Source organism: Arvicola amphibius, chromosome 1, assembly GCF_903992535.2.
Source record: "Arvicola amphibius chromosome 1, mArvAmp1.2, whole genome shotgun sequence".
NCBI classification, from domain to species: domain Eukaryota; kingdom Metazoa; phylum Chordata; class Mammalia; order Rodentia; family Cricetidae; genus Arvicola; species Arvicola amphibius.
In genome coordinates, this window is record NC_052047.1 from 98,925,202 (window position 1) to 98,984,872 (window position 59,671).

A 59,671-nucleotide genomic window follows, 5' to 3' on the forward strand; every position below is an offset into this window, starting at 1 on the left:
ACAGATGACAGACATATGGTACCATGCTGCGTTACTTCTTTTTTCTTTTGAGGCAGGGTTTCCTCTGTGTAGCCCTGGCTATCCTGGAACTCGCTCTGTGGACCAGGCTGGACTTAAACTCAGAGATCCGCCTGCCTCTGCCTCCCAAGTGCTGAGATTAAAGGCGTGCGCCACCACCACTGCCCAGCTCTGCAGTTATCTTGATTTATTTCCATGTGTGCACAGAAGCCAGCGGTGTAGGGAGGGTATCTCATGTGAAGCCCATGGATTCCTCAAAGCTGCCTGGCTGGTGAGCAGCGGGGTCCTCCTGCCTCAGGCTCCATGGTGCTGGGTTTCAGGAAAGCACTGCCATGCCTGGTTTTCTGAAGGCTTGGGAGCACACAAGCACTTCACAGACTGAGTCAACTCACCAATCCGTTTTATTTTCTGAAACGGACTCTCTCTATAGCACAGCCTGGCCTAGAATTCAGGGCAACTGTGCATGGTCTACCAAGTCCTGATTTATAGGCCAGCATCAATGGCCATCTAGCAGGCTTCCTCTTGGTACTGAAGAGCACCGCCCACCTCAGAGGTAGCACCAGCACCATAGCCAACTTTTTGGTTTTTTGGATAGGGTTTCTCTGTGTAGCTCTGGCTGTCCTGGAACTTATTCTTAGACCAGGCTGGCCTTGAACTCACAGAGATCTACCTGTCTCTACCTCCTAAGTGCTGGGATTAATGCTACACACCAAACACCTACCCCTCCCCTCCCAGACCCAGGTAAGGTGCCATGCAGCCAAGGTTAGCTTCCAGGTCAGTATGTAGTTGACAACGGATGTGAACTCTTGCCTCCACCTTCCACGTTTTGGGATGACAGGTGTGTGCCACCAACGCCAGGTTCCAGCTGGCTTTATGGGGGAATCCTACCAGGCTGAGCCAGCATTCACCTGAGGAGTCTTTGGTTCTCAGGGAAGTTTATCTGTGGCTCGGTGTGGGCTCCCAGAAGAGAGTGCTTCTGATTTTCAGGGTCCCCTGAAGAGCCCCATTTATTTATGCTGCATAAAATGAGGCTAGCTGGGCTGTGGGAGATGGCTCCCCTGAAGGGACATGACATCAGTGGGGGCAGGCCCTACAGCTCCGCTGCAGGAGAGTCCAAGGGAGAACCTGTCTACCTACTTCTTCAGGTACAAAGGCAACTTGGGGCTGGGCATTCAGGAGGAAGAGACAGGCGGGTCTCAGTGAGCCTGAGGCCAGCCTGGGTTACACTGTCTCAAAATCAGCAATGAAATAGGATTTGCAGGGCTGTTGATCAATGGCTAGTGGTCATCTAGCGGAGGAAGTGGCCCTGGGCTCCATTCCCGGCACCCAGCATGGTTTTGGAAATCCACCCTTATTGACACAGTGAGCTGGAGGCCAGCTTGAGCTACATGCACGGGACCTTGGCTGAAGCAAGTATTGGGCCAAGACTCTGTTCTGAGAAGCTGCTCTGCTCTTTAAGGACAAGGAAACTGAGGCAGGCAAGGTACCAGGTTTTCCTCACTTCCTCAGGTTCCTGAACTGTGAGGCCTCAGCTTGCTATTTAAACCCCCCCCCCCCACACACACAGCTCCACCTGCACAGTGAGCCAGAGCCACTGTGTCGGCACAGCCAGGTTGCAGGTGACAGCACCGGGAATCGCCCAGTGAGCCAGGCTCCTCCCTCACCTGCCCATTGTCCCGAGACCCTACAGACCCCTCCTTTCCCCGGAAGCCAGTAGAAACCAGAGCCCCGCTGTCACCCCTCTGGAGTCATGGTAACCCAAGAATGGCTTGCACCTGTGCCCAAAGCCACTTGGCCTGTGGATGCAGGTGCCTAAGAGGTGACTAGCCTTCTCTGGGAAGACAGGGAGGAGGTAGACAGCAGCAGCCTGTCTTCTGGAAAGCTGCTGATGCCCACAACTGGGTTCTGGGATGGGGTGGGGTGAAGCAGCTGCTGTCCACCTTCCGAGATGCTTCTCCTTGTGTACTCACACCACAGTGGGTATCAGAGTCCAGACACAGAGACTTGAGAGCACTGGCCAAGAAACACCACTGCTTTGAGATGCTGAGAAACATCCCTGGTACTCCCAGGCAAGAATTGTTCTGCATATGTCCTATGTCCCTAGCTGTGGTGGAGGGCCCCAGGAATGTCAGCTGTCACACTGAACTACCTGGTGATCACTTACAGCCTGGGGGTGGCGGAATGACAAATTACACGACCCCTTCTTGACTTCCTGTCACGTAGTTGAGGCTAACCTCTGAGCTCACCAGATATGTAAACCAGGGCATAGGACCCAATCCCTCAGCCTCTGCATCACAACGGCTGGGAGGTCAGGCAAACGCGGCCACTGCAGCTGTTTCCTAGTCTTGTTATTGCCCGAGACTGTCTCACTCTGTAGGCTAGTCTCAACCTTCTAAAATCCTCCTGCCTCAGCTTTCCTAGTGAAAGCCACCCCATCCAGCAGACCCCAGATGTATTTCCTGGGCACCACACCTGGCTGTATAGCCCTGGGTGACCACCTGCCTCTGCATCCAAACATGGGATGGCTGGCTGCTGAGCTCCCAGGACCCTCCAAACATCGAGTGTTCAGGTCCACAAGGCCATGCCTGACTTAGCTGTGCACTTGGGATCCGAACTCAGGCCCCTAGGCCTGCCTGCACAATTATGGATCCCAAGTCCAGTCAAGGCTAAGGCAGTGGATGGGGGCAGTGTAGTAAGACGTGGGGACAAGCAGCCAGCGGTGTCCTGAGGCAGCAGGCCAGGTGTCGGCCAAGACATGTGGATGTGCTGAGTGGCTTGTGTCACTGCTCTTGGTGGAGGGAGGGGCGCAGGACAGAAGAGGATAGGCTGGACCGTACAGTACATTCCAGGTTAAGAGACATTTTAAATAAAACAGGGTCCAGCAGCAGTCACACAGACTATTGGTGGTCCAGATGCTCTTGACCCAATGCTGCTAGGGACCCGGGGTCTATCCCCAGCACTGAGGAGGTGGGGGCAGCATGAGTCACAAGTTAGTCTAGGCTACCCCTGTCTCAAAAAAGATTAATTGCCAGGGTGTAGTGCACACCTTTAATCTTGGCACCAAGGAAGGTGGGCAGATCTCTGTGAGTTCAAGGTCAGCCTGGTCTACAAAATGACTTTCAAGACAGCCGGGCTATGTGGAGACCCTGCATCAAAAGCAAAACAAAAAATTAAAAATTGTGTACAGGAGAAACACATGGAGAAGAAAGGCTGCTAGCTATGGCTCATGTCTACCCCTGCAATATTCAGGAGGCTGAGGCAGGACAAACTCCATCTCTAGGCTACCCTGGGCTGTAGAGACCTTGTGTCTCCAACACAAAGGCAGGCTTGGGAGGCAGATCTCTCTGGGCTCAAGGCCAGTACAGTCTCAGAGCAAGTTCCAAGAGAACCAGGGCCACACAGAGAAATCCTGTCTGGAAAAACAAACAAGAAAACACAAACCAATACAAGAGCCAGATTCCTGGCGTGTATGGAACCCAGGCTAGCCTAGAACGTGCCGTCCTCCTGCCTTAGTCTTCCCAGTGTTTGGGTACCACAGGCTTCCCCCAAGATTCATGGCAGTGGAGTGGAGGGATGTCCCATCCCCCTTTGTACTGTATACTCCGTTTCTTGGCCCCTCTCGGGGTCTCCCATTCCTAGCAATTGGGGCTCTGCAGCTGAGCTGTGCAGGACCACAGCAGTGTTGGTGGAAGACAGACCCTGCTTCAGGACTTTTGTGGACCCCAAGTTCCAGCACTTATACAGTGCTGGCTCTGGGTCCAAGTCCACGTCAGCACGTGTGACCTCTGCACGTGGAAGGCGTGCTCAGCCGCAGCTATGGGAACTGGAAGAGGCCTCTCCACTTTTCTCACAGCCCACTAGGGGCTGAGTTTGACTCTGCTTGGTGGGTAGGCAGAGGTGACAGGGCCACAAGCTATCTTATCGGCCAGACTGGTTAGGGTCTCTGCCCCAGAGCGCAGCGGGACACTTCCTGTGAACAGTGCTCCTTGGGGCCCCTGGGGCACAGAAGGTACCCCTGCTCCCATACCCTTTCTGGGAAGGAGGCTCTGCCTTCTTCCACCCCGTGAGCGAGCGAGCGAGCGAGAGCCGAGAGCGAGCAATGGGCCAGGAGCACAGGGGCAGCTTTCTCTCTCCATTTGTTTGGTTTTCAGACGCAGGAAGCAGGTCCCCTGCACAACACAGCTTCACTGTCCCCAGAGGCGGCCCCCGTGCTGACAGGAACAAGGGCAGAGGCTGCTGGGCGATGGCGGTCACACCGCGGTGCGCGTGGGTGTGCTAGGCTGCTTCAGCCGCAGGGTTCGGCACAGCCAGCCTGCGAAGTCCACCTCCTCCCCCTCCGAGCGCTTGATGAAGGCGTGGTTCTGAAAGAGGCGAGGTGCCAGTCAGGGCCCGGACCCCAGCCCCGCTCAGGTGGGTGTCCCTGGCCTTTACAGTGGCTCCTCCAAGCCTGGCTGAGGGTGTGCTGGGGCAGGATGGCCACGCCCTTCATGGGGTAGTTTGGCCGAGATAGGACACAGAAGCCCACAGCCTAGTCACAGGGGGTAAAGCCACCCTACTTGGAAAGCCATCTTCTTTCTTTTTCTTTCTTTCTTTCTTTCTTTCTTTCTTTCTTTCTTTCTTTCTTTCTTTCTTTCTTTCTTTCTTTCTTTTTGGTTTTTTGAGACAGGGTTTCTCTGCAGCTTAAGAGCCTGTCCTGGAGCTAGCTCTTGTAGACCAGGCTGGTCTCGAACTCACAGAGATCCGCCTGCCTCTGCCTCCCGAGTGCTGGGATTAAAGGCGTGTGCAACCACCGCCCGGCTTTCTTTCTTTTTTTTGAGACAGTATCAAACATAGTCCACGTTAACCTTACACGTCTATGTAGTCAAAGATGACCTTCAAATTTTGATCCTCGAGCCTAAACTCCGAGTGCCAGAAAGGTGTGTACACAAGCTGGTTTCCCTAGGCTGGCATGGAGGCATGTGCCACCACACCCAGCTATGAGGCCTGTGCCCATGAAGTGGACAGAAGTGCACACACCCATAACCAGCACGGCCTTCTTTCTCAGGAGCCTAAGAAATAGACAGATGGAGCTTAACTCAGATTAGGCCTGTCCGGTGGGGGTGCTGAGGTCTCCCCTGTGGGAGGGGGCCTTCCAGGGTGTAGGCCTAGAGAGCATTTCATGTCCCAGACAATGCCAGCCTCAGGTGCCCAGGCCTTGGTGGCTGGGGTGAAGGTGGCCATCAGGCAGCCCCTAGACCCTAGGCTTTGGGCACGTCCACTCACCATCAGCATCTTCAGATCGGCCCGCTCCGCTGGGTTCTTAATGAGGCTAGCACGGGGGATAAGATATGAAAGTCACTCAGCAGCTACGCTCAGGGGTTCTAAGGGGTGAGTGTGGGTGGGTGGGGGTCTGCCCACCAGTAGCCCTTAATTTTCAATTTTTCTTTTTCAGGACAGTTCTCTGTGTAACAACCTAGCTATCCTGAAACCAGCTCTTATAGACCAGGCTGGTCATAAACTCCCAGAGATCCGCCTGCCTCTGCCTCCCAAGTGCTGGGATTAAAGGCGTGCACCACCCCCGCCCGCTATAGCTAAATTTCTCATTAGAAAAGTGAAGGCCAAAGACTGGCAATTCTACTACCCAGCACACAAGCAGCTGGCCACTGTGCTTGGGAAATACCTCCCCACAACTGACCATACTTCAACAGTTGACCCCCCAGATGTCCACTGGGTGGGAGCTCTGGGAAGAACCAGGTGCTGCGTATATGCCCCTGGGTGTGGGGACACGTGCCCCTGACAGCACAGCGGACTGCGGCTGCCTCACCACCCCTGGGCCCACCTCACCATTTGTTCACAAACTCCTGGAAGTCCGAGCTGAACACCCCGCTGGGCAGTTTGGGAGGCGGCTGTGGAGGAATGGAAGGGTCACTGGGGTCTGCAGGGATGCTGGCCACTCCCTCACTCAGCTGGGTTCCTGCAGTTCAGCTTCTCAACACTATCAAGTAGGTGGGCAGGGACACCCTGTGCAACGGCTGAGTCCTTCCTGTGAAGGGTGGCTCTGGTACTTCCTGGGAGAAGTGCTGGCTGGAAGAGTGACCATCCTCTCACAAGCCACATCCCCACCCAGCTCAGCCACAGCAGGCAAGCAGGGTCCAAAGCTCATGTCTGCCAGTCTGCCTAGACCTTGTCCTTTCTGGAGACCTGCTTGGAGTTTTTGTTCCATTATCCACTGTTTATGCTTTTGAGTCAGGGTCTTGCACTGTAGCCAAGATTGATATGGAAGTCACTATATGACTAAACTCAATGTCCCTGCCTCAGTCTGGTTAGAAGCCAGCCTGCCTTAGGAGCTCTCTAAGCCCAAATACGAGGGCAGCAACAACCCACAGGAGGAGGCGGGAACACGGAAGAGCTAACCCAGCCCCTCACCCTCACTGGGGAATTCTAGGCAGGAGCTCTTCCATGGCCTCAACCCTCTTTCTATGGAGATGGCCACAGCACTAGCCCAGGCTGGCCCACACTGACCTCCAAACTCAGGAATTTTCTGCCTGAGCTTTTGAGGAGCTGGGGTCACAGGCCTGCTGGGGACACCTGACTGGGCCTCCAGGCGCCCTAGCCACAGCAGTGGCAGCAACAGGGCTACAGTTCCCTCCTACAGGAAACATCCAAAGCAGACCAGCTAACTCCCTGAGCAAAGTGCCCGAAGGCCAGGGGCACACACCTCATTCACGATGTAGTCCAGCAGTTCAAAGATGGCCATGGCAGGTCGGCTGTCCATCCCATGACCTACTTGGCAGGACAAAGAACAGATAACTGGGGGTGGGGAGACAAAACTTAAGGGGTGGCCCTGTCTGGCCTCACCCCTGCACTTGTACAGGCTGGGGAGGCTTCCAGTCTGTCAGTTGCAGCCCCGGCTTCTGCAGGCCTGGCAGGTGGGGGAGGGTCTGGTGACCAAGCAAGGACACTGATGTGACCTTGCAGAGCAGCTGCTGAGGACCTGGAACAGGAGGCTGGCGGGTGGTGACCCTTGCCCAAGGCCCTGGTGGCCAGCAGCTGAACTGGGTTGTTTGCCCATCCTGCCATAGGGTGCTGCTTTGGGACTTAGGCAGGGAAGGTGCTGGCCAGGGAGCTGGCCTGTTGTTATCACCACAGCTCACCAGGGGATTGGGACCCCTGGTACCATCAAGAAGGGGTTAGCTGAGGAGCATGCCCTGCAATCCAGGGTCAGGGTAAGCAGCCAGCCTGAGCACAGGGTGGGGAGGGGCTCATTAAGGGCATGAGAATCACACACTGCCCACCAAGCAAGTCCAGCCACATGCGAGGACCTCCCAGACACTGTGCTTAGTAAGACCAAGGTACAAAACAGGTCCAGAGGTGACTGGGGCCAGGTGACAGCACACATGTGAATATGACTTCTTTTAGGAGCGGTTGCATGTTCTAAAACCAGCTAGAGGGAGAGGCCGTTCTCATCTCTGGATGTGCTAATCACGGGGCAGCAGGGCCTTCACGAGGACAGGCTCAGTGCCTGTCCTGTTTCAGCAGTACAAAGACATGCACACCCCTGACAAATTGCTTATCCCAGCACCCAGTGCTCTGCAGAGGCCCTGTCCCCACACCAGGACTCTGCCCCTGACCCACAGTGGCTAAGGTGGCCACTCGAAGGGCTGGACTGAATCCCCAGGACTTCTGGCAACTGGTCTGCCCTTCCTGTGCCAGCGGAGGCCCCAGCACCGGGACGTCCCCGGGTTGAGGGGCAGGCTGCAGGCAATGTCTGGCTCCCTTTGCACCCCAGCCACCATTTACACATTTTCATGAGGAAATGCTGGGAAACGTAGCAGCTGGCCAAGGCCTGACCTAGAGTGGAGTTTCCAGGCCTTTCAGCTGGCAACAACAGGTGTGGCTGCCCTGGGCAGCTGGTGAGGCGTCGCTGCCTGCAGCTCTGTCCCCAGAAGCCCAGGAGTCTGAGGACTGCGACCACAGCCTGCCCTGGCCAAGGGACAGAAGAGCAGCAGCTGGTCCCCTACCCGCCCCGCCCCAGCTAGCTGCCCTGTCCCATACCGCTGATGGGGCGTCCGGGCGGCCTGGGCCGCGGTGAGACACTATGGGGCTCTCCATCTGCGCCATCGACCACAGGCCGGCCAAAGCTGGCCTCTAATTCCTTGGCATCAGGTGGGGGAATGGGGTACCTTCCGATGGCCAGCTCCACCAGTGACAGTCCCATGCTCCAGATGTCTGACTGCACAGAGTAATGCGTGCCCTGCAGCCGCTCTGGCTGTCGGAGGAGACAGGGACAGAGCTGGGGTTGGCATCACCAGACAGGGGCCATGCACACGACCACATGTGGACCCCGCTGAGGACACTCACAGACATGTAGGAGCGCGTCCCCACAAATGAGTTGGCCATGGAGTCAATCAGCTGGCCGCTCACCCCGAAGTCGCACAGCTTGATCTCGCCTCGAGAGTTCACCAGGATGTTGGAGGGCTTCACGTCTAGAGAGAGTGCCGGGATGAGGCTGTGCCCGGGCCCTGCCCACACAAGCCTGGGCCCACTCACCTCTGTGCATGATCTGGTGCTTCTCACGCAGGTATGCCAGGCCCCGGAGCACCTGCAGGGAAGACAGCATGGTGACCCACCAGTTGGGTCATACCTGGGTAGCTTCTGTGCCAACAGCACCAGCTCTGGGCTATGATGAACCTCCCCAGCCATGGCAGGTGGGTGACACATTAAGGCCCCAAGCCCCTCATAGCCATCCGTGGCAAGCACATGGTCACTGTCTGTATTTGAAAGTCCAGGGTGGAGGGTAGCCTCAAACTCACTGCAATCCTCCTGCCTTGGCCCCTTCAACTGTTGAGATGACAGGTGAGTGGTACCAGGCCTGGAATTTTTTCTGTAACCCTAGCTGACCTGGAACTCGCTACATAGATCAGGCTGCCCCAGGCTAGGTGGGTGCACGCCACCACCCTCAGCTCGGTGTAGTCATGGAGGGCAGAGGACCCCAAGTGGATTAGGACATGACCTGCTTAGTCTCCTAGGGAGAGGCTGCTGTCGGAGCAACAGCAGCTGGAGAACTCACCGCAATGCTGACCTTCCCCAAGATGTCCTCAGGGATCCGCTTGGCCTCCTTCAGAACCTGATCCAGTGAGCCACCATCCTGCATGCAGAAACAGCAGCTGAGGACCAGCAGCAGCCTGCACTCTCCGCAGGCGCTCAAGCAGGCATATGATATGGGAGGCTGCAGAACCCTGAACCTGACTGATGGTTCTGTCAAGAGCCAGCTGCTCACACCGGGACAGTGAGGGACAGTGGTGGCACACTGGAGCTCCTTGGGCAGGGTGGGACAGGCCTGGCCCACAGTCATTTGCCCGGGCTGGTTCTCAGACCCAGGACATGGCCCTGGTTCTACTCAACAGATGAGGAAATCCTGCCCTGACTCTCGCTGGGCCAGGACACTGGGCAGTCACTGCCAGGTTGTCACACCTGCGTGCATTTCCAAACTGACACAGGAAAACAGAACGTCAGAAAATGAGGTTAAAACGGGACCCCTTCCTGTGTTCCCGAGCCCCGTGTGTATTCCCTGCCCCCTGCCTCCCCAGTGCTCAGAGGAACACACAGGGCAGGTGCAGACCTGGCCGTCTCTGAAGCTGCTGAACGACAGGTAGACTATCACCTGGTGGACCCGTGCACTTGGGTATTGGGTCACTGGAGCCCTACGCTCTGTCCCTATGAACTGGGAGATTGAAGGTGCCGCTGGCTGGACACTGGAAAGAACAGGCTGCTGCCTACTGAGGGCAGCAAGGGCCAAGGCTTCTGTTAGCCCACCCTGGGCCCTGCAGGGTGTTGTTGAGGCCTGACTGACCTGTCCCTGACTTGACACCTGAGCTCCCCTAGCGTGACAGTTACACACATCCCCAGGCATGGCTCAAAGTCCCTGGGAGTGAGTTCAGACGATCATAGCCTGGTCATAGTGTCCCAGATGCTGCCTGCTGGTCCCCGCATGTGCCCAGTGCTCTAGAGACTGCCACCATCAGTGTTGCAGAATATCTGCTGACGAAGCCAGCACGTGTTCCATGTGTTTAATTATGTAAAGATTGCTGCTGTTTTATCCTGCCTGCCTAAGGCACCTGACTGGTCTAATAAAAAGCTGAATGGCCAGTAGCGAGGGAGAAGGTATAGGAGGAACTTCCAGGCAAAGAGAGTGAATAGGAGGAGGAATTTAGGTTTGGGGGAGGGGGGGGATCGCCAGGGGCCACTCAACCAGCCACAGAGTAGTACATACAGAAAGGAAGAAAGGTAAAAAGCCCCACTGCAAATCGTAGATGAAACAGGTTAAATTGGTTAAAAGAATTAGTGGGAGCTGGGCGGTGGTGGTGCACGCCTTTAATCCCAGCACTTGGGAGGCAGAGGCAGGCGGATCTCTACGAGTTCGAGGCCAGCCTGGTCTACAAGAGCTAGTTCCAGGACAGGCTCTAAAACTACAGTGAAACCCTGTCTCGAAAAACCAAAAAAAAAAAAAGAATTAGTGGAAGAAGCCTAAGCTAAGGCTGAGCAGTCATAACTAGTAAGTCTCTGTGTCTTTATTTAGGAGCTGACCAACTGCCCAAGGAAAATGCCAACTACATCACAGAGCATCACATTTTCCTATGAGGGACTCAAACACAGATAAGCCAGGCTGAGGGCCGAGTCCTGGAACCTTAGCTTTCCCTGACATGGGTTCCTTCAGTCCCTCCGTCCCTCTGCAGCTGCCATGCACACCGCAGGACAGTTTCAGCTCTCCAGCGGGCTTCGAGCAGGTGTGCTGCACTAACGACAGGCACAGCTTCTAATCTACAGTAACAGCTGTCTGCAGTGTTTGGGGGGGGGGGCAGGGCGTCTGAGAGGTGGCCCTCGTAGGAAGTGGTCTTGGATGGGCACAGCAGGACCCAGCTTCTCCCTTCCCTTCTCCTTGGTGTCTAGGTGTGGGGTGAGCAGCTCTGCCCCACAGGAGCCTTCTCTCAAGCTGGGACTGGACAAGCTCTTTGTGTACACAAGCTGTCAGGCCAGGGCCAGGGGTCGTGCCCTTCCCAAGGTCTTGCGAATATGAGCCACCATAACATGGAAGCTACAGAGCTGCATCAGAGGCCACAGCTGCATACTCCTGTGAGTGACAGGTTCTCCGGGTACATGCGTGCGCACCCCTAATACCAAGTGAGGACAGCCTACTGCTACCTGACCCCAGGGAACACAGCAGGGACTGGGCAGGATTCTCACTGGCCCCAACCCTCCTTCCTGCCCAAGCCTGAAGACCCAGACTATAACAGTCTAGAGAGTGAGGTGCGTAGCTCCCATCTGAAGCTGAGGGCCCACGCACCTAGGTGTGTTCTCACCAGCCCAGAGAGTACACACCTACTGGAGCAGGAACCCACTTCCCAAAGGCTTCGTGTGGGGACCACACCCTACAGACTGCCCGGGATCCCAGCACACACACTGCCTGGCAGGCAGGGACAGAGCCTCACCATGTGCTCCATGCAGATGCTGATCTCGCCGTCGCTGTAGAAGGCCCCGTAGAAGCCCACTATGTAGGGCGAGTTGCACTCGTGCAGCACCTGCAGCTCCCGGATGATCTGGTTGCGAACGGCCGGCTTGATCTCCAGGTGGATCAGCTGCAGGGAGGAAGGGCGGCTGCTCAGAGGAGGGAGGGGTGCTCTGGCCACCAAGCCCCCACAGACCCAATCCCGGGCATGTGCCTGAGAGGGAGGACATCACCTACATGGCCTCTCAGTGAGTGGGTAAGACTAGGTCCCCAGATGGAGGACGGGCACACAGCATGCTTGTCCACACACTGGGACATTATTCACCAGGAGTAGGGGGCAGCTGACACTCAATGTGGAGAGTCCTCCACGACATGGCCTCCACATGAAATGTCTAAAATAGGTGTCTTTCAGTAATTGGCTTAGAATGAAGATTTTAAAAAGGGAAAGTAGGGCTAGAGAGATGGCTCAGTGGTTAAGAGCACTGGCTGCTCTTCCAGAGGACCTGAGTTCAATTCCCAGCAACCACATGGTGGCTCACAACCATCCGTAATGAGACCTGGTGCCCTCTTCTGACCTGCAGGCCTATAAATAAATAATCTTTAAAAAAAAAGGGGGGAGGGTAGAGTTAGGTGGTGATGACGCACGCCTTTAATCCCAGCACTTGGGAGGCAGAGGCAGGAGGATCATTATGAGTTTGAGGCCAGCCTAGGCTACAGCGAGAGTTCCAGGACAGACAGGATTGTTACACAGAGAAACCCGGTCTCAGGAAAACCAAAAACCAACAAATCAAGTAAACAAACAACCCCCCCTCAAGAAAAAACAAACAAAAGGGGTAAAGTCATTATTGTATTCTTGTGGGGGAAATGCACTATGCTCATGTGAATCACATGTCAACCAAGCTACCCCATGCACCGTGCTCATGTGGCAATAGCAGCACCCTATCTTCCTACAGGCCCGCCCATTTCCAGAGCAAAGCAAGCTCTGCTCAGAGGCCAGGTCCACCGCACCCTCCCGCCTTCCCAGGAGTCCAGAGCGCTGTGAGAGAGCAGCCAGAGTGCACAGGCCTGGACCCTGGCGCCCAGGGCGAGCAGACACGGCCAGGCACATCAGCCACACAGGAGATAACCAAGTCTCTAAATCTGCCAGGGGAGGCCAGGTGTCACCACCAGAAGCTGGTGTGGCTAATCAGGAAGCACACATGGAGCCTGTAAGGTCTACAGGGCACCCCAGGGAAAACGAGGCACTCCCCTGCTCCACAGAAGGCCATGGGCACATGGGTGGCCCAGATACAAAGGAAGTCTCTGTATGGGCAAGGCAGGGGTCAGAGGTTGGGGAGAGATGAGCTGAGGGGGAAATGCCTGCTGTGGACCAGCACAGAAACTGCAATCAGGTGTCACTAGCATGGCTAGTGAGCAGAAAGCGTGGTGGGGCAAACTGAGGAGGTCTTTTCACAGAGGACAAAGAGACACCTAGGGGAGGGCACTGGAGCACGAGGGAGCCCGCTGAGCTTAGGACAGGAGGGTGACTCTGGCCATGGCCATAGCAGAGATGCCTAGGAAGTACCCCTGTGGCCTTGTGGTCCCTGTAGGTCCTGCAAAGATCTGTACTAAGGCTGACCCCAACAAGGGTGCCCAGTACCACCCCGCCATCCATCCCAGCAGGCCAAAGGAATGCTTCGTGATGCTCCCCTCCTCCCCAGGGTCACACAGTGAGAGCACCCCAGCACACACTTGGGCACCTGCATCTGGGGACTTGTCCAAATGGCCACGTGGGCAGAGCCTGCTGCCCCACAGCCCCATTTCACCAGAAGCCAACAAGACAGTCACTCTGGGGTTCAGAACACAAACCGGGCTGCAGAGGGCTCAGTGGTTAAGAGTACTTCCTGCTCTTACATGGGTCCTGTGCTGCTTCTGGCTCCCATGCAGCCACTCACAACCACATGGAACTCTACCTGCAGAGGCCCGCAGAGGAGCCGGTGCCCTCTTCTCGCCTCTGGGCACCCACAGACACACTTTTCTATGTTTATTATCTTTTGAAAAGTTAAAACCATGCTGGGCATGGTGGTGCATCTCTTCAATTCCAGCACTCGGGAGGCAGAGGCAGGTGGATCTCTGAGTTTGAGGCCAGCCTGGTCTACAGAGCAAGTTTTAAAATAACCAACCACAGCTACATAGCAAGATCCTGTCTCAAAAGGACTAAACAAAAGATCTTTCCTCAAAGCCACACTAAGCCACAGCACTACAGAAAGTGTTCTGTTTTCCACTGCGTGGAGAGTGTTCCACACACAAAGGATGAGCACCCCTCATATGAGAACCCGCAACATTCCAGAACCCCAAATGCTCAAGCAGGCCTAGAAGAGTAGCCCAGGCTGGCTCTGCCTCCCATAATTCACCGACTTGGCTCACCCCACAACCATGGTAAGCCCAAGCTGTCTGCCTCAGCCCCAGAAACTCCCAGTGTTTGGGCATGGGCTTGTGTGGTGGGCCTGCATCTCCCGGTGCTCACATGACCAGGACCTGTGGGGGTCCAGCTCCGCTCTGAGAACCTCGGGAGAGCTAGAAGTGAATGCAGAGCAGAGACCTGGAGTGCAGCAGACCTTCAGATGAGGGAAGCTCTCAGTTGTCAGAGCGTCTTGGACATGATTAATCTGATGCCTGTGTGACATCAGAGGTACACTGACAGGAGCAAGGGCGGTACAGTGAGTTCCCACAGGAACACCAGCCCTGAGGAGAAGCAGGTGCAGGTGTTATCACCATCTCCTCCACTGATGTCCAGGTCCCAATGGAGCTGCTGCCAAGTAGGTGAGCTAGGACTGGGGCTGCTTCCTGGCACTGAGGGGTTGCTCAGCAATGGCAGTGATGACTAGGAGGTAAGGATGCCATCTTGTTGTGCAGCTTTAACACAGCCCTGGGCACTCAGATCACTGCTGCCCCAGCTTCCCAGGGCACCTGGATCTGTGTGGAAACACCTGAACTGCCTCTGGTACAAACCTGAGCCAGTCTCTGTGTGTCCCCTGCTGGCAGTGGGGCCAGCTCTTAAGTAGGGCCCTCCTCCTCCACTAGGGAGATAAAAGGGTTGGGCATCACTTCCTGTGACTAGAAGCAGAGTCTGCAAGATGGACAGAGCCTACAGTGCAATAGATTCAGGAGGCCCCGCCTTTGACAAATGTTTTGACAGCCAGTGCAGAGCCTGGACCACGGAATATGGATGTTTCCAAGAGCATGGAATCCTAATGCAGTCCCAGGCCACTGTGCCATTGGCCTGACATCAGCTTCCAGTAATCACACACCAGCTCTGCACATCTGTCCTTGTCAGGGAGCAGCTGGCATTGAGATGTGGCCTCTGTGTTACACAAGCTTTGGGCAGAAAAAGTCACTTGTCATGAAGAAGCCGCTTCCAACCCAGGAGTGTTACAGCACCACTTGAGTTCCGCTGACCCAAGTCACAAGGAGACTGGGACTGTAGGTCAAGGATGTCACTGGAGGTGGGATGAGTCACAGAAAGCCAAAGTGGAGAGTGCAGACATGTTGGGTCTTCTGTTGGTCCATCATGGCAGATAATCATACGTGGCAGAGAAGGGTATGTTGGCCAAGGGGCAGTGTGGACAACTCTCAAAGTGGCTCCAGACAGAGGTGACCTGCATCCAGATGTCAGGGAGTTCCTGGGTCCCCACAAGGACTTGGGCCACCACTTCAGGGTCCCCTGCTGCCTTTTGAGTGCCACAGCAGTTCTCTGTGTGAAGCAGGAGGAGATTCCAGGGTGCAGCAGTGCATACTGGTCAAGAGACCCTGGGCAGGGAAGATGTGATGTCCTTGGCTCAACAGCCTGCTCAAGGCCTCAGAAACACCAGGAATGTCATTTCCCCAGCAACTCACCACTGGCTGTATCCTTATCTCACCTTTCCACACCTCACCGGACTCCTAGCACTAAGGGCGAGGACCCAGCAGGCAGGCTGGTTCCTCTTCAGCTGGCTGGAATCCTGCAGCCGAAGCCCTGGGGCCCAGCATGCTCCTGAACCAGCCTCCTTGTGGCTGAAAGGCGCTCTGTGAGGCAGAGGCTGTGTGCTTTCAAAACAAAGAAAAGCAGGCGACCAAAAGGTGACAGGGTGGGCCTCATCCAATCAATAGGAGGTGGGAAGCAGGGACACCAATCCAAAGTGGCCTTCAGGGTTCCTCTGAGGCTCCAACATGGAGGCAAACCCTGTATCACAGGCACTTGCTCATTCTCCGCAGTCAGAGTCTGTCTGGTATATGGAGGCCTGGGTTAACCCCCAGCACTGCTCCCGAAGCACCAGCGTTTCTGCTGTGCGCATGTGCAGGCCCCAGCACTGCTCCTCTACAGACCAGAGTGCTGGACTGGCTTGGTTTCATGCAGGATCTTATGCAGCTGGGTTGGTCCGGCAGGCTACACGCAGCTGAGGAAGATACTGTACTCTTGCTTGTTATTGTTTCATGTGCACTGGCGCTTGACTGCATGTGTGGCACCATGCGGTGTCAGATCCCTGCAACCACGGCCATGAGCCACCTTATGGATGCTGGGAGCTGCACCCAGGTCCTTAACCACTGATCCGTCTCTCCAGTTATCCCACTGGGCAAGGCTACCACACAGACACGCGAACTCCACGAGGCCGTTTTCTAGCCAGCGGTCAGTAGTTCACAGTCCAGTCCTGGCGATGGTTTGTCTTGGGTGAGGAAGAGCCTGGGTGGCATGGGAGGTCCTGCTACAACAGGTGGGGTCTGGAGCGTGCTAGGCCAGCACTCCCCAACACTCCACACCCTCAGCTCTAGAGTGTGGAAGGGGCAGGCAATCTGTGAGTTCCAGGTCAACACAGCAAGTTCTAAGACAGCCAGGGATACACAGTGAGACCCTGCCCTATCATCACAAGACTGACAAGAAGCTGAAGAACGCATGAGCGCCCACCCTGAGCTCCTCACCTTTCTGGCCATGATGAGGCCTGATGGCCTGTGCTGGGCCTTAGTGACCACGCCGCCATTGCCAGCACCCAGCTCTGAGATCCTCTCGAAGTCGTCGTCCTTGAGTTCGCCAACCTTGGCCTTCTGGGTCAGGAAGGCCTCCAGCCGCTTCCTCTGCTGCTCATCCAGGTCCAGCTCTTCCAGCTTCTTCTGCAGGTCCACCAGGTTTGCCCTGCAGAGCCCCAGAAGTAGAGGGTGAGCCAAGTACCCAAAACCCATGCTTGCACTCCATGTAGGAAAGAGACACAGGTTACCAAACATGGAGGATGAATACCCAGGTTGGAGGCATCGTGATAAGCTGCTCCAGAGAACCCAGGACACCTCCAGACCACATCAGGAGAAGGAGCCAGAGGTCAGGAGTGCCAAGGACCTTGTCTTTGCTGAGGGAATCTCAAGTAGCTTTGCAGCCAAGAACCAGGCTAAGAGGAAGACTAAGGTGGCAGCACCCATGCCTGTGATTTAATTTTGTGCATGATTATGGTATCAAAACCTGAGGCCTCCCACACTAGGCATGACCTCTGCCAGCCCCTCTGGGGGATTCTAGGCAGGGACTCTTTTAGGATGGGGTCTAAAAGTTATCCAGACTGCCTCTGAACTTGCCTGAAGTTGGCTTGAACTAGCGGTCTTCCTGCCTCAGCTTCACGGGCTATGCTTTTACAGTTGAGAACTCTGCTCCCACCACTTGTCTCCACCCATGGGGAAGTGGTACCCTCAAACAAGCCACCACCCCACCCTATTCTCTCAAACACAGTTGAGTCCCCTTGGATGGTAATATACGGGTCAGCCTCACAGGACTTCAGGCTGCACCCAGCCCTTGGAGTCCTCAGTACCCCCAGGACTACCCTTAGCTTTGGCTAGCACAGTTCACCCCCAAGGACATCACACCACAGCACTGCGGGCTCGGGTCTCGGCTCTCTCCCCACCTCACGTCATCACTACGACTTCAGGACTGGAAAGCTCCACACCCTTTCCCAGAACGCCAGCACCCCAGGCCATCCAAGACCCTGTGGGGTCCCTCGACATCCACCCTACTTCTCAGGTAACGCCACGGTCCCCACTCTGCTGTACTGTGGGGAGGCTTTCCGTCACACCAATATTCCCACAGTGGGGGGGCCTCACCTCAGCTCTGGTACCCTCTCCTAGGAAACACCCCTCTCCCCCCAGGAAACCCTTATACCCAACCTTCTTTGATGATCTCTTTCTGGACCCCTCATCCCATCCCACCACAGTTGAGTCAGTTACCCCTGCCTACCTCTCAGGGCACCATGGCCCCTACAAGCCAGGACCTCCTGTCTCCTGGGACTTCAGCCAGACACTGCAGGCTCCACTCACCTCATGTGACTGAGCTAGCCAGCCCTTTCCTCTGTCATACTCTAACCACACCCCACACACACCTGGAAAGCCTTGCTCTCCCGGACCCTTCAGGTGTCACATCCCTTCCCCTTTCTTGGGTCTCTAACTGCCCCGCCTCCTCTTATGCTCCTCTCCATCCCCCCTTTCGTGGCCCCAACACAAGCGCACACGCATGCCTTTCTCTCTCGTGCTCACCCGCCCCCTCAGTTTCCCAGCAGAGGTATACGCGAAGAGCCACCCTGTCAGACACTGCCCCTTGTCCCCATCTCCACCGTGCCTTGACCACTGACATCCCCTTGCTTACTTTGGACCCTTTCTTCTTAATTCAAGGTGTTTAAGGCCACGCCCACCCAGCGCAAGTCCCGCCCCTCTAAGCTCACGGGCCACAGGGCTCTAACCTTAGGCCCCGCCCCCACGGGGCTTTGTTCTGGTCAGTAGAGGCCACGCCCCTCTCCCCTCCGTCCACTGCACTTTCCCCTCAGACCACGGCCCCGGCCTCTGGCCCCGCCCCCTTTCCTCTGAGACCCCGCCCACTCACTCGGAGGCGCCCTCGCTGGTGGGGGACGGGCCCTCGGCTATGGTGGGGTTGATGGTGAGCGCCGGTAGGACCGGCTTCCTCCGGGCCAGCATCGGGGCTCCGCGGCCGGCGGCGGCGTCTCAGCCGGGGCCCATAGGGGGCGGCGCGACGCAAGCCAGGGGCTGCGGCCTAGGCAGGCGGGCGGCGGAGGGCGGCCGATCCCGGGGCGCCAAAGTGAGCGGACCGCCGCCGACAACGAGCGAAGCTGACGCTGCACCGCAGCCGGGAGGCCGAGGAGCAGGGGGACAGCCACGAGATCCCCGGCCGGGTTCTCGCGAGATCGTCCCCCGCGAGGCTCCGCCCTCAATTAAGGTGCATGCGCACTGTGGCGCCCCTGCTCTTGCAGGAGAAAGGGCAGATGCTGGGCTACGTCTGAGCACGTGCGATCGGCCGGCTCCCCACGCTCGGCTGCGCATGCGTCGCAGGTGCGGGGCGGGGTTACGAGCGCTGACGGACGGGCTGCACCAGAATTGGGCTCCAGGGTGTGGGTATAGGGAGTGCCCTGCAGGAACATTCCAGACCTCGTGTGAGCAATATCAATCAAGTCAGGCTTGTCTGGTTTTAGTGTTTTTTCTAGGCTTGACTTCCCAGTCACTGTGTAGTTGAAGCTGGCTTTTCAACCTCTGATCCTCCTGCCTCATCCTCCCGAGTGTCGGGATGGTAGGCCTGAGCCATCTTGCTTGGCTCTGTGGTGCTAGGGCGTCCTGTCCGATGGGCAAGAATGCTGCTCACTAAACCCTACTTAATGTTTTTTATTTCAAGATAGGGTCTCAGTACCTCACACTGTCCTTGAAGTTACTATGTTGTCCAGGCTTCGCTCCCACCCCCACCAATCCTCTGGCCTCAGCATCTAGTATGTTTCCACTGTTCTGCAACTATCCACGGAGGGAGGGGGAGAGAGTCGTCGTGTGACAGGGCTCACGTGGAGGGGGAAAGAGCGAGGAGGCTGGCGGAAACCCTTTCTGAGGGACCTTTGCTGGTGACTCTGTCAGGACCCCAGCAGGTCAGTGTACTGCTTGAGGCCTGCCAGGTGACAGGCCAACCCAGAGCCTGAAGGCTGACACCCCATCGCCTCACCAGAAGCTCCTGTTGAGCTAAAACATGAACCCCACTTTCCAGTCCCTGGCAGCCAACCATTCCAATTTCTGCACGAATCGGACGATGGCCTGTGATTAGTGTCCCTTTCTGTCTGATTCATTTCACAGAGACCAGAGGATAGAGTAATATTCCATCGCAGTGGACGTCCTGCTCGGGGCTTGTTCATTTGTCTCGGATCATGCTCTTGTGTTTGGGAGTTTACAAATGCCTCATCAAGCCCCTGCTCTTGCCTCTTCTGAGCAGCCACATGGAAATCAGGGTTGCAAGTTTGCTTCTGTTTGTTGTTTTAGGTAGTGTTATGACCTGACACAAAGACATGTGTCCTCAGGCCTGGTTTACACAGCCTTCTCTGAAGCTCCACCATACCATGCAGACATACTACCTCCAAGCCACATCCCCAGCTCCATGCAGTTTCGTGTTTTTGAGAATCAATTCAAGACTTTTTTGTTTTTCTTGGTTTTTCAAGACAGGGTGTTTGTCTATGTAGCCCAGGCTTTCCTGGAACTTGCTCTGTAGACTAGGCTGGCCTCGAACTCACAGAGATCTACCTATCTCTGCCTCCCAAGTACTGGGATTAAAGGCGTGCACCACCACCACCCGGCCGCCATGCCTTTGTTAAACCAAAGGCTCCAGGCATGGTGGTATACAGGCCTGGGAAGATCACAGTGAGCTCCGTGCTGGAAGGAAAGGGCTGTGTAGTCAGGCTGTCTCTAAATAGATAAAGCAGTAAATCCAACGGAGCTCAGTCAGAGACTATAGAGAAGTCACCTGTCCCTCAACCCTCAGGAGGCTGAGGAAGAAGGGGCCAGCCTGAGCTACATACTGAGACTGTCTCAGAAATCAATCAAGGGTGGGGGTCCAGCCCAGCAACGGAACCTAGACGAGCACTCAGCCCATGAGACTTCACCCGCACCCCGACACACTCAGTTATTGTTTTATAAGTTTGTCAAGTCGTTCACAGCCCGGGTGTTGCGCACGAAAGTACTGGGCTCAGAGTGACGTCCCCCAGGTGCCCAGGCGGGAAGTCCACCTCCACCAGCCCCGCCTGGAGCAGGTCTGGGACCGGGTTCCTGTTTCCCTCTGTCTCAGGGAGCGAACTCGGGTCCTGTACCTGCTGAGCCCTCCTGCTGTCTCCAGCTGCCTCCTCCGTGTAGCCGAACACGGGTGCACTTGAGGCAGGCCTGGGATCGCTAGCTCCGCAACAGGAACGCAACGCGTGTCTTCCCGCAGCTCCACTGAACTTCAGCTCCATGGAATCTGTTATTGACTGTAATAAATGCAGCCTCTGGAAGGTGTAATTTCAGGAACTTTTACGGCAGTGAACAGTGCACACCCGTGGAGCCATTCCGCCCCAAGCTAGATGTGTCTTGTCTCTTGGGCTGTTCCTCTTCTGCCCATAGTGGGCAGGGGTGCAACGGTCAGGGATTATCACTGCACTTCCACTAAGGAAGGACCCTGAAGGGCAGAAGCAGGAACTTAACGAGTTCAAAGGCCTCTAGGTTACAAAGAGCATATAACGACAGACATTGTCACAGCAAAGAGCAGTCGGGTGTGGTGGCCCACGCCTTAAGTCCCAGCACTTAGGAGGTAGGGGATGACAGAGCTCCAGGAATTCAAGGCCAGTGGCAGACCAGCTGGGGCTCTGTTGTGCCCTATACCAAAACAACAAAAAAGTATACCTGGCGGCAGGGGCGTGGTCAGGGTGGAGCCCCGCCCAGAACCTCCCAGTGAGGGGCTGGGGCGTGGTCAGGGTGGAGCCCCGCTTAGAACCCCCAATGAAGGGCTGGGGGCGTGGTCAGGGTGGAGTTCCCCCCCCTTAGAATCCCCTTTATGGGCTGGGGGCGTGGTCAGGGGTGGAGCTCTAGAAAACCATGGACTTAATGCCTGGTACTAAATAATAATAATGAAAACTGAACTGCTGCTATGCCTTTGAAGATCACTGGTCCTTGCTGCGGACCTCTGCCCAGGCTCCTGTTTGTGGGCTCTGACTTCCAGAGGCTGCATTTAATACAGTCCATTACAGTCTAAGGGAAAACGGGATGTCAGAGGTGTGTCTGCCTCTATCCAGCTCAGTGGACACCGTGGATGTGGGAATGGTGCGTGCACTGGGCACTCCTGTCTGCGGTGGCTGTGTGCTGACCCTCCCCCTTCAGCCCTTCGCAGGTTTATGACTGAGGGCGCAGGGCGTCTCACACCTCGCTGTTGCCTGCCTTACCACTGATCTTTCCCAGCCCGTATCTGACTTATCACCAGCCCCAGTATCATCCTCAGGGCACCTTGTTCCAGACACTCCGAGGAATAACTATGTAATGGCTTTCCCGATAGTGCTAACTCAAGGTGACCCTTGTCTTGCTGGGCAGAAGTGGAATGACTCACCTGTGTGGTGGCTGAGGTTGCTGGAAAACCATCTTCTCCCGTCTGGACACTCCAGGACCCTGCTGGGCAGTGATTAGCGCCCCAGCTAAATCCATTCCCACACACAAACAGAAGATACAAGGTTTCATGGTTTGCTTGTGTTGTTTTACTTTGAGGCAGGATGTCTCTGCGCAGCCTGTCTTTCCCGGAGCTCACAAAGTGACGGGATTAAAGGTGTGCGCCATCACCGCCACTTGCTTCATGTTTTTTAAACTTGTAATTTTTCTTACTTGTAGACATATGGGTGAGCATGCGTACACCACAGAGTGTTTGTGGAGGTTGGAGGGCCCTGGGAGGATCTCCCTCACTGGTCTTCCGGCCCCATTCGTATTGAATGAAAATGACTCAACACAGTTCACTATTTGGGAGAAGATGCTCAGAGGGCAGCGAGGCCGATGAGAAGGTGTGTGCACTTGTCCAGCTGCAGGCCAGCCTAGGCAATATTCAGAAACCTAGCTCCAAATGGGACAGGTGTAGGACGTGGGGCTCAGTGGGCGGAGCACACAATGGGGCCTAGGTTCTAACCCAGCACTCCATGAGCCAGGTACAGTGGTGACATGTGCCCCTCAGCACCCTGGAGGCAGACATGGGAGGATCAGGATTTCAAGATCCTCCTCATTATATAATGAGCTGATAGCCTGAGCTACAGGAGACACTGGTATAAACAAACAGCAAGGAGTCGAGCCTAGTGGCTCACGATTCTGATCCCACCACTCAGAAACAGGATCTCTGTGAGTTCCAGATTGGCCAGGACAACATACAAAGACATTTCTCTTTTAGACATAAAGAAAAAAAAATGCCAGGCGGTGGTGGCACATGCCTTTAATCCCAGCACTCAGGAGGCAGAGGCAGGCAGATCTCTGTGAGTACGAGGCCAGCCTGGTCTGCAAGAGCTAGTTCCAGGACAGGCTCCAAAGCTACAGAGAAACCCTGTCTCAAAAAACTAAAAAAAGAAAGAAAAAAAAGCAGCCTACAATTCACAATCCCAGAGAACCTAGACAACAACAAGGACCCTAAGAGAGACATACATAGATCTAATGTACATGGGAAGTAGAAAAAGACAAGTAAACTGAGTAAATTGGGAGCATGGGGACCATGGGAGAGGGTAGGAGGGGAGTGGAGAAAAATGTATAGCTCAATAAAAATCAATTTTAAAAAGAGAAATACCATTTCTCAAAAAAAATAAATAAACAAGAAATGAAAAAAGAAAGGAAACACACATTCAGCGGAGCTTGATGGGCCTCAGGGAGACAGCACTCAGTGGCAGGATGAGGCGCAGGACATAGGCTCCACTCCAAGGAGGTCCCTGCGGTCTTCAGAACCACAAGACAGGGATGTCCAGTTCTGGAGCCTGGAATGTAGTTGCAGAATAGGAACACAGCTTCAGTATGACAAGATGGAGAATCCTGGAAGGGTGTGGTGACAATAACTGTACAGCCATGGGGATTGTGTCTTGGCAGACCAGGCTGGCCTCGAACTCACAGAGACCCGCCTGCCTCTGCCTCCGGAGCGCTGGGATTGAAGGTCTGTGCTACCATTGCCCAGCTGGATTGTGACATTCATTGTCTATTTTTAAGCAGTTCTGATGGTCCTGGAGCAGGACTCTGTGGCTGCAGGGAGCCTATTTGCTGGCCGCCATTACAAGATGGTGCCGAGCCCCTGCACCACCAAGTAAACAACTCCATATATGGCAAGGCTGTGGACGGAACCTCTCGCATGCGCAGTAGTGCGCAGTAATCTTGGCCAATCCCGTGGCCGGGGGCATCGAAAGATGAGCGAGTAGCCAATCCAGGCACGACCCGTGGCTCTCCCTATATAAGCGGCTGCCGTTTAGTGCTCTGGGCCCTTCGCTTCCTGCTGTCCCTACAACCAAGAGGCTCCAATAAAGCGTGATTTGAGAAGAATCCTCGATTCGGTGGTCGTTCTTCCCTGCTGGCCAGGGGGGTTCGCCGCACGTGGCGGAGTGCTTGGCTAGCATACGTAAGGCCCTAGCTTCCTTCCTCAGTGCTGAAAGAAACAAGTTAATCAGCTGCAAAGGGCTAAACTGGAGAGTGAGAGTGGAGCTGTGGGCACACACACCGCACGCGTATCTGTGGAAGGACCGAATTCCACACCCAGGAACCACCTCACGACACAAAAGAGACCGTGGTTGTCAATAAATGTTGCATGCCCTAAAATAATTGTTTGAAAAAAATGGAACCTTCCGGGCAGTGGTGGCACACGCCTTAATTAATCCCAGCACTCGGGAGGCAGAGGCAGGCGGATCTCTGTGAGTTCGAGGCCAGCCTGGTCTACACAGTAAGTTCCAGAACAGCCAGGGCTATGCTATATAAGATACCCTGTCTCAATAGTAATAATAAATAATAACAAAAATAATAATTTTTAAAATAAAAACTTGAACACACCCACGCAGTTTCGGGTGTTGATGGGAGGGAAGGGTAAGCACCGAGAAACACAGATAGTTTTTCAGAGAAGGGGGACGTCAAGGCAGGAGAACATTCTGGTGGTGGCATGATTGCTGCCCACTGTACCATGAGTGTACTATTTCAGTGAGAAATAGCCAAAAAGGGTACAATTTGGGGAGGAATTCTATGTGAGGCACATTCAAAGCTTCAGATACTGCGGAGAACAGGACTGAAATGAAACCTGGCATTATGCAGCAGGACAGCAGGAAGGCATCCCCAGGGTTGGACCCCCTTGGCAAAGGCTCCAGTTTGTGAAAACCCAGAAGCTGAATGACTCATTCCATCCATACTGTCCCTGTCCCTTCCTCGCTGAAACACAAGCTCCTCAGGAAGGGTTTGCCTAGGACCAGTACACAGACGGGCTGAGGCTGTGACCCAAGGTGACCAGATGCCTTCCTGACCCGCCTTCGCTTTCTGCAGCCTCTCCCACTTGGTACTGGTTCTGCGACATTTCTTGAAAGGATCATGGTGTCCTGCTGCATAGTGATCAAGAGCCACTGAGGCCAAGAAAGGTGTGGCAGGCTGAAGTCCACAAATGGGGTCCAGAGAGTCCACTCTGTGAAGGAGGCTGTGGGTGAGGCCTAGGTTACAGTGGGGACCCAGGCTGCCATTGTTGGGTTTCCATAACTGTGATTAAAACACGGACCAAAACAACTTGGGAGAAGAGGGTTTATTTCGTCTAAGGGAGTCAGGACAGAAACTCAAGCGGGGCAGGAACCTGGAGGCAGGAGCGGACACAAAGGCCATGGAGGATGCCGCTTACTGGCTTGCTTCTCATGGCGTGTAACCCAGGAGCACCAGCCCAGGAGTGGTCCTGCCCACAATGAGCGGGAACCTCGTGTCAATCATCAGTCGAGACAATGGCCCACAGACTTTCCCATAGGTCTGTGGCAAATCACCCTTCCCAGCTGACTCTAGCTTGTGTCAGGTTGACAAAATGCCCCGTGCTGTGGTGACACCAGACTGCATCTGCTGAGGTAAGCGGCAGACAAACAGCCAGGCTATGAAGGAAAACCTGTGTGGGCTGCATGAACAGAGAGAGAGGGGCGGGGCTCCCCAGGCCCCAAGGAGCCCAGATGACTCTGTCGTGAGTCACAGAGGCAGGACATGGAGCTGGAGGATTTGGGGCTTGCCCTGCCGGGTGTTGGTCTTGCTTTGGTCTGCTAATTCTTTGCTGTGTTCTGATTTGTCATCAAATCAGGAGGGATGTTCATTCTGTACACTGTTTTTACCTCACAGGGAGTCGCAGTTAGGAAATTGCATTCAACTTCAGGAGACACTTTGTACTTTTTTTTAAAAATATTTATTTATTTATTTATTTATTATGTATACAACATTCTGTCTGTGTGTATGCCTGCAGACCAGAAGAGGGCACCAGACCCCATCACAGATGGTTGTGAGCCACCATGTGGTTGCTGGGAATTGAACTCAGGACCTTTGGAGGAGCAGGCAATGCTCTTAACCTCTGAGCCATCTCTCCAGCCCACACTTTTTACTTTTGAGTTGTGTCGAGATACTTATAGACCATGAAAGCTCTCTCTTCCATACAGGGTTTCTCTGTATGGCCCTGGTTGTCCCGGAATTCACTCTGCAGACCAGACTGGGATTTTGAACGGGACTGAATGCCTTGTGTATGATGACATGACCACAAGCTGCTGGCAGTGTTAATCCCAGCACTAGGGTTGCAGAGGCAGGAGGATCTCTTTCAGTCTGAGGCCAGCCTGGTCTATAAAGTGAGACCCTGTCTGAAAGGAAAAGCAAAAACCCATTTTGTTTGAGTTGATAAGGGGTGGAGCCGGTCAACATGGGGGCCCCATCCTGTGGGCTGGGGTCCTGAACTGGATAAAGATGAGAGAGGGAGGATTTGATGTGAGCGTGTTCCTGCACTGAGGGTTGCTGCTCACTCACTGGCCCTTGCTCAGGCTTCAGACCTGCCTCCCTCCGAGACAGAGGACACACGAGGACAGTGGCAGGGTCTCAGTGAGTAGCTAGAGCTGTGTGCAGACCAGGCTGGCTGGGGGCTTGCAGGAATTCCCTTGCTTCTGACTCCCCAGGAAAGACGTGGCCACCACACCTGGCAATGGAGTCTCATACAGACCAGGGTAGCCTTCAACTCCCTATGTGGCCAAGCCTGACCTTGAACTCGGGATCCTCTTGAGTGCTGAGATGACAGGTGTGTGCCACCAAGCCTGTTTCATGTGGGCACACTCACACAGGCCTCATTGCCTAGCACACACAGACACAGGCACAGTTCCTGTCTCTAGGACAAATCCTTAGGTGTACTCAGTGGAGAAGGGGCATGTCTCTGCACCGACATGTAAGAGCCAGTCAGCAAACATTCGCGTCATGTTCGCCCTGGGACAGACAGAGGATGTTCCTGAGGCGTACGGCTCCCCACCAATCATGCCACACGATGCAAAAGCCCAGCTCTGCCTTGGGTCAGTGCACCCTGAGATTGGACAGCTCAGAAGGAGATGAAGGTTCGGAACAATGTGGGCAGGGAACAGACTATGCAAAGATTGCCTGCTTGGGACTAGCTCTGCAGGTTGTGCTGTGCGTCTGTCCAGTTGTCCTGACCCACAGACAGGAAGCACTTTTCTGTTTGTCTGGACCAACAGGTACCAAGAGATGAGGAGGGGAGCCAAGGTGGATGTGGTGAACTGCCAGTGAGTTACTTCTTCAATACAAGGCCTAGGGAGAGAGCTCTGTGGGTGAGCACTTGCGGCACAAGCCTGAAGACCTGAGTTCAAACCCTGGCAGGCCTATAAAGTCCACGTGGAGTCCTAGTGGAGATAGGGGGCCGGCTTGTAAGCAGAGACCGGCTTCAAACACTGTGGTATGTGGGCAGTACATACTCACACTCACACACACTCACGCTCACATACTCGCACACACCCACTCTCACACACTCACACATTCATACTCACACACGCGTGTGCACACACATACTTATACACTCACCTCACACACTCACACTCACATACTCACACACGCACACATACACACACACTCACATTCACACACTCACACACTCATGCTCACATACTTATGCTCACACAGATGCATGCGCACACACTCACATACACACTCACCCACACACACTCACACTTACATACTCACTCACACACGTGCACACACACACACACTCACACATACACACACGATTGTCTGAAAAATGACTTAACTAGTTGGGCATCATCTTTCCAATTAAATTTTTATTTTATTTTATTTGGTGACATGATCCTGCTCTTTCTGTAGCCCAGGCTGACCTCAAACTCACAGAAATCACTGTCTTTCGAGTACTGAGACTAAAGGCATGCACTAACACCACCAGTTAAAATATTTACCTTTTCTTTGTTTCTTTTTTGTTTTTTTGAGACAGGGTTTCTCTGTAGCTTTGGAGCCTGTCCTGGAACTAGCTCTTGTAGACCAGGCTGGCCTCGAACTCACAGAGATCCGCCTGCCTCTGCCTCCCGAGAGCTCGGATTAAAGGTGTGTGCCACCACTGCCCGGCGCTTTCTTTTTTTTCTTTTTTTTTGTGTGTGTGTCTGTGTGTCTGTGTGTCCCTGTGTGTGTGTACCCAACCTCAGTGCTGGGAACAGAACTCTGATCCTTTGCAGCCACTGAGCTGTCCCATCTCTCCAAATTTTAAAGCTGTCTAAATAACTCAGACCACCCAACGGGTCACAGAATATCAACAAGGAGGAGTAAGCCTGTCATATCCAGGGCTGACATGACTTTTGGAACTTTTGAAGTGGTGAGTGTGAGGACCCAGGTGACCCCGTCTCTAAGCTCCCCCGCCGTTAGGTGTGGTTCATGTCTTAATCCCAGCAATGGGTAGGCAGATGCAGATGGATGTCTATAGGTTTGAGTTTCAAGAGAGTCAGGGATACATAGGGAATCCTAGTGTCAAAAACAAACAAAAGAGGGGGCTGGAGAGGTAGCTCAGTAGTTGAGAGCACTGGCTGCTCTTCCAGACTACCCAGGTTCAATTCCAGCACCCACATGGTGGCTCACAACCATATGTAGCTCCAGGGGAATCAGTGCCCTCTGTGGATACCAGGTGCACACATGGTGCACAGACACACATGCAGGGAAAACAGTCATACAGATAAAATAAAATATATAATTTTTAAAAAATAAAAGAGGGGCAGAATATTGTATGCATAATAAATAAATATTAAAAAAATAAATAAAAGAGGGGCTAGAGAGATGGCTCAGAGGTTAAGAAAACTGGCTGCTCTTCCACGGGTTCTGAGTTCAATTCCTAGCAACCACATCGTGGCTCACAACCATCTGTAATTGATCGGGTTTCCTCTTCTGGTCTGCAGACAGAATACTGTATATGTAATAAATAGATAAATTTTAAAAAAAATAAAAGAAAGAAGGGGAGGCAGTGGCACACACCTTTAATCCCAGCACCCGGGAGGCAGAGGCAGGTGGATCTATGTGAGTTCGAGGCCAACCTGGTCTACAAAGCGAGTTCCAGGACAGGCTCCAAAGCTACAGCAAAACCTTATCTTGAAAAAACAAAAACAAAAACAACAAAAACAAAACAAAAAAAAGGAAAAAAAATCAGCCTCAGCTACACAGTGAATTCAGAACAGATAACACAACCTGAGTCCTGTCTCCAACCAGGTAATTAATTGTTAACTAAACAACAAAACAATCAGATAATCAATTAATGAAACCCCCCAGCAAGCACGCTAGACGCGTTGGCCCCTAAGGGGCGCCACCATTTGACAGGCAGGACCAAGCTGGGCTGTATGACCTGGATGGTTCTGGTTCCTGAGGGGTAGGTAATCCTCTTAAACTTTTTTTTTTTTTTTTTTTGGTTTTTCAAGACAGGGTTTCCCTGTAGTTTCTAGAGCCTGTCCTGGAACTAGCTCTTGTAGACCAGGTGGCCTCGATTATACTTTTTTTTTAAAAGGTAGGGGCTCACTATGTAGTGCAAACTGGCAGGTTGTCCAATATTAAGGTTGGAACCACCACACTAAGCTTAGTTCATTTTATGTATTTGCTTTTACTTTAAATTCGTTTCCTGAGTCAGAGCTTCTCATAGCCCACACTAGACTCCAGATCCCTGTCTCACGAAGTCTTCCACTTCCTGAGTGCTGTAACTGCAGGCCTGAGCCACCTCACTACCAGTGCCTGGCTTTGTTATTTGTTCTTTATATTTAGATACAGGGTGTCACTTTGTAACCTTGACTGACATTGAACTAACAGCAATCCCTCCTGCCTCCACCTCCTGAGTGCTCAGACAACAGGCATGTGCCTGCATATCCCTGAGAGATTCTCAATGGAAAGCCAGGTCAGGGGTGTGGCACATTGGTAGGGCTCCTACCTACCATGGATGAGCACCAATGAACCAGGGGAGCAAGGGCACAGTGGTTAGAGCCCCCACGGAGGACCCAGACTGTCTGTAAGCTGCCAGGCAACACCCAGGTGGCCCAACACCCCTGCGGCACCAGGGCCCAGCTGCACCTGAGAGTCGGCATCTGGTCCCTGCGGCCCCCTTTGCCTGGCATCGGGGTTCACTGTCGCCTTCTCACCCCACAGCCATGAAGCAATCGCTGACCAGAGGGCGACTAGGTGCCGCGGGGCTGGAGCAGAGCCAGCAGGGCGTGGATTGGGAGGTGGACCTGAGGCTCCCCCTGTGCGGCGCTGACCTGGGCAGAAGCTGGCTACCCCCTTCATCTTCTCAGCTAGGAGGACCGTGGGAGTCTGTCCGTCATGGGACTGACCCTGAAGGACAACTCTACAATCCTGTAGTCCTTGGCACCAGATCCTTGGTCACCTGCCCACCCTGTCCTCTCCAGCACTTTGTCCCCAACTCACCCATTCCAACCCCACGGGTCTCTGAGGTGATCCTCGAGCTTTGGGGCCTCCTCCTCACAGGTTCTTCCTGGATCTAAACACAGTCACAGGGCCAGGCCTCCCACTGTTGTCCCTTAAACCCCTGATCCTTGCGCCTCCACCTCCTGAGTGCTGGGATTCTGGCTCTACCATGAATCTTTTGGGGGTATCTGGGTCATCTACAGGCATGGGAAATGAGGAACAATTTCTTTTTTTAATTTAATTTATTTATTATGCATATAATATTCTGTCTGTGTGTATGCCTGCAGTCCAGAAGAAATCACCAGATCCCATTACAGATGGTTGAGAGCCATCATGAGGTTGCTGGGAATTGAACTCAGGACCTTTGGAAGAGCAGGCATCTCTCCAGCCCCGGGAACAATTTCTTAGTTAAGTCTTCTGTGTCCCCAGAACTAGCCCGTGGGTCAGAGGAATGACTTAGCTGGTTAAGAGCTTGTAGAATAAAATTGAGAGCCAGAGCTCGGCAGACTTGGGGTTGGGGGTGGGGGGACGCAACACGCCTTCCTGGAGTCATGAAGCCTGATAGAGTTACCCAAGAGAGAGCAGAGTCCCCTGTGGCCACCCAGCCACACCCCTGTCACTATCACAAGGGGGTTACTCACACCCAGCAGTGTTCCAAGGAGGGAACCTGGAGGGGAAGGAGGAGGGGCAGGGGGGTCTTGGTGGCCTGGACTCTCCATCCTCCCCAGCAGCGGTCCCAAAAGCAAAGGTGGGAAGCTCAGGTGAGCAGACAAGGACTGACCAAGGACAACGGACCTGGGTGTGGCCTGGCCCGGCAGCAGGGACCAGGGTGAGTCAGGCCCACTGTCCCTCGTACAGTGCAGTCTGTCCTGACACACCCAGCACCTGGCAGGACTGAGGAGAGACAGAGACAGCCCCAAGAGTCACTGTCACAAGACGGCGGCTGTGAGTTTCTGACAGACACACCTTCTCATAAAGTAGCCAGCAAAGGAGAAACCTAGTTAATTACAAATTAATTAATTACTGGCTTTAACTTTTGCAGAACTAGGGACGGAGCTCTGTGCCTCGGGTGGGAAGGGGACGAGCTCACGACTCAGCCATGCCCCCAGCCCCTCAATGCGGAATTCTGGGGAGCAGTATGCTCTGGAGCTGCGCTATGCCTCAGGCTCTCTTTTTGCTTTAATTTTTTTATTAGTTAATTAGTTTGTTTTTCTTTTTCATTTTTTGAGACAGGGTTTCTCTGTAGCTTTGTAGCCTGTTCTGGAACTCACTCTGTAGACCAGGCTGGCCTCGAACTCAGAGCTCCCAAGCACGCCAGGCTCTCCTGCATTTAAAATCTTCCTGGCGGAGCTGGGAACAACGACCTCTGCCAGCGGGTAGTCATCCTCTGGCAGCAGCAGTGTGGCAAGAACCCATCAAACAAACGACTAAATGGCATTCGCTGGTGATCTCAATTTCTGGCCAAACCAAACCCGAGGAAACACAGAGGCCCCTGGGGACTGTGAGAAAATCAAGTCAAAGGGGTCTGTGGTGGTCGTGCCATCCGAAAGGTCTGTGTGCTCTGCAGGGCACAGAGCAGCGTCCCTGGTCTCTGCTCACTTGAGGTTCCTGCCAAGTAGACACCAGAAAGTCCATTTCTCCTGATGCTGTCCTTGGCATCTCATCCATCCCCTGGTTCCAACAACTTCCTGCTAGATTCAGTCCATGCTAAACTCCTTGACGCCCCTCAAAGCCCTGCATGTCCTTTCCAGCCCTTCCCTTCCCTTCCTCCCTCCTCTCCTCCCTCTGCTAATTCTGGCTCTGCCACTCTCTCTTTCCAGGCCTCAACTCAAATGTCCCTCCCCAGAGAATTCTCCCGGACCTCTTCATTCAAGCTGTGCCTGGGGGTTCAGCCTTCTGCTTTATGCCTTTCTGGAGCAGTTAGTGGTCGCTTATGTGTTTACTCATTACTTAGTACTCACGTCCCCCACCCCAGATTGTTATCTCGGGGGCAGTTTCTTGCCCTCTTCTTCCCTCTCCTGCTAGCCCACCGTCCCCCCTTCCCAGGAGGGTCCTCAGTGCCTCTCCAAGCTTGCACCTCTATCCTGCCCCAGGGCCTTCACACAGATTGTCTCTTCAGCAGCAAGCACCTTCAGCCGCTCTCCCCTCAGCTAACTCAGTCTGCCATTCAGGACTCCAGGGTCCCTCGCTTCTTACTATGAAGTCCTTTGGTTTTTTGGTGGCATTTGTCTCTCGGGCTCAGGGCTGTCACTCAGCTCTCTTCCCATCTCAGTCTGGGCCCTGGAGGACTGGATTGGTTACGCCCAAACCAGCTGCTGGTACACAGGAAGTGTTCAATGAGCAAGCATGGATTGAGCATCAACTGTGTACCCACCGACTCTTCTCTGGACACCAGCAGCTAGCAATGACCTATGGAGTTTATCCTGGCCACCAATGGCCCCTGCTATGGCTAGAGCCGGGGCAGGGTGGGCTGGGGCTGCAGCTTAAGGGAGACAGAGAATGGAAGGGAAGCAGGAAGCAGATGGATGTGGCGGACAGGACTTCCTTTGAAGGCTGCGAAGGCGTTGGTGGAGAGTTTGCCAGTCCTACAGAAGCCAGGTGTGGCGACCCACACACCTGTAAGCCCAACAGGTGGGGGCAGAAGGATCAGGAGTTCAAAGTCATCCTTAGATGCAGACTGACTGGGAGCTCAGGTTGGTCAAGGAAGCAACGTGACAGAGTGGCTCACGCGACAGGGCAGGCGGTAGGAGCAAAGGCCCTGCCGCTTGGAAAGTGCAGTCTGTATAAATGTTTGTTGGCTAAATACGTGCAGGCCAGGTGGTTTCCACAGGAACTGATTACCCACGTGGGACAGTCGAGGACGCTCAGCAGGTGAGGGGTTGTCACCATGCTTGAGGGGACAGAATCCCAGCCCAAGTGGCGGCTGTAATGTTGTATTCTGACCCACCTGAGAACCCTGGGTTTTGCTGAGGACCCAGCACCGGGTGAGGCCAGACAGACGTAGTGGTTGTAAGTAGGGGAGAGGTCACGCAGACCCGCCGTCCCAGACTTTGTTCTTTGCTCCCTGGAAAAGCACAAAACAGAATGATAACGGTCGTCCCGCCCTCTCCCGCCGCCGCTCGCCACTGGCCCGAGGTCCTGTCTGTTACCCCCGGCGCCCAGTCGCAGCGAGGGCTGGGCCGGGAGCGGCGGGCCCGGTATTTCAGCATCCTTTGGGGGTGGAGACGTGGCAAAAGGAGCAGGAGGCGGCGACAGGGACCCGGGAAGGGGCTGCCACAGGTCGGGACATGGATGGAGACATAGCGACGGGAAAGGTGAGGGGCCATGGGGCAGTGAGCTGAGGAGGGTTCCAGCCTGACAGGGTCCCCTCACACAGGCCGGAGGACGGCTGGAGAGGGGTGCAGTGCCACCCCTCAGCCTCCCAGGGAATTCAGGACAGGCTTGATCCAGGCTCCAACCTCCAGAAGTTTTTACAACATCTATATTAACAATTTTAAATAATAGTAGAATGTGGGCCGCTTCACACTAGCCATATGGGTCCCAAGATTTTATGTGTTTGCTTGGTTTTTGTTTTGAGTCTTGCTAGTGGTAGCCCAGGCTGGCCTGGATCCTCCTGCCATCCTCTTGCCTCAGCTTCCTGAGAACTCAGATCATAGTCTCCCGCTACCGTGGCTGTTTAAAGACTCCAGGCTATCTCGACACAACTCTGTCAACACTTGGAGCAGATTTGTGATGAAGACCGCGCAGGGGCCAGGAGCCCAGAAGGAGCTGGGATGCTGTGTGTGAAAGACGCAGTGTGACCTGCCCCCTCTCTCTCCTCATTCAGATGGCGTCCCCTGCCTGTGGCATGGGTCCTCTGGACAGCCTGGAACTCCTAGACCTCTTGTTTGACCGGCAGGATGGCATCCTAAGAAACGTAGAGCTGGTGGAGGCCTGGAACCACACCAGGGAGGAGCAAGTAAGAGTCCCCTTGGTAACACTTTCAGCTACAGTGCGGGGCTGGGGTGGGGCATAGGACACGCCTGTGGCCCTGCTGGCCTGAACTGGACAGCCCATAACTTCTTATTCAACCTTTTAATGTGTGGTTAGAAGTACCTTCTAATGGGGGTCGGGGTGGAGGCTCAGAGAGGGCATGGCGTGCACCCCGAGTCACACAGCCAACTTCGAACTGAGTTCAGATTCAACCCAGGACTCAGAGGTGTCTTTCCCTGTTTGTCACCTCTCAGCTGTTGCATCTTGGACGCTCAGAGAGAAAGGATGGCAGTGTCCCTAATGCACAGGGAGAGTCAGGGCTTTGTCCAGACTCATGCAGCATTCCGAATAAGCATGTGTCTCCCAATCCACTTCCTTCTATAAGGTTCTACCACATTCTGACTCTGATGACTTCCTAAATTCCATCCTGGGACCTGGAGACTCTGACCCCAGCTCCCCCATATGGTCCCCTGGCGACAGTGACAGCGGACTCTCTGAGGATCTACCCTCGGATCCCCAGGACACCCCTCCTCGTAGCAGCCCCGGAGCGGCTAACACTGCAGCCAGGTGTCATCCGAGCGGGCAAAGCAAGGGGCTCTGCTCCTCCTACCTGCCCGGCGCCCCGTGTCCTGCACCTGCAAGGACTCAGGTCCTGGAGTCCTCGGTGGCTATTGACCTGGGTGAGTACGGGACAGAGAAACACCTTGGGGGTGGGGGACACCGCGGGACCATTTCACAGATGAGGGTCTCATCAGCCTCAGCTCGGTGCCACAAGCTCCCACAGGTGACTCAGACACCAGGCAGCTAGGGTGGAGGCCAGTGAGTGGCCTGGATCTTGGTTGGTCCAAGTGCGGCTAACACAGCAGGGTGCTCGGTGAAAGCACGGGAGAGTCCAGAGCCCCTGGCACAGGTGCAGGTTCTGCCCTGAAGGACAGCTTATCATAGGCCACCCCCACAGATCAATGATTGACTTCAGAGACATTGATCAGCACCCCTAGCCAGCAAAAGGACACGGGGCTGCGACTGGCTAGGCTCCACCCTCTGGCCACGCCCAGCCCTTCACTGGGGGGATTTCTATGGAGGGGCTCTACCCTGGCCACGCCCCGACCCTCACTGGGAGATAGTAGGCAGGGTTCTACTTTTTTATTTTTTCCGAGACAGGGTTTCTCTGTAGCTTTGGAGCCTGTTCTGGAACTAGCTCTTGTAGACCAGGCTGGCCTCGAACTCCCAGAGATCCGCCTGCCTCTGCCTCCCGAGTGCTAGGATTAAAGGCGTGTGCCACCACCGCCTGGCTCGGGGTTCTACCTTGATCACACCTCCAAGCTCTGTATCTGAAGATTTGCAAGGTGCTCATTCCTCCCATTAAGTCCTTGTTCCTGATAAAGTCTAGGTTCAGAGAGGTGAAGCTCCCTTCCTAGGGTCACACAGCTCTGCTCTGTCTGATCAGAAGCCAGAGTTTACTGCCACAATATTTGTGGTGTTCAATAGCATGCGTGTAGGCCATCAAGTGGGACAGGCCAGATATGACATGGACCTTGTCCCAGTCCTGTACCCCTGAGTGGCAGCCACTCCTTGTTGTACTGGCTGTAAGTCCCCTGTAACTTATTGTGGCTGTAAGACACAATATCCTGTGTCTCTGTGACCCCATGACACAGATCCATACACTGAGTTTGTGTTGCGTCTTTTTTTAAATATGTATTTATTTTTATTATGTATACGATATTCTGTCTGCGTGTATGCCTGAAGGCCAGAAGAGGGCACCAGACCCCATTACAGATGGTTGTGAGCCACCATGTGGTTGCTGGGAATTGAACTCAGGACCTTTGGAAGAGCAGGCAATGCTCTTAACCCGCTTGTGTTGCGTCTTATACCAGAGGGAAACTGAGACATGTACCCTCCCCTTCAGGCTCTGGGCACGGTGGCGCACACCTCTAATCCCAGCACTCGGGAGCAAGGCAGAGGCAGGTGGATCTCTGTGAGTTCGAGGTCAGCCTGGTCCACAAGAGCTAGTTCCGGGACAGCCAGGGCTACACAGAGAGACCCTGTTTTAATAGGGAAAAAAAGGCCTTTTTAGGCTGCCATCCGGGACTTGCTGGGGGCTGGGCACCGAGACTAAGGGCCTGGTGTCCTCTCTGTCCCTCCCCTTCTGGTAGACATGTGGAGCACAGACGCAGTGTACCCGGAGGAGCAGTCCGGTTCGCCTTCTAGATTTAACCTCACAGTGAAGGAACTGCTGCTCTCCGGCGGCGGGGACTTGGTAGGTGCCCTCACCCCCGCCCCGTTGCCTCAGGTCACCCCTCTGTCTGCCTCTTACAGCCTGGGACCCGGCAGAGAGGACGTGGGCGTACCTTGCTCCCAGACAGTCCTGCAATGTTCTGTCTGCTCTCCCGGGCTGGTATACTCTCCAGTAAAGGAGAGGGGGTGGGGAAGCCACGGTGAGTTCAGGAGCCTGGAAACAGGGTTAGGAGAGAGACTATTGGAAGCAATGACAACATTCATTTACTGGTGATGATGCGGGATCGTTGCACCTGCCTATCAATCGATCCTTCCCTGCTCTGGGCTCCACCCCCAGCCTTGGGCCTCCCCCAGCCCTGAGCCCCACCCCCAGCCCTGAGCCCCACCCCCAGCCCTGAGCCCCATCCCCAGCCCTGAGCCCCATCCCCAGCCCTGAGCCCCACCCCAGCCCTGAGCCCCACCCCCAGCCCTGACTCCCATCCCCAGCCCTGAGCCCCATTCCCAGCCCTGAGCCCCACCCCAGCCCTGAGCCCCACCCCCAGCCCTGACTCCCATCCCCAGACCTGAGCCCCACCCCCAGCCCTGAGCCCCACCCCCAGCCCTCTTTTTATTTTGGGGGCCGAAAGGGTTTGCTCACTTTCTCCGGCAGGTGTCTCCTCGTCCTGGGTGTTCGGGTGACATTTCAGGGTCTGTGCATCTCTAATGGACATCCCCTCGTTTCCACAGCAACATCATTCCTTGGCTTCCTCCCAGCTGCTGGGATCTGGGAGTGGGCACTGCCAGGAGCTGGTACTGACAGAGGACGAGAAGAAGCTGCTGGCTAAAGAGGGGGTGACCCTCCCCACCCAGCTGCCTCTTACCAAGGTTTGTGGGCTGTGTCTACGCCTCACCCTATAGTTGGGGCTGTTCTCAAACTTTTATCCCTTTGCCTCTGCCTCGTGAGTGCTGACGGGGTGCACTACCATGCCTGGAGTATGTGACCCTGTAGATGGAATCATTATGTAGCCCTGATTGGTCTGGAACTCACTCTGTAGACCAGGCTAGCCTCAAACTCATAGATAGAGATCCGCCTGCCTTCCATTTACACTGACGGTAAAGCGCTGTTCCCAAGCACCGCCACCAGGTGGCGCTGTGGCCCGAGCCAGAGTCAAGATGGTGAGCCCACATTTTCTCAGTGGGGTCTCCACTGTGCGCGCAGCCAGGAAAGCATCAGAGCTCTGGAATACTCTAGGGATGAAGCAAGAATGCAAGGGGAAGGGAGGGTTGCTCATGCAGCTCCATGCAGCTCTCCTAGCATGCACGAGGCCTTGGGCGCCATCCCCAGTACCACAGAAACCAGGCAGGGTGCCCCAAGCCTATCACCCCAACACTCGGGAGGGACAGGCAGGAGCATGAGAAGTTCAATGTCACATGGGTTAGAGGCTAGCCTGGGCTACATGAGCCCCTTTCTCATGCAAACAAACAGATCACTGGTTGGGGACAGGGTGAGGCTGACAGGACACCCCCTCCCCACTCACTCTGCAGTATGAGGAGAGAGTGTTGAAGAAAATCCGCAGAAAGATCCGGAATAAACAATCAGCTCAGGAGAGCAGGAAGAAGAAGAAGGAATACATCGATGGTCTGGAGAACCGGTAAGGTGGGCACCACAGCCACACACGCCTGAGGGAAACTGAGGCAGACAAGGATGGCTAGGGAGGGCCTGAGCAGTGACTGATTGGTTTGTGGGCGTGGACACAGGCACACCACCATACACCTGTGCAGGTCGGCTCTCTGCTTCTCGCATGGGGGTCTGTGGGAGTCACACTTGGGTCAGGCGACTTTGCTGTCTGTACCCACTGAGGGGTGGCAATGATTGCAGTCAGAGGAATGGACTGACAGGGTCAGTCAGAGGGTATGATTGACAGGGGCTGGAGGGGTGGGGTAGGGGAAATGGCGCTGATGAGGGAGGGGGCTGTGTGTGACCTGCTCAGCTCTGTGTGTGGGTGGTTAGGGCACTCTGTCTTTGCCTGAGTGTCACGAGGCCTGGAAAGCACGAGAAAGTCCTTGGGTAGGAGACAGTGGATGTTAGGATTGGCTCGGGTAGGAGGTGGAGCACTGCAGCCTGGTGTGGGGGCTCATGTCCGCCATACCAGCACTCGAGAAACCGCGGCAGGGGATTCTTTGGGGTTCACTGGCCAGCCAGTCTAGCTGACCTGGTGATGCCGGTGAGATGGCTCACCGTGTACAGGTGCTTGCAGCTTCCTCATGAGCCCCAAGTTTGACTTCCAGCACCTGGCGGCTCACAGCCACTGGGACACTGTGCTGCTTTTGCTATGAGCACCTGCACTGCCCGGCTAACACATATTTTAAAACAAAAATAAAGTGGAGAGAGCCAGGTGGTGGAGCACACACTTTTAATCCATCCCAGCACTCAAGAGGCAGAGGCAGGCAGATCTCTATGAGTTCGAGGGCAGCCAGGTCTACAGATCGAGTTCCAGGACAGCCAGGGCTACACAGAGAAACCCCGTCTCTTATTAGAAAAAAAATCAAAAACAAAACAGAACAACAACAATAAAAAACCCCATGGAGATTGAAGGAGCCACTCCGAGTCCCTTCCAGGCTCCACAGCATGTACACACCAAAGAAAACACAAGTAACAGACGTATCCTGGCCTTGTTACAGCGGCATTGTGGCCTGAGCTCTCAGTGCCACCGGGTCCTTGTGTGTAAAGTGGGGAGTGTCCATGGGGCTGGCGGGTGACAGGCCTGGTCTCAGTGTCACCGGGTCCCCGTGTGTAAAGTGGGGAGTGTCCGTGGGGCTGGCGGGTGACAGGCATGGTTTCAGTGTCACCGGGTCCTTGTCTTCCCAGGATGTCAGCGTGTACTGCCCAGAACCAGGAGCTGCAGAGGAAGGTCTTGCATTTAGAAAAGCAGAATCTGTGAGTGTGCTGAGAGCGGGAGGGTCCTGGGTTTACCCACCGAGGGGCTCGAGGGACAAGACCAACCCCACAGTGGTTGCACGAGATCAGGAATGAGACCTCTGTTTGCCAAGGAGGGGATTTGTGTTGGGGCTGTGACAGGTGTGTAAGAGTTGGCTAGAAGCCAGGTGGTGGAGCACACCTTTAATCCCAGCACTCAGGAGGCAGAGGCAGGTGGATCTCTGTGAGTTCAAGGCCAGCCTGGTCTACTAGAGTGAATTCCAGGACAGCTAGGGCTACACAGAGAAACCCTGTCTTGAAAAGCAAAAGCAAAAACAAACAAAAAAAGAGTTGTCTGGAGAGGAATTTGCATATACAAAGTCCTGTGGGATGAGCAAGAAAAAACCAGCTCGGACCTGTCTGTGGAGACAACGTCGGTCGTCCTTGGTGCAGGGGGCAAAGCGGCCAGAGGGAGGCAGGGAGGGTGTCCTAGCAAGGGTGGACTTAGTACACTGAGGAGGCTGAGGGGTTTCAGAAAGGGCCAAGAAGCAAGGAGGCCTGAAGGGCTCAGCTTGAATGCCATTTCTCTGCAAGGTCTCTTCTGGAGCAGCTGAAACACTTACAGGCCCTCGTGGTCCAGTCGACCAGCAAGTCTGCCCATGCAGGCACCTGCATAGCGGTGAGTCTCACCTGCGGGCACTCACGGGGTCCCCAAGACTGGGGTTGTGGTAGTGCTTGGCCTTAGTCGAATGGGTAGTGAGGGAGGTGAGTGTCTTTAATAGCAGAACCTTGGAGCCTGGCATGGTGGAACAGGCTTGTTGTCATAAACCTCAGGAAGCAGAGACAGGGGAATTGCTGTTACAGGTCAGCCTGGGCTACAAAGCAAGGCGCTGTCTCAATAAACCCACTGCCATCTAAATAAAATAACAAGTCTCATCCACCCTCTGCTAGTTTCCCTGCCTGTGAGCTAGCTCAGGTGTGCTCACAGGGGAGGGGAAGAATGGGGTGACCCCGCCCCATGTCTGGCAGGTCCTTCTGCTGTCCTTCGTCCTGATCATCCTCCCCTCCATCAGCCCTTTCGACTCCAACAAGGCCGACAGCCCTGGAGACTTTGTGCCAGTGCGAGGTAGGTGGTCCCAGCCCCCTGGCCCCAGGGTGAGGGCGGGGCTCAGTGGGCAGAGTGCTGGCTTGGCATGTGAGCCACTGGCTCCCATCCCTAGCACCGTAGAAATCAGGTGAGAGGCAGAGGCAGGGGATCAGTTCTAGGTTATTCTAGGCTACCCAGGACAGCCTGGACTACATAAGACCCCTGACAAAAATGTCAACAAATAAGTACACATGCACCAAAACCAAAATCCCCTGTCAGGGGACAGGGGCAGAGTGATATCTGCTGCTAAGCTGACAACCTGAGTTCAATTCCCAGGTCCACAAGGAAGAACAAAATCATGCAAAGCTGGCCTCAGACCCACACAGGGGTGCTGTGGTACTCCCCAAATTTACAGTGCACACAATGAAGATGAGTGTGACAAACCCAGGGGACACAATCCCCATTGCATCCTGCCCACTTGGGGCAGGGGAGGCCCCCGTGGCTGGGGTTAAGGAATGAAGACCGGGACTCTGCCTCCATGTTCTCCTCCCAACTCCACAATTCTCTCCAGTGTTTTCCAGAACCCTCCACAATCACGCTGCATCCCGCGTGGCTCCCGACAGCACCCCAGGCTCCGAGGGCCCAGGACCCTGGCCAGACGTTGGCACAGCCCACAAAGGCTCTCCTTCTAGCAGCCTTGGTGCAGACTGGGGGAATTTTCTGGAAATACCAATGCTGAGCAACTCGACAGAGGAGCTAGACAACTCTACCCTGGTGTTAGTCAATGCCACAGAGGACCTGGGCATGGCCGCCCTGCTGGACTGGGTGGCTTTGGAATCTCTGCTCAGCCCAGGCCGGGTGGGGCTAGAGATGCCAGGGGTGGAGATGTGGCTTTCCTGGGTACCGAGATGGCTCAGGGCTCCTCTGGTGCGGGGTCCCCTGGAGGTGCTGTGACCGGAGTCACAGAGGGACTGACAGCGCCTCCTCCGTAATCTCCCCCATATCTCGTCAGAGTGGGCTGCCAGGTCCAAGCAGAGACCCCTGTGCAGGACAAGAACTAGACGCCTTTAGCCTTTACTCACACTAACCCTGACAGGCAGATATTCACACTGAACCATGACCCCCAACCCATGGAGCCTTCCCCTGATGGGGACCTGGGCTCCCCAACACCAGCATGCGGACTTTACAGTGGGCCCAGCCCCCAGACGTCTATCTCCCTTTTTTCTTATAGGGACAGGGTCTTAATCTGCAGACCAGGCTGGTCTCAAACTCACAAAGATTCTCCTCCCTCTGCCTCCTGGGTGCTGAGTTAAAGCCATGAGTCACCACCACCCAGCTAAACACCCCCTTTTCTAAGACTGTTGTAACCATCAATAAAGTATTTTGACAATATAGAGGCTGTGGCTCAGTGGGCACACACCTGTCATCCCGAGACTCAGAAGGCACCTCTAGGTGTCTGGTCTGCAGAGCGAGACCAACTTCCAAAAAAACAGAAATAGGAGTTCAAGGTCATCTTGGGTCTGCAGGAACCTTGAGGCTAACCTGGGCTACATTAGACCCTGTCTACACGCAGTATTTTGAGAGAATAAGTGGTATGGTGTATGTTAATTCAGAGGTTGGGGGCTCTGGCAGGCAGCCTAACATGGGGCTTGACCGGCCTCCTAGACCTAGGTGAGTTCAGCACCTTGGAGAGTGGCAGGAGGCTGGCTGAGCATCCGCCCATTTCCCAGCACCCACCTTACCCTGGATCTCTGTTGCCCATCCTGCTGTCTTTATGGTGAAGAAGCTGGAGCATGCAATGAGCCAGCCCAGCATTAGCAGAATAGATGAGGCATCTGGTGCTGTGGACTGTGTCTAACAGCCAGGGATGTAGCGGTCATTGAAAAGACAGTCAGCGGGGGCTGGAGAGATGGCTCAGTGGTTAAGAGCATTGCCTGCTCTTCCAAAGGTCCTGAGTTCAATTCCCAGCAACCACATGGTGGCTCACAACCATCTGTAATGAGGTCTGGTGCCCTCTTCTGGCTAACTGTATACATAATAAATAAATATTTAAAAAAAAGAAAAGACAGTCAGCACTCAGGGGCAGGAGGATCACTGTGAGTTCAAGGCCAGCGTGGGCAGCAAGAGGGAGAACCTGAGGGTACCTGGACCGGCCAGCCTAATGGAAGAGCAAACGCCAGGCAATGCCGAGACCCTCAGTCAAGGGAGTAAGAAAAAGGGGGCTGGACGGGGACAGTGGCCTGCGCTAGCCCCACACAACACACACACACACGGCCCTTTTTGGTTTGAGACAAAGTCTCTCTGGCCCTACCTGGTCGGAGTACACCTGTTGAGTCCACTCAGGGCCCCAGCTCGCTGTCTGCGATACCTCTTCCCCTTGGACACAGCCCGTAATCTGCATCTAACCCTATCTGAAAGCGGCAGCCATCCTTTCACCGTCTTTATGTGCCGTGGGGGTGAGGTGAGCCTGAGCCTGTCTGCAAACGTAGTGAGTGCTCTAACCAGTGAGCAACTTCTTCAGCTCTCCTTCCCCACCACCTTCACAGAGACACGTGAGAACAGTGCCCAGGGGCCAGGAGATGGCGCTAATTCCCCCCTCCACCCCCCTGAACTGGAGTTATAGGTGGTCATGAGCCATCGTGTGGGTGCTGGAAATCTAACCAGGGTACGCTGCAAGAGCAGCCAGTGTTCTAACAAGGACATCCTGCATCCTGCACAGCCGTTCACACAGTGCTGGGGATTAACTCAGGCCACTAGCTGTGTCACTGTCTGAAGAGGGTGGCTCCGTGTCTTTGGACAGTAGGGACATGTGACTAACATGGCATCTTGGATGAACCGAGGAGCAGGGTTTTAATCTCACTGGCTCCCTTTTGCCATGGCTAGTAGCTTTCCAGTTGTGTGCTCACAGTCGGAGGAGGCCAGCATGGGCTACATGAGGCCCTGTCTTTTTCTTTTAATGCAGATTTAATGGTGGCTAGAGGTTGCAATACTGCACACAGCCAGCAGGTGGCAGAACTCTCTCCAAGTCTCCCCCTACCTGCCCTAGAAAGGTCCAGCCAGACGCTGGTTGAGAACAGACACAATGACCCTGAGTGACACACTGAGCAGGTGACCCTGGCACTGTCCCTTTGCACCCTCAAATAGCTGGACTGTAATGTGACCCAAGAATGTCACGGTCCAGAGCACTGGGATGTGGCAGGCAAAGCCTGCGGGCAGAGCAGCAGAGAGGGAGGAGCAGGCAGGGGCCCTATGTGAAGTTTAATGGCTGCACCAGAGAACCATGTCCAACACTAGGTACGGGGAGGGGCTAGTGCAAGAAGGAGGCCACAGGGCAGCCTGAGGCCAGGCCCTGAGGACAGGGGGACCTTGAGCTCGGGTGTTCACCCACAGGCCCGAGGGCTGCTGAGGCCGCCCTGCCCGGGCTAGGCTAAGGCACAGGGCGGCGGGCTGGTCTGCAGTCAGCAGGCAGGTGGCTCGCTGCCTTCCACCTGCAGGCCCTTGCTCAGGAGAAAGGCATCCTGCTTAGGGTCACGGCCTAGGAACCGCTTCAGCATGGTGCTGGCATCCTCAGAGCCCCCCGGCCTCAGGATGTTGGTCCGGTAATCCATGCCGACCTGGGGGCAAAGGAGATTAAGGTCAGAGGGGGTGGGGCTGGCACTGGGGTTCCCTATGCCAAGGGGAAGCTCTGTAGGCCGAGGCACAGTGGCTGAGCGCATGTGCAGAGGCAGACCCCAGGGGTTGCCTAGCTGGGAGCAGCATGTAGCTGGGGCCCGTGCACTGGAACTCACCTTGGGGCTCAGCACACCCTCTTGTTTGAAGCGGGTGTGGAACATATCCATGGAGTACACCTCGCTCCACAGGTAGCCGTAGTATTGCGCATCGTAGCCGCCAGCCAGGTGGCCAAAGGTGGCTGGCATGTTGGTCCCTGGACAGACACAGTGAGGTGCAGGCTGTAGTGTCCACCCCTGGGGAAGGACAGACTGGGCGGGGACAGTGTGGGGCCTCTGGTGACGTGTCCCAGATGCTTTGAGGTTGTGCAGCCCCTGGGGTGGTGCCCAAGACAGGTGCTGGCTGCAGCAGACAGGCTAGGTTGTGAGCATGGGTTAAGGCCTCAGGTGGAGTAAGGCAGCCCCTGCAGTTACCTGGTGTGGCCGGCACCCCGAGGATCTCCTGGCAGAGCCGGGCATACTCCTCAGCAGGGTCAGCGTCTGTCTGTGTGTGCAGGGCCTGGTCCACCTTGGCGAGCACGATCTGCCGCAGGTTGAAGAGGCCCGCGTTGGCCTGGCGGGACCGGATGAGCTTCTCGAGCAGCTCCTGGGGAGCTGCGCTGCCCGTCCGGTAGTGCTGAGACATGCGCATCAGCGGCTCCTTCTCCCACACCCAGTTCTCCAGCATCTGCGAGGGCGCCTCCACGAAGTCACGCTCCACATGGGTCCCACTGAACATGGCGAACTCCGCCTGCACAGGCACAAGCGGGGAAAAGCCTCAGCCCCTGGGCAGTCCCAGCAGCTGTCAGCTCCACAGGCTCCTGAACACAGCAGTTCACTGTTGGGAGAGGCTGGGCTGAACCGCACTCCCAAAGCCATCTCAGATACATGGGCCGGCAGTGCAGTGAGGGCACGGGACTGCTGCAGGCCACCATCACACCAGACAGGGCGGGAGGGAGAGGTTTGGGCCAGCCAGCAACAGGGTGCAGTGGGTAAGGGAGCAACTGTCCTCTGGTCTGCATACACAAGGCATGGCCCACGCATGCACACAGCCCCCCACCCCACAAAAGCAGCAAATGTGAAATCAACTTATGCAGAGCGGAAGGCCAAAGGCCAGCCCGTGCCAGGAGGGGTGAATGCGCCTCTCCATGGCACTGCTCAGCCACGCACTGAGCCCCAGGCGCCCACGCCACTTACCTGGGAGCAGAGCTGGTGCATGACATGGCCGAACTCATGGAAGTAAGTCTCCACTTCGTCATGCTGCAGCAGGGAAGGCGTGTCAGGGGTCGGCTTGGTGAAGTTGGCTACCATGGCCGCGATGGCCAGCTGCCGGCTACCATCCTGCCGCAGGCAGCCGGGCTGTAGGCCGAAGCAGGCCGCGTGGCCGTACTTCCCTTCCCTGATGGTAAGGTGAGGTCAGAACAGAGACAAGAGACACCCAGACATCCAGAGCTGGTATCGGCATCAGTGGCTACTGGATCTCTGGGGCGGCACCGCCCACAGCAACAGCTCCACGCCCCCCGGGGTTTCCTCCTCCTCTACCCCCTTGCAGACAGTAGAGCAACACTGAACCGGGTGCCCTGCAGGATCCGAGCACACCTGGGGTACAGGTCGAGGTAGAACTTGCCAATCTCCTCTCTAGAGGCAGCGTCGCGCACCGAGTAGAGCCGCACGTCTTCGTGCCAGGCGGCAGCCCCCTCCTCCAGCGTGAAGGTCAGTCCCAGTAGCTCCTGGTAGATGGCCAGCAGCCCACGCGTGACCACTTGCATCGGGAAGTACTCCTTCAGTAGGTTTTGGTCCACGCGGTAGCGTGTCTCTTCCACCTGGTTCATGTAATAGCGCATGTCCCATGCGTGGATGCGCCCATCGAACGGCAGTCCCAGCTTGGTGCACTCCGCCTCCTTCAGCTCCATGATCACGGCGCGCTCCTGCTCGCCCAGTGGCTTCAGCTTCTGGGCCAGCTCATCTGCAGAGGCACCACCATCACCCAAAGCCCAGGAACCACAGGAGAGCCAGTGTGTGTGGACAGGATGGGAATCCATGGCCAGGGCAGGAAGGGCACTACCTAGGAAGGTGGCTACTGTTTGGCTGGTCTTGGCCATATTCATCTCCAGGATGTAGTCAGCATGTGTACGGAACCCCAGGAGGCTGGACTTCTGTGCCCGCAAGGACACCAGCTCCTTTAGGATGGCACAGTTCTCCTGCAGGGACACAGACAGCAGGCGGATCCACCTCTGCACCACCCAGACAGGACCACAGGTGCAGAGAGAGGCACCACAAATCTGATCACACAGAAAGCAGACCCGCCACCGAGATGGCACAACAGACAGCGGGTGTTGTGCATGGGAAGGACGGACTGCCCAGGAGGGTGGACAGCAGGCCTGCTGGACGCAGCGCCAGCCACATGCAAGAGCCCTCGGGAGTTCAGGGGTGAGGAGCCCCGAGGACGAGGGTAAAAGTCCCTTCCCAGTCCACGGACAGTTTGTCTGCCGTCCACAGAAGTCAGGTGCCCACCTCAAACTGTAGCCACGGGAGGTGAGGCACCCAAGCTGCAGTCACCCTAAAGCATTCCCTGCTCTGTCCCCCTGCAGCTCAGACCCCTCACCTGCTCAAGAGCTAAGTGCAGACTGCCCACACCCATACCAGGGCTACCAGGTGTCCGCGTGACAGTGAGCGCCCGAGTGCAGGGCCCCATGGGCAGCTGCAGAGGGACAGCCTGCAGCAGGGTGCCTGGGGGGGCAGTGGGTGCCGCGGCACAGCTGCGGCTGCAGCCCCACCTCCTTGCAGCGGCAGTTGAAGGCCTCCTCCACCAGACGCCGTGTCTCAGGCACATGGCACTTCTTCAGCAGCGGGAAGTAATGCGGGTACTTGAGAGTGACCTTTAGCCTGCCGTCCTCCGTCTTCTCCAGCGAGTTTAGGAAGTCCTCAGGAAGGCCGCCTGTGGACGCAGCGAGACTATTCAACCACTGAGTGTGGCAAGAGCTGAAGAGTGGTGGGGAACACTGGGCCATCTCAGGCACGTGAGATACCGGGGAGGTGCCTGGGGACCTCAGACACCAAAGACGATGGGGGCACCAGAGAGGCAGGGGCATCACAGCCGCAGGGTGAAAGCCCAGTGGCCAAACGAAGGTGCTAATCCACCAAGGTTCCAGGCCCGGGCAGAGATTCACCATCCCTTATCCTGAGCTGAAACCCACGCTGTGTGGCGGGGGCCTGTGGGGTCCAGAACAACCACTAACAGTGCCAGGCAAGGATGGCCTCAGCTGCCGCCTAGCTCAGGGCTCCTGCTGTGGACAGGATCTGGGCCAGCAGAACCCAGTTCTCACCTCCCAAGGATGTCACCAGTGCCCTTGGCAGCTGCGAGGACACCCTCCCCCACAGCACGCTCACCCAGCTCCTCGCGTGTAAAGGGCAGGAAGGTGGTATCCTCGTTCAGGTTCTTGTTGAAGTCAATGCACAGCAGGCTCAGCTTCTTCTTGATCTCCTTGATCTTCTGCAGAGAGCAGTGAGGGGGACGCTGGCCTCCACCGGACCTCCAGGCCGCCCGCCCACGGCAATGGGGGTAGGGGGCACCAGCCTTGCCAGACCTCCAGGCCACCCCTCCTACAACCACCAAGCAAAGGACAGGAGGCGCTGCCACGCCTCAGCCACACCCCAGGCTTCCGGCGAGCCGTCAGCCTGCAGCTCTGGCCGTGCTGACGCAGACGGGGCTATATCTATGTCTACTAGAGCTCAGGGACGTGCTGTCAGGGACAACAATCAAGGCTGCAGGCTGTGACTGTCCCCTGCTGTCAGCAAAAGGGCTCCAGAAACCCCAGCACAGCCTACTCAACAGGGAGTACCGGGACAGTTGTCAGGGACCATGTGTGGCCTACGTGGGTCTGGATGTAAGCCACGAGACACTCCAGGCCCAGCCGAGCAGATGGGCAGGCAGCTGCCACATGCCATGCACAGACAGACATGCTTCCCTAGGCTCAGGCCCCAGAGAATGGGGACAAATGTCTGCGGGCCTTGATTGAGTGCATTCGGGAGAGCAACCCACCTCCTGTGTGTCCTGAGGTAGGTGGAGCCCATTCCTCCGACCCAACTTGATCAGTCGCTCCAGGTAACGAGCTGCCTCTGGCCGCAGGGAATCCTTGGAGACTTTCTCCTGGAAGAGTTCATCAGAAGCTCAAGTCAAACCCTGGACAATAGCTCAGGAAACAGCGCTCGCTTCCAGCCTCCATGGGCAGAGCACATGTGAGCACACCCACACAGACAGGAAAACATACACGCAATCAAAAACCCAAACATCTTTAAATGAATAAAAAAAAAAACCCATGATCTGATCAGAGACAGAGAGGGAGGACCCTAGTTCCCGGTCAGCACAGACTACAGAGAGCACCCCATCTACCAACACAACGGAACCCCAATCTCAACCGCAGGCTGCCTCAGGTGTGGCCATGGTGGTCCTGGGTGTACAAAGGTACCAATCTGTGCAGTGGACACAGAACAATGAGGCTGCAGGAACCCCAGCCAACACCTTTTTCTTCTTTTGGTGATGGGACGTAACCTTGGAGGACAGGCACTTCACTCACAACCACGCCCCAGCCGCCCTCTGGAGGACTCTAGGAGGGGCTCCGCCCTGACCACGCCCCCAGCCCATTAAGGGAAATTCTGGGCGGGGCTCCACCCTGACCACGCCTCCAGCTCCCTCACTGGGGATTCTGGACAGGGTTTTCCCCACTGTGGACAGGATCTTGGGAAGCCCAGGCTGGCTTTGAACTCAGTCTCTGCCCACTGAGTGCTGGGGGTGAGAAGCATGTGCCATGACAGTGTGTTGTATCCCACGTAGCCGTGGTGAGCCTGGAGCATGTGCTGCCCCAGCCTGCCAAGTGCTGCAGTGACACACACCGGGCCCTGCATCCCATTGACGGCTGTGTGATCCTTACAAGTCCTTCACCAACAGCCTCGACCACAGCAGAGGCCTTAGCACGCCAGGACCGCAAGGTTCACACGGTGGCTGCCCTCTGTCCCCCACACACCTGCAGCCATACGACCCTCTGGTACACGTCCTGCCTCATGCTCATCTCCACATCGAACTCCGAGAGCCTCTTGTCGGCCTCTGTGCTGGCTGTGCGGATGTCCCTGGATGGGGACACGTGCTGGGGGAAGTCCAGAATGTTCCTCTGTACTGAGAGTGAGATATGGGGACAGGATGAGAGGCCAGCCAGGCTGAGGCACTGGAGAGAGAGAGGGAATGCAGTCACCCGCGGCCTCGGGACAATGGCTCCGTGGCTGACCCACTCACAGGGCTGGTGCTTTTGCCTGCCGTCCCAGTACCACAGAGCTGAGGCAGGAGCATGCCTGAATCTGGAGCCAGTGTGGGGTCACACACTCTTGCCCTGTGACACAATCCCCTGCCCAGGCGTGAAGCCAAGAGGAACAAAGGCACAGGTCTATCGGGTCTCGTGCACAACAGCCAAAGGTAGGGAAACCCCGCTCACACGCTGGAGTGAGCCTGACACTCACAGGGCACTGGGCACAGGACTTCACGACAAGAAACATCCCAAGACAAAGCAGATGTGTGGGTGTGCGGGACAGGGACAGGAAAGGGACGGCATTCCGGCTCAAGGATGGAGGCTCATTCTGGGTGGTGATGGCCCTACAGAGTCCTAGTTTACAATGATTGATGCTAGCCAGTGTAGGAAGGGACCTGGTCCCTTGAGTACTTGAGTACTTTAGCTGCCCATAAACTAAGTGACTGGAGCCCGGGGGAAGACAAAGGACATGACCTCCATGCAGAGCTCATGGGGTGAACTGAGGAGCTGCGAGGGGCAGCCCAGACACACCTGTTTCTCTCTTTGTTCTTTGTTTTGGAACAAGGTTTTGCTATGGCCCAGGCGAGGCCTGAACCTGTGGTATTCCTCCTGCCTCAGCATGCCAAGAGATGAAATTAGAGGTGTGAGCTACCACACTGGGCGGAGGGAAGACTTGCAGGCCAGGCCGGCAGGAATATCAAAGAACGCCTGGTACAACAATGCCAGATCAAGGGAAGGAGTGCCAGGGGTCACCACTGCATGAGATTCCCACCTGAGACCAGAGGAAGACACAGCTTGATGCATGAGGGGAAACTGAGGCTAGGGTCACCAGAGCAGGTGAGGGAGAAGAAGCCAGATGCATCTAAGGGGTAGGTAAGGCCAGAGTCAGCTGGGGAAGCCGCAGGAAGCTGCTGGCAGGCCCATCTGGACCACACCAGGATGCAGGAGGAAGAGCCCTGTTGGATCTGAGGCAGAGGCCTCAATGGTCTGAACATGTGTTTCCTGCCCATTTCCAAATGGGGGGACTGGGACACGGTGGCCCTTGGACCTTGGGTCTGCTGGGTCTGAGGAGAAAGCTGCCGTGCTAGGTGGCAAGAGGAACACTGAGCATCATGTTAGAGACAAAGAGTCGAGGCGGGGTGCCACATGGGGATATGAAAAGGGATGCTGTGAGCAGCCCAAATCTGCACCGACGGTGAGGACTCAGCTCTGAGGGGGCCTCCGTTGGCTGAGACGTGAAAACCTCCATGTGGATGATCATAAACCCCCAGCATCAGCAATGCTGCTGTAGTAACAGAAAACAAAAGCAGATGCCCCACTGAGAATGTGGAGGTTTGCTCTAGGACACACTGAGGCAGGAGGATAACCAGGACTTAGAACAGTCTAGGAGGCACAGAGAAGTCGACTTAAAATAAAACAAGGGCCAGTGAGCTAGGAAAGTGAATAATGGTGTCTGTCACCAGGTCCAACAACCCGGACAAGATCCAGACCACGAGAAGAGGAGTGGACGAATGCAAGCAGTGCTCCACACACACGCATATACAGACACGAGCACAGACACAGCCGTGCTCCACACACACGTGCACACACACACAGGAGCACAGACACAGCCGTGCTACACACACACACACACACACACGCACACACACACTCAGAAGCACCGACACAGCTGTGCTCACACACACACACGCGCACACACACAGGCACACACACACACAGGAGCACTGACACACACTAGTCATCCAAGCATGCAGGGGTTGAGGCAGGAGGACCCAAATCTGAGGCTACACTGGCTACATTGTAAGACGCTGTCTCAGGAAAGGAAACAAAGAAACAGGCAGGCGACTCAGCAGTCAGTGCAGCGGCTGCCCCTGCAGAGAACCCAGATCTGATTTCCAGCATCCACATGGTGGCTCACAACTGTCTGTGACTCTAGCTCCAGGGGACCTAATGCCCTCCTCTGGCCTTAGTGGGTACCGCTTGTGCACCCTCACACACACAGGCAATATTCCCACACACAAAAAATAAAAATATTTTTGTTGTGTATTTTTTTTCTGCTTCTGTTTATTAGACAGGGTCTTTCTATGTAGACCAGGCCAGCCTCAAACTCAGAGATTCATCTGAGTCTGACTCCTAAATGCTGGGATTAAAGGGTGTGTGCCACAAAGACCAGCCTAAAAATCAACAAATCTTTAGAAGAAAGTAAACAAACTTAGTCGAGGCCTGCTTGGCAGCTCAGGCAGGATTTGACAGCTGAGCTGGCTCAATCCGCCCATGTTGCAGGGAGGCTGCCCACCCCGCTGGCTCCCACTCGTCGCCGAGCTCACCCGTGTAGGTCACCTCCACATCAGCCAGGGCCTTCAGTGTGCTCTCATAGGACACCTCCTCGAAGTCCTGGGCGCCCACACGGTCATACACACACTTGGTCTGCTCAATGAGCTCCTTGGTCAGGGCCTGGATCTGCTGTGCACTCAGGTCCCAGCGTAGATGATTCACCTTGGAGCACAGGGACGCCTTGTCCACAACGTCCCTCGCACAGGCTGCAGGAAAGAGGAGAGTGGGACGTCATACGCAAGAGACCCAGGGGCTTGTGGGAAGCACTGAGTCTCTAGCCAGAAGAACAAGCCCACCATCCTCCTCCCAGGACCTGCAGGGTGCATGTGCAGACCAAGGACAGAACCCGGGTCCAAACCTTCATGTGTGGAGGGATACTGTATGCCGGGGCTCCACCCTGGCCACGCCCCCAGCCCCTCACTGGGGATTCTAGGCGGGGCTCCACCCTGGCCATGCCCCCAGCTCCTCACTGGGGGATTCTAGGCGGGGCTCCACCCTGACCATGCCCCTAGTCCTTCACTGGGATTCTAGGTAGGGGTTCTACTGCTGAGGCAAATGTTGTCCCAGAAATGTAAGCACACAGGTTCTCAAGGTCTGGAGAGGTCAGCCCTGAGGAGTCCCCTGTTCTCCAAGCGATGGTGGCGCCACACAGTCACCTAGCAGCCCGTCATTCAGGATTAGGTGTGGCCCTCTACACCCCCCTGTGTTGCCAATATATAATTAAGGCCATTCCTGCCCACATCGGCCTCACCGACAAACGCAGGTATGGAAGTGGGGCTGGCAGGCGGCACTGGGATGACCAGGAGGGGAAGGGCTCAATGGCAGGTGCTGTGGCCGGAACAGGGCAGTGGACACCAGCTGCTGCCAGCACCCACCAACCCGACAGCCCCAACATTTTTCTGGATTAAGCAAATCCAGAAAATCGTGATGACGCGAGGCAGCTGAGCAGGGCCATAGCGCTCTGTATCCTGTGATAATTCATCTATAATTCAGGGCCATGTAAAACAAAGGGGGGCTGGCTCACAGGAGATGCTTTGGGAAGGGACAAGCGAGGTGCCGGCCCACCAGAACTGCGTTTTCACAAAGGTAGACCGGGTGCCTGTTCTCAGCGCTCAAGAGGCTGAGGCAGGACGGTTCAATGTTTAAGGCACAAAGAGAGACCATAGCACAGCCAAGCTTCTCACAAATAAAGACAGGATTAGGGACAGGAGCTATGGCGGGTTAGAGCATTTGCCTGGTGTGCAGCGGGGCACAACTGCCGTCCCATACTTGGGAAGCTGAGGCAGGAGGACAAAGAGTTCGGGGTCATTGACGGCTACATATCAAGTATGAGGTCAGCCTGGGGTACAGAGACCCTGTCTCAAAATCCAAAACCATGGATGGGTATAGTGGTGCACACCTTTAACCCCAGCTACAAAGAGAAACCCTTTTTTTCGCCCGAAGACAGGGTTTCTCTGTAGCACTGGAGTCTGTTTTGGAACTTGCTCTGTGGACAGACTGGGCTCAAACCCACAGCGATCCACCTGTCTCCGCCTCCCGAGTGCCGGGATTCAAGGCGTGTGCCGCCATTGTGAGAAACACTGCCTCAAAAGCAAAAATAAGGATGGTGGGCAGCTACTGAGGAAAATACTGACATCAGCCCCTCCTCCACACACCCGTGTGCCAGCTCACAGAAGCAAAGGGTTTTAGGAGTGGGGGCGGGGCCAGCTGTGAGAACGGAGAGAGTCCTAAAATTCTGGAGAAGCTAGGATTTCAACATCTTTCTGTAAACATCTGGATTACTGCCTCCATTTCAGGTCACCTTCCAGCTGAGGCAAGAGTAACTAATTATTCCTGTTACCACGATCACAACTGGGGGACTGTGTGCAGATACGAGAAAATGCAAAGGAGCCGCCACACACCCCGGGCCACAAGTCACACAGTGCCGTTTCCCACTGCTGCTAGGCGGGAAACTCAGGACGTGGCACTCACAGCTGACCGCATCCCCGGCCCTCCGCACTGTTCAAGATAGGATCTTGCCAAGTTGCCCCGGCTAGCCTTGCAATCTACACCGGCTGGACCAGTCCGTTTTCTGGATTAAGCAAATCCAGGGGACACCCGGATGGAAGCAGCTGAAGGCGCTTGCGGCCAACCCTGAGGACCCCAGACTCACGAGGTGGAAAGAGAGCACCAACTCACCACGCGAACGGACTAAATAATGCTTTTAAAAAAATCAAACTTTTTGCGCTGTCTACACCTGTCACTGGAATCCCTGCCCCCATCCTGGCCTGGCGGCTCTCTCCTCAGGAGAGAAAGATGAGTCTCCCGACGGGCCTGCACGAACCTCGTGCCCTGCGCTAAGAGGCTTGGGTAGGAGAGAAGTTCAGTGGTGAAGGGCGCGTGCGTGCCGCTCTTCAGAGGGCCCGAGTTCGGGTCCCAGCACCACTGAAAGGCCACTCCGTGGGTGCCGCACACACGTGCACGTACCCACACAGACACATAATCACACATAATAAACCCTTAAAAGAAAAAGGACCTAAATAGAGGAGGTCCCCTGACATCGCTAGATGCTAGACGGCCCACGGCCCTGGAACCCGGGTTCCCACGCCACCGTCTCCACGCAGCCCTCCAGAAAGCTCGGCAGCTCCGCTCACTCTAGTTAGAGCAGCAGGGAGCGAGCACGAGGAAAGTTGTTTTAATCTTTTTAAATCCTGTCTGCCAAGTGGATGAAGTCATGGGAAGTGGGGTCATTCATTTTGCAGATGAGGGGGTCGGGAACCCCACGAGCTCTCCCGGCGGGGGGAGGTGTGCGGACCCGGGACCGCGACGAGGGGCGACCGGTACCTGCGGGGGGCTTCATGGCGGTGTGCTGCGCGCGCACGGCCCTGCTCCGGTGCTCCGCTGGGACGCCCGGTCTCCTCGGGAGCTCCCGGCCTCTGCCCGCCGCCTCGCCGCCGCTCCCGCACAGAGGGACCCGCCGCCCGCGCGCTCGGGGCACGCTGGGAAGGCGCCTGAGCGCCAGGAGGCGGGCGTCGGGAGCGCGCATGCGCTTGGCTCTGCGCACGAACAGCTCAGCACGAAGGCCGTGATTGGCTGTCAAGGGCTGGTGGGCGGGCCCGCAAAGCAGCCGGGATGCTGTTTCTATGGAAACCTAACACCGCCCTCTTCTGTTCGGATGTGGCCCAGTGCAGACCCTGTGCATTTGCCCTTGCGCTGTTCATTTCAGTTTTTTCTGTTCTTCGGTCCGTGCAGCCCAGGCTAGCCTCACCCTCGCCACGTAGCCGTGGATGACACTGAACTCCAGATCCTTATGCTTTTTCTTTTCCTGAGCTGAGTGTGATGGCACACACGTGCAGTTCTAGTGCTAGCTAAGTAGAAGCGGCCCAAACTGCAACCTGCAGGGGTAGCCTGGGCTACATACCCTGTCTGGAAAAAAAACCAATAAAACTTAAATGAATCATCTCTGGCAATACACAGTGTCTTTTCGCAGTGCTGTGATAAAGCAGGGGCTGGGGAGCTGGCTCAGGGGCAAGAGCAGTGACATCGAGAGGACTTTAGATCCCAGGTTCCAGGGGACATGATGTTCTCTCTGGCCTCTGCAGGCACTGCGGGCGCGTGGAACACATGCACACAACCATAAATACACCCTTTAAACAGCAGCTTAAAGAGGCAGAGGCAGGCGGAGCTCTGTGAGTTCAAGGCCAGCCTGGTCTGCAGAGCGAGTTCCAGGACAGCCAGGGATACACAGAGAGACGCTGTCTTGGAAAACATAGATAGATAGATAGATAGATAGATAGATAGATAGATAGATAGATAGACAGACAGACACAGCTTAAGGGAGACAGTTTTTGGCTCCCAGCTCGCAGCACAGCTTCCCTGGGGGAAATCAAGGGCTCAGGCGCCTGAAGCACGTCGTGCTCGCCTAGAAATGGCAAGGCCTGCATGCTTTTGATCTGCTCGCTTTCTCCACTTTGCACAGTCCGGGAACAGACTGCGCAGAGTCCTCCTCAATGACATAACAAAGATAATCCTCCCAGGAGGACACAGGAGCCATCTCCCTAGGGATCTGAGATCCAATCAGCTTGATGGGTCACACTGATCATCATGATTACCTAGAGGAAATACCAGCCTGGGGCGCGGTGGGTGGATCTGCAGGCCCCAGCACCCACAAAGGGCAACAGGAGGGGGGTTGTATAGGGAACCCTAGAGGAAATGCTGAGGTTAGACTAGTAGAATCTGGCTTTAAGCCAGAGAATTTTCTATTATTTCATGTGTATGGTGTTGTGCCTGGGTATGTCTGTGCACCGCATGCATGCCCTTGCAGAACAGAACTGTTACAGACAGGTGTGAGCTGCCATGTGGGTGCTAGGAATTGAACCCAGGCCCTCTGGAAGAACAGTCAGTGCTCTCAACCTCTGAACCATCTCTCCTGAGAGATTTTTGACTCAATATGCAAAATAGAGAGCAACGTCAACCTCAGGCTGCCATGATCATGTTAAATATGCTTCAACACACACAACAGACACACAAACCACGGACCACGGACTGACGTGGAACCTGCTGATGGGGGGCACCAGGGATGGCGTCAAAGGCAGCAAAAGGACTTGTGGGAGTCAATCCTCTGCCATCAGCATGTGGTTTTTGGGAATGGATCTAGGGTCTATAGGGGTCGGTGGAAAGTGAGTTTTGTTTTGTTTTGTTTTTTTCAGAGTGAGGTTGGATATTTATTTAGTGGGTTATGGAGGGGGAAGGGAGAAGGGGAGAGAGGCAGAAAGAGAGAGAGGAGAGAGAGAAGAGAGAGGAGAAAAAAAGGGGAGAGAGGGGAGAGAGAGAGAGAAGGGAGACAGAAGCTCCCTCTTTGAGAGGGAGATGGAAAAGTAAGGAACTCAGGGTGCAAGCAGGAAGGAAGAGTGGCAAGTGTTTTTACCGTCCCAGTTCAGACCCCTTGGCAGCCCTGGTGTGAGTGCGTGTGCCCGAGGGTGACTGTGTGTATGCATGCTTGGGTGCATTTGTGGGTCTGGTGTTTTGTCTGCCTCACCACCTGCATGCAGTACTTACAGCAGTCAGAAGAGGGCATATGGAAGTGAGGTGAACGAACAGCTGTGAGCTGCCTTCTGGGTGCAGTGACTAGAACAGAGGTCCTTTGGAAGAATAGCCAGTGTTCTTAACCAATGAACCATCTTTCCAGTCCTGCCCTGCTGGGTTTCTTTTCTTTATTTGTTCCTTTGTTAGTCTTTGGTTTTGGGGTTTTGTTTGTTTGTTTGTTTTGTTGTCTTTGAGATAGGGTCTCAATAGCCCAGGCTGACCTAGAATTTGCTATGAGGATGGCCTTGAACTCCTGACCCTCCTGCCTCCACCCCCAGAGTATTCATGCAGGCGTGCACTTACACATCTGGTTTCTGCACTCCTGGGAATGGAACCCAGTGCTTCATGCACATGCTTGCCCAGGGCTCTACCCACTGCCCCCTAGTCATCAACTTCAACACTGGGGAAGTCTTGTCATAGTTTTATTGTGTGTATGTGTGTGTGTGCGTGGGTGCATGTATATGTATGTGTGTATGTGCATGCGTGTGTGTGCATGTGTGTATGTGCATATATGTGTGAATGTGTGTATATGCATATGTGTGTATGTGTGCGTGTGTGCATGTGTATGTATGTGTGTATGTGTGTATGTGTGTGTATGTGTGTATGTGCATATGTGTGTACGTGGCATTCGACACATCGTTTCATTTAAGTGGCTCAATGATCCTCCTGCCTCAGCCTTCCCCAGTGCACATAAGGGCCACAATTTGGGACTCCTTTTCCCCCATAGCTTGAAAATTTTCATACTAGATTGGATTCTCAGATTCTGATCCCTGCACCTTGGGTGTTTAGTTTATTTTTTTCCCTTTCAGATTTTTCTATTTGTTACTGCGAGGAGTCAGAGATGTCGTCACCACACCATCCCTCTCTGCAGCCCCAGGACATGGCTACAGACCACACAGAGATTCATGAATTAGACATGGGAAGAATCTTAGGAATGACTAGTTCATGGAGAAGAGTTGGGTGTGACGAGGTGACATGATACATGCCATCGCAGGGTGTATATGAAGCCATGCACATCACATCCAGTCAAGAGCAGAAAGAGACAGCTGCAGGCTGCCCCCCCCCGCTCCTCTCTTTTAGTGCTCACATCACCCCCACCTAGGGAAAGTTGTCACCCACAGTGCCAGCCCCCAATCATGAGATGGGGACTTATTATTTGTTATGAAGTCCCAGCCTAATCTCAGGTCTGTCTCATCAGCTCTCAGTCTTTTTTTTTAAATATTTATTTATTTATTATGTATACAATATTCTGTCTGTGTGTATGCCTGTAGGCCAGAAGAGGGCACCAGACCCCATTACAGATGGTTGTGAGCCACCATGTGGTTGCTGGGAATTGAACTCAGGACCTCTGGAAGAGCAGGCAATGCTCTTAACCTCTGAACCATCTCTCCAGCCCGCTCTCAGTCTTACTTTAACCCATTTCTCTCCATCTATTTTTGCCTTGGGACTTTTTGCCTTTCATTCTGTATGTCCTATTCTGTGCCTGGCTGGCCCCAAGCGTTTCCCTCTCTTTCTTCCTCCTCTAGTTCTCTCTAGCTTCAGCTTCCTCCTCCTAATTCTCTCTGCTTGTTAGCCCCACGTATCTCTCTACTGCCCAGCTATTGGCTGTTCAGCTTTTTATTAGACCAGTCAGCTGCCCTACGCAGGCAGCACATCTCTACATAATTTTAAAAAAATGCAACACATTTTTAAACAGATGTGGTGAAAACGGATACAACACATTGTTGCCTAGTTAAAGTAATATTCCACACACACGGTGGGTTGGGTCTTCTCAGACCTCTTAGTTTTAATCAAGACAGTTCTCCACAGACAGACCCACAAGCCCTCATGATCTACACAATTCATGTAGCCTCTTGCTAAGTGATTCTAAGTTGTCTCAAGCTGACAGTGAAAACTAATCTGATAGGGGGAAAGCAGAAGCCACAGGGCCGCACAGGGGTTTAGGTAAATTTGCATACTTTCCCTGTAATTCCAGTTTCTGGTAGGAAAAAAACCTTAAACAGTTGGTAACTGCCAGGGAAGTCTCTGCTAAAGATGGCTTCAGCTATTCCTCTCTTCTCTCAATTCCTCAAAGGCGCCTGGCTTTTCTATCCTGTCTACCACACACGTCTGCAGGACCCACAGGAAAATGACGACTGAACTTGCCAAAACAAGATGGGACAGTCCTTCAGGGCTCCTACTTTATGGAAGAGTCTGCCAGACATTCTGCAGGACATAGAAGAAATGGGCTGACAAACCAAAAAAAAAAAAAAGATAAATTAGATATGAAACTTTAGACTCACAAAGATAGGATAAATGATAGAGTATTTTCTTTAATTTTGCCAAATACAAATACACTAAATATTGTAATTGTAATTCATGCTTGATAGCTGTTTTGTTATATGTAATTGTACTATGTTAAAGTTAATACCTTCCTTTTTGATTAGACAGAACAATGGAAAGGGAAAATGATGTAGGTAGGATACCCCTTTGTATGCTGTTTTGTTGTTGTTTTTTTTTGTTATTTTTTTGGGTTTTTAAATATTTATTTATTTGTTATGTATACAATATTCTATATGTGTGTATGCCTGCAGGCCAGAAGAGGGAACCAGACCCCATTACAGATGGTTGTGAGCCACCATGTGGTTGCTGGGAATTGAACTCAGGACTTTTGGAAGAGCAGGCAATGCTCTTAACCACTAAGCCATCTCTCCAGCCCCATGTTTTTTGGTTTTTTGAGACAGGGCTTCTCTGTGGCTTTGGAGCTTGTCCTGGAACTAGCTCTTGTAGACCAGGCTGGCCTCGAACTCACAGAGATCTGCTTGCCTCTACCTCCTGAGTTCTGGGATTAAAGTCATGCAGAAAAAGAAAAAG

The 59,671-nt window shown here is 54.8% G+C and overlaps 3 protein-coding genes across 3 annotated transcripts; 1 reads left to right on the forward strand and 2 right to left on the reverse strand.

Annotated features, from left to right (window-relative positions):
- Window positions 1-4,137: 4,137 nt before the first annotated feature.
- Map2k2 (mitogen-activated protein kinase kinase 2) lies at window positions 4,138-18,693 on the reverse strand. Its single transcript, XM_038349228.2, has 11 exons — window positions 18,369-18,693; window positions 16,439-16,649; window positions 11,487-11,633; window positions 9,068-9,145; window positions 8,548-8,599; window positions 8,359-8,483; window positions 8,053-8,266; window positions 6,716-6,780; window positions 5,842-5,903; window positions 5,281-5,326; window positions 4,138-4,379 (listed from the first exon to the last, which is right to left on the reverse strand). The coding sequence occupies exons 1-11, from the start codon at window positions 18,458-18,460 to the stop codon at window positions 4,269-4,271; spliced, it is 1,203 nt and encodes a 400-aa protein (XP_038205156.1). The 5' UTR covers window positions 18,461-18,693; the 3' UTR covers window positions 4,138-4,268.
- A 14,686-nt stretch (window positions 18,694-33,379) lies between these two features.
- Creb3l3 (cAMP responsive element binding protein 3 like 3) lies at window positions 33,380-41,805 on the forward strand. Its single transcript, XM_038340348.1, has 10 exons — window positions 33,380-33,537; window positions 34,050-34,181; window positions 34,581-34,875; window positions 36,349-36,452; window positions 37,157-37,294; window positions 37,955-38,061; window positions 39,279-39,347; window positions 39,921-40,005; window positions 40,356-40,452; window positions 40,985-41,805. Exons 1-10 carry the CDS (start codon window positions 33,511-33,513, stop codon window positions 41,365-41,367), a joined length of 1,437 nt encoding a protein of 478 aa, XP_038196276.1. The 5' UTR covers window positions 33,380-33,510; the 3' UTR covers window positions 41,368-41,805.
- A 1,847-nt stretch (window positions 41,806-43,652) lies between these two features.
- On the reverse strand, window positions 43,653-54,740 carry Thop1 (thimet oligopeptidase 1). Its single transcript, XM_038311301.1, has 12 exons — window positions 54,578-54,740; window positions 51,748-51,960; window positions 49,145-49,293; window positions 48,163-48,270; window positions 47,511-47,613; window positions 46,898-47,058; window positions 46,186-46,321; window positions 45,720-46,086; window positions 45,318-45,519; window positions 44,556-44,871; window positions 44,202-44,338; window positions 43,653-44,027 (listed from the first exon to the last, which is right to left on the reverse strand). The coding sequence occupies exons 1-12, from the start codon at window positions 54,591-54,593 to the stop codon at window positions 43,872-43,874; spliced, it is 2,064 nt and encodes a 687-aa protein (XP_038167229.1). The 5' UTR covers window positions 54,594-54,740; the 3' UTR covers window positions 43,653-43,871.
- Between the last annotated feature and the right edge of the window lie 4,931 nt (window positions 54,741-59,671).

Excerpts from the sequence above, each read along its gene's own strand:
- Map2k2 (XM_038349228.2), bottom strand. The coding sequence starts at position 18,460 with ATGCTGGCCCGGAGGAAGCCGGTCCTACCGGCGCTCACCATCAACCCC. Across the intron at positions 6,781-8,052 it reads GCCCGGACGCCCCATCAGCG|GTCATGGGATGGACAGCCGA; the intron begins GTATGGGACAGG and ends CCTGCCAAGTAG. Across the intron at positions 4,380-5,280 it reads CCGATCTGAAGATGCTGATG|AACCACGCCTTCATCAAGCG; the intron begins GTGAGTGGACGT and ends CGCCTCTTTCAG.
- Creb3l3 (XM_038340348.1), top strand. The coding sequence starts at position 33,511 with ATGGATGGAGACATAGCGACGGGAAAG. Across the intron at positions 37,295-37,954 it reads CCCAGCTGCCTCTTACCAAG|TATGAGGAGAGAGTGTTGAA; the intron begins GTTTGTGGGCTG and ends CTCACTCTGCAG. Across the intron at positions 40,006-40,355 it reads ATGCAGGCACCTGCATAGCG|GTCCTTCTGCTGTCCTTCGT; the intron begins GTGAGTCTCACC and ends CATGTCTGGCAG.
- Thop1 (XM_038311301.1), bottom strand. Across the intron at positions 46,322-46,897 it reads TCAACTGCCGCTGCAAGGAG|GAGAACTGTGCCATCCTAAA; the intron begins GTGGGGCTGCAG and ends GTGTCCCTGCAG. Across the intron at positions 46,087-46,185 it reads AACAGTAGCCACCTTCCTAG|ATGAGCTGGCCCAGAAGCTG; the intron begins GTAGTGCCCTTC and ends GTGCCTCTGCAG.